The sequence below is a fragment of the Glycine soja genome, chromosome 13, assembly GCF_004193775.1.
Source record: "Glycine soja cultivar W05 chromosome 13, ASM419377v2, whole genome shotgun sequence".
Lineage (NCBI taxonomy): Eukaryota > Viridiplantae > Streptophyta > Magnoliopsida > Fabales > Fabaceae > Glycine > Glycine soja.
Genome location: NC_041014.1, coordinates 27,621,492 through 27,677,715, shown reverse-complemented (window position 1 = coordinate 27,677,715; position 56,224 = coordinate 27,621,492). Strand labels below are relative to the sequence as shown.

At 29.3% G+C, this 56,224-nt stretch overlaps 3 protein-coding genes across 8 annotated transcripts; 2 read left to right on the top strand and 1 right to left on the bottom strand.

The window, feature by feature from the left end:
* The first annotated feature begins 14,564 nt into the window (after positions 1 to 14,564).
* On the top strand, positions 14,565 to 18,887 carry LOC114381924 (glutamine synthetase cytosolic isozyme 1). Of its 2 annotated transcripts, XM_028341152.1 has the most exons (12): positions 14,565 to 14,788; positions 15,734 to 15,773; positions 15,874 to 15,977; positions 16,098 to 16,146; positions 16,372 to 16,478; positions 16,568 to 16,655; positions 16,990 to 17,118; positions 17,322 to 17,396; positions 17,485 to 17,538; positions 17,695 to 17,732; positions 17,829 to 17,988; positions 18,446 to 18,887. In XM_028341152.1, exons 1-12 carry the CDS (start codon positions 14,715 to 14,717, stop codon positions 18,596 to 18,598), a joined length of 1,071 nt encoding a protein of 356 aa, XP_028196953.1. In that variant the 5' UTR covers positions 14,565 to 14,714; the 3' UTR covers positions 18,599 to 18,887. The 2 variants fall into 2 exon arrangements, with proteins under 2 accessions (XP_028196953.1, XP_028196954.1); XM_028341153.1 differs by lacking the exon at positions 17,829 to 17,988 and having other exon boundaries at positions 18,506 to 18,566.
* Positions 18,888 to 20,697: 1,810 nt separating this feature from the next.
* LOC114381076 (kinesin light chain 3-like) lies at positions 20,698 to 32,026 on the top strand. 5 transcript variants are annotated; one of them, XR_003659936.1, is made up of 18 exons: positions 20,698 to 20,924; positions 21,548 to 21,646; positions 22,908 to 23,095; positions 23,201 to 23,305; positions 24,148 to 24,248; positions 25,113 to 25,191; positions 25,978 to 25,989; positions 26,138 to 26,203; positions 26,885 to 26,953; positions 27,073 to 27,129; positions 27,963 to 28,040; positions 28,874 to 28,971; positions 29,078 to 29,123; positions 29,228 to 29,355; positions 30,113 to 30,262; positions 30,346 to 30,408; positions 30,521 to 30,589; positions 31,651 to 31,723. XR_003659936.1 is itself a non-coding variant. In XM_028340254.1 (18 exons), the coding sequence occupies exons 1-18, from the start codon at positions 20,825 to 20,827 to the stop codon at positions 31,753 to 31,755; spliced, it is 1,572 nt and encodes a 523-aa protein (XP_028196055.1). In that variant the 5' UTR covers positions 20,700 to 20,824; the 3' UTR covers positions 31,756 to 32,026. The 5 variants fall into 5 exon arrangements, 3 of the variants coding, with proteins under 3 accessions (XP_028196055.1, XP_028196057.1, XP_028196056.1); XR_003659935.1 differs by having other exon boundaries at positions 20,699 to 20,924; positions 30,524 to 30,589; positions 31,651 to 31,725; XM_028340254.1 differs by having other exon boundaries at positions 20,700 to 20,924; positions 30,113 to 30,221; positions 31,651 to 32,026.
* Positions 32,027 to 52,680: 20,654 nt separating this feature from the next.
* On the bottom strand, positions 52,681 to 54,641 carry LOC114382270 (aspartic proteinase PCS1-like). The gene has a single exon (XM_028341567.1). It carries the CDS (start codon positions 54,448 to 54,450, stop codon positions 53,071 to 53,073), a length of 1,380 nt encoding a protein of 459 aa, XP_028197368.1. The 5' UTR covers positions 54,451 to 54,641; the 3' UTR covers positions 52,681 to 53,070.
* Positions 54,642 to 56,224: the final 1,583 nt, after the last annotated feature.

Here is a 56,224-nt window from a genome sequence, read left to right as displayed (position 1 = left end):
ATTTAAAGATATTTTCAATAAATATTTTTAAAGATATTTTCAATATAGTAGTTACTACTCTTTGACATTTTATGCCTATTGTAAAAAGTAGATGTATCAATTTTTTTTACTGTCTTTTTTAGTTTATTTTAATACTACTAACTAATCTTCTTATTTTTTTAATTAACGAACATAACAAAAAAAATATCAACAACACATAAATTTAATTACAAAAATATATACAAAGTAACTAAAAAATTGTACTCTAATTTTATCCAATTTTTTTATTTTTCTTTATCTGTATATTTTTTCTTTAAAAAAATTATAAAATTTAATTTAATAAATAAGTAATTTTAAAACCAATTAAAAAAATTATATAATATAATATTTATATTTTATAATATTTTAAATTAATAAAAAACAAAAAGAAGAGAGAAAGTTTTAAGTAATGTATATTAAGAATTAAATTGTAAAATAGTGTAAATTAAAAAAAAATAAGAAAAAGAAAGTGTATTTACAAAAAGAAAAACCTAACTAATAGTCAACCCACCCTTGTCCGTTGCACACTTGCACCTAACGTGTGACTATGTGGTGGTTGAATTTGAGAGTTGTGGTTGTGGTCTGAGAAAAAAATTTGTTAATTATAACGTATATTCAAGATTCGCTCCCGTGATAAGTTTTTTAAATTTGGGATTTTATAAAGTTTAATTATATGTTTTTTTTACAAAAAAATAATTATGTTTTTTATATGATTTTAAAAATGATAAATTTATTATAATATATTAATATGGTACCATAAAATGTCAACTGCTTTATAATATGTTTGGTATTATATGTCAGCTATTTTTTTAGTTTAGTAGTTAAAAAATTTGTTTGAGGAATATTTTTGATAACCTGTAAGGTTTCTTGAAATACGACCTGAAGTAATAAATGATAGTTTTTTTTCTTTTAATTTTTTATATTAATTTTTATTTTTGTCCTTAAATATTTTTTAGATTTAAAAAAATTATTTAAGATAAAATTTTATTACTTTTTTATATAATTATATATTTTTTAACTACTTAAATATATAATTTTATTAAATATTCATTATTCAATCAGATAACTTTTGAAGTTCTAATTAACTTTTCAATTAATTTTATAAAACATATTAGACTCAATAACATTTTTTAAATATCTTATACACTAACACACTATATTTCCTTGATGATGTAAGTATTGTACCATCTTTTTTTTGTGTTAAAATATATACTTGCATTCGTTGACAAAGGCGAATATATTATATTTTACTTTACTATAAAAAAATATTGTTAAAAATAGTTTGAAATTTTAAATATTACACTTTTCTCTTTTTATTTTAAAAATATACATTTTTCACAATAATTGAAAATATACCATAATTTTCACTACTTTTTTAGTTTTATAAAAAAATATAATAATTTTTATCAAAGGATAATTATATGAACAGAAAATCATTTGTTAACATATTTCTCCATTTTTCCGACTAAAATATGTTACTAAAATATTTTATTGTTACAATCTATTTTTTTGTCTTAAATTCTTTACTCTAGTAATGAAATTCAGATTACCTATTATATTATAGACATTAGTGCAGTATTTAACTAATTGTTCTAATATTTTCTTATAATTTTTTAATTATAAAAGATAATTGGAATAAACATTGCTTAATTTATTCGTACGTAGAAGGCAAGTTAGGTAACCAACAGACTGAATTTTTTTAAAGTGAACTCCCTAAAACTCCACTACTATTCTAACGGGTAAAATTGTATTTTTTATTTCTTAGTTATCTTTAATTTTAATTTTGATTTTTCTTTAAAATAAATTATTGACACATTTAATCATTTAATTATATTCAATATTGTAAATATGATTCTTAAGTTTAGATTTAGACTGTTACATAGGAATGTTGACCGTCACATGTTACAACTTGATTGGACGATGATTGTAACATGTTTTGGATGTTGACAACAACAATATATTTTCATCATTCATAAAGTCTACATTCAATCACAATATGACACACGTGACCATCAACATTTTTATATGTCTAAATCTAAATTTGAGAATTATATTTACAGCATTGAACATAATTAAACACTAAATACGACAATAATTTTAAAAAAACTAAAATTAAAATTAGAGAAAAATACAAAACCAAAAATATAATTTTATCATTTAAAGAAGTAGCACTGATGTGCTGTTCGTGCATGACCTACTTTGCCATGCGGATATTTTAGTATCTTTATCGGATTTGACCAAATTACATCCATCCACAAAGATAAGATTTCAGTGTACGGCAAATATCATCCAACAGGCCACCACCAACCACTATATATTCTCTACATTAGATTATTACACGAAGACGAAGTAATAAAATTAGAAGCTTCCTGGAAAAAAATAAAGAAAGAAATATATACACTTAATTTAGATGAAAAGTAAAGCAATGACGAACAAAATTAAAGAGATAAAAATAAAACAAAATTTTCATATTTGGATAGACAAAAAGAAAAGGAAAAAAGTGACAATTTAATACTTTTTTTCAATAAAGTAAAATAAAATAAATAATTTTTAAAAATTCTGTTTCCATATAAAGTAGAATAACTATCTTAAATATGAATAAAAAAAAGAACTGTCTTAAATGAAAGTATTTTATGGTATTATTAATCGAAGTTTTAGGGAATATATATTGTTCATCTATGTTTTTAGATTAAGTTTTAATATTTAAAAAAAAAATCAATACTTAAAATAAAATTGTATCACAATATAAATTACTTATCATAAATATAAATCATATTTTGTAAATTAAAAATATTTATTGTTACAAATTTTACTTATAATATAATATATTCAAAAAGTATTTATTTATTAGAAATACATTTTTTATGAAATAAGAGGAGTATTATGAACATACTCTCTAACACATTCTATAACTATCATTGATTTAAATTTAATTTATTAAAAAATACAAAATCAAAAGATAAACTTATTAAATAATAAGTGAAATTCACAAAAAATGTGATTTATAATTAATTCCAAATAAAAGGAGAAAGTGTGTCAACAATAGTGTGTTAGTATTGCTATATCTTCTCTATAAAATAAAAGTTATAATGTAATTTTTGGGTTTTATTTTTCTAAATTTATAATTTTAGTCTTTCTATTTTTTAATCGAAATATTTTGTTTCCTACTTTTTAAAAATCATAATTTTAGTCATCTTTTTTTAATTGAGATATTTTGTTTCATACCTTTTAAAAAAATATGTGATTTTAGTCTCCTTTTTTAAATTTAGACTTGATTATGTACTTTTTAAATTATTCTTAATAAATTAATTTTGTTAACAATCAAATAATTAAAAAAACATTTATCTTATGAATAATAAATAAATGTATGCCGGTCAATCTTTACAAAATACATAAATCAACATTTTACCATAACGACTAAAATTTCTGATTTTTTAAAGGTGGACTAAAATCACATATTTAAAAAATTAAGGAAACAAAAATTAGTGCGTATTTAACTAATTGTTCTAATACTTTCTTATAATTTTTTAATTATAAAAGATAATTGGAATCAACATTGTTTAATTTATTTGTAAGGCAATTTAGGTAACCAACTAACCATGTCATGTCAGACCGAATTCTTTTTAAGTGAACTCCCCAAAAGTAATCAGTATTTCGGTACTATTCTAATAGGTAAAAGTGTAATTTTTTATCTTACTATTTGTTTCTAATTTCGATTTTAGTTTTTCTTTAAAATTATTGACGCATTTAGTCCTCCAATTATGTTCTCCCGTAAATGTAGTCTCTAAGTATAAATTTAGACGTTGATTGTTATGTTGACCACTGCATGTTACTTTCTGATTGAATGGATAACTGTTAGTATCATATTTTGATTGGACGTGAATAATAACAATACATTTTCATCATTTATAGAGTTAACATTCAGTCAGAACTTGTCACGTGGTGATCATCATCATCCAACCAAAATGTGACATTGTGACCGTCAACATTTTTATTTGTCTAAATCTAGATTTCATAATCACATTTATGGGATTGAACATAATTAGAAACTAAATGTGTCAATAATTTTAAAAAGCAACTAAAATCAAAATTAGAGACAACTAAGAAATAAAAATATAATTTTATCATTTTAAAAAGTAGCACGGCTGTACTGTTCGTGTGCATGGCGTACTTTGCCATGCGGATACTTTAGCAACTTGAAGGATACGCCCACAAAGGTATGTTTGGTTTCTGGTGATTTTAGTCCACCTTTAAAAAAAATCAGTCGTTTTAGTCATTATGGTTAACTTAAAATGTTAATTTATGTATTTTCTAAAAATTAACCAACATATGTTTATTTATTATTCATAAGATAAATGTTTTTTTTTAATTATTTTATTGCTCACAAAATTTATTTATTAAGAATAATTAAAAAAGAATATAATCATTAATCAAGTCTAAAATTAAAAAAGACTAAAATCACATTTTTTAAAATGTATGGAACAAAATGATTCCATTAAAAAAAAAGAACTAAAATTGTGATTTTTTTAAAAGTAAGAAACAAAATATTTAAATTAAAAAATAAAAAAACTACAATTATAAATTTAAAAAAATAGAGGACAAAAATTACATTATAACTTTTATTTTATAGAAAAGATATAGCAATACTAACACACTATTGTTAACACACTTTCTACTTTTAGTTAGAATTTATTATAAATTATATTTTTTGTGAATGTCACTTATTATTTAATAAGTTTATCTTTTGATTTTGTATTTTTTAATAAATTAAATTTTAACCAATGATAGTTATAAAATGTGTTAGAGAGTATGTTTATAATACTCCACTTATTTCATAAAAATTGTATTTTTAATAAATAAATACTTTTGAATATATTATATTATAAGTAAAATTTGTAACACTAAATATTTTTAATTTACAAAATATGATTTATATTTATGATAAGTAATTTATATTGTGATACAATTTTATTTTTAAGTATTAATATTTTTTTGAAATATTAAAACTTAATCTAAAAACAAAGATGAACAATATATATTCCCTAAAACTTCGATTAAAAAATAATACCATAAAATACTTTCATTTAAGACAGTATTTGTTTTTTTTTTTTTTGGATTCATATTTAAGATAGTTATTCTACTTTATATAGAAACAGAATTTTTAAAAATTATTTATTTTATTATACTTTATTGAAAAAATGTATTAAATTGTCACTTTTTTCCTTTTCTTTTTGTCTACCCAAATATGAAATTTTTGTTTTGTTTTTATCTCTTTAATTTTGTTTGTCATTGCTTTAGTTTTCATCTAAATTAAGTGTATATATTTCTTTCTTTATTTTTTTTCCAGGAAGCTTCTAATTTTATTACTTGGTCTTCGTGTAATAGTCTAATGTAGAGAATAAATAGTGGTTGGTGTTGGCCTGTTGAATGATCTTTGCCGTACACTGAAATCTTTTTGCATGGATGTAATTTGGTCAAATCCGATAAAGATACTTTATATATTTTAACTAACACAACTTAGAAGAAAAGATAATTCAAGAATCATTTACCGAAGAAAAAAAAAATGTAACACTGACTATCGTTTAGCATACCTTTTGGAAAAGTAAGTAGCTCGCGAATTTGATATCGAAGCAATTAATTGAAGATACATGTTAAGTATATATACTAGAGTTTAAGTGCATGTTTAATTTTTAGTTTAAATTATTGTGACACAAATGTTAAGATAAATTTAATTGAATAAAAGTAAAATAAACACAAAAGAAAAGATTCTAATAATATCTTAACAACTAAAGTTTGGCGTCATCAATGTTTTTAATCAAACATATTCTAAGTGTGTTTGATTCGAATTTATCTTGATTTGATTTTTTTAAAATCAAGATATTTAATTATTTTATTTAAAAAATAGGCAATTTTAATTCTTTCATCAATTAATCATTAATTGATTTAAAATTAAATATTGATTATGATGTGATATATTAATGCTGACATGAAACTTATGTAGATAAGTGAGGTAATGATCATGTAAAAAAATTAAATAAAATGAAAAATAAAAAATATTTTAATATGAATCAAATTTAAAATCCTTTATTTATAGACAAAATAATAAATCACTAAGATACTTATTTTATTTAGTTAATTATATTAACATTGGTTTTTATATATTATTAGTCAAGAGTTATTAATATTTTTAATTATCCAAATTTATAAATTAAAAATATTTAATATATAAATATTTTTTAATTTTACCTTAACAATTAGAATAAACATAATTTGTATATTAAAATAATTTTTTTAAATGTAAATAATTTGCATATTAATTTATGAAATTAATTATAAATTGGTAAAATAAAAATAAAAATATGTAAGCTATTAAAAATAAAAACATATAGAATGATATAAAATAAAATTAAAAAGGTTTATATATTAAATATATTTTAATTATAAATTTTGATAATTTTTTTTTAAAAGTTAATAACTCTTAACTAATGACACATAGAAAATAAGATTAATATAATTAACTAAATAAAACAGGTTTGTTAGTGTTTTATTATTTTATTTATAAATAAAAAAATTCATGAGTTCAATTCTTATTAAGACTTTTTTTTATTTTTCAATTCATTTAATCTTTTTCTACAAAGCTAAGGGATTAAAATTACAATTTAATCCTAAAACTAATAAGTATGAATATGAATCTTTTGAATTCAGAAATGCACTACTAAAAAATACACAAAGGTTATCAATTGTCTCGAACACTTAAGGTGCATTTGATTTCCTAAAAAATAAGGGAATGAACGACACAAAAATATTTGTCTAATGTTTAATTTTAAAAATGAGTGAAGGACACTACGAAATAAAGAATGATCAACCGGATAAATACTCAAAAATTTGTAACTTATTAAACTTGTACAACTTTTTATCCAGTGTTTGACAAAAGTAAAAATATAATATTATCCCTATTTCCTAATTTTTCGTTATCTCACGCATTTTTTTTTCTTTTTTTCATATGCGTCTCCTTCTCTAAATCTCCCTCTCCAAATGGCATACTTTAATCGTCAACGAGAGCTATATAGATTGAAGTTGTTTCCTTTTTGCTTATTATTTCTTTATTTTTTTTCATTGTTAATTTATTCAAATGTTCTCATCATTATTTTCCTCCTTTTTGGTATGTTTTTTTTTTCTTTTGGCCAACTTTGGCGAGACCGCGACATGTCATCGCGCTACCACTACCATCGTCGTGACCCTGTGGCAGCCTCGCGCTTTTGTTATGCCGTGAAGGTGCTACTAATCTATCTAGGATTTTATAGTAAAATTTGTATTATTTTATTCAGTGTACAAACACATCAAACAAGATATAATACAAAATTACTTGTAATGTATACCGACCATGAAATAACGTACAATACCAAATTATCCTGTAATTCAATTATTTGTCAAGTTTTGTTTTGTTTATATATATTTTTTTTACAAATCAAACACATCCTTAATCAATTAGTGATGTTTTTTTTTTCCAAAAAAAAAACTAGGTAGAACAAATGAGAGCCATAGAAAACTAGTCTCTCTTTGTCATTGTGCTCGATTTGTTTGCCATTTTTCATCTTGTAGTGTGGAAATAATTTTAAGTAAGATCCACCAACTTTTTTTTTATTTCTTTTCATTACTATATCAAAAGACTTTTATTTAGAACATTTTCTCTATTTTCTGTCCATTTAATTTATACACTATTTTTCCTTCTAACAAACAGAGTGTATTGGAGTCTTCCACCCTTTCATTAACCCCGGTCACTATCAATACTATTTTCTCGATATTTTTTTAATAAAAAATTATAAAAATATATTAATATTATTAAGTACTAGTATTGTATTTTATAGTATTTTTTTTCTAAATCACGAACAGCTCAATGTTTATGGTTGAGATTATCTTTGACAATTTAACTGAAAGCTCAAAAGTCAGTTTATTATTAATCACAATTAGTTGATAAAATTAATTATTAAAGTAGTTAGAAAATATAAAATAGTATAAATAATATATTTAAAAATGATAATAAGAAAATTAAATAAATATTTTAAAAATAAAATTAAAAAAACTAAAAACTTAACATTTTAAAAAATAATTCTTCAAGTAGTCTTTTAAAAAATTCTAAAAACTTATAAAAAACATTAAGAACTATTTAAAAAAAAATATTTATTAAAACAATAAACTAATTTTTTAACCAGTAAAAAAAATTAAAAATTAAACTAAAATGATTTTGATAGGTTATTATCATTCTTCCGTTTTTTCAGTAAAAAAAATCATTCTCCTGATTTTTTCAACTTAGCATAATTTGGTCAAAGAAAAAAAAGTTACTTAAAATATTTTAGACTTTATTTATAGATTGTTTGAGTGGCGGTGGGGCCTGGCAAGGACTCCGCGTTGCGAATTTGGGAGTGGGTGAGAATCTCGAGACTCGGTGGGTCCCGCACATGTAAAACTGCGTAATATTTATTGAAGATGAGCCACTTGCAGCACAAGACACGTGTCGGTAAAAACCCTCAAACTCAAGTGGTGGCGTCCTTAGCCGTACACTCAACTGTGACAGAATCTCCTGCCTCAAAAATCAAAATCCCAATGCTCATCACTCCTTTAACTACACGCCACACTATTTAGGTATCAACCTACCCACCAACCCTTAACTCAAAAGGCAAATAATAATCGCTCTCCTAATTTAAATTAAAAATATTTTTAGTCAAAAATTAAAAATAATGTTACCCTATTAAATTTTTAAGGTTTTTTTTATCATTTTTCAATGAATATTTTTTTGTTTTACTTCTTTAAAGATCAATACAAAAAATTAAATGCTAACTAGTGTCTTTATCACATTAGTTAAAAAACTTAAAAAATAAATATTTTGATTAAAAGACGAATAAATGTGTTATTCATAATTATTATTGTATTCTCATATAATTCATGTAATAAATATTTTTATTTTAATTCCTTAATCAATATTCTTATATTATTGATTATCAAAACCTATAAAAAGTATAATGGTTTAAATATGTATTTAATTTTTATAATTTAGTATTTTTTTGCATTTTGTTTTTATAAAATTATTTTTTTAGTTTTTATAAATTATGTTTGTTTTATTTTTAGTTGTCGAAAAACTTTAAGAGCACTTTGCACAATTAAAATTTTTATATAAATTACTATAAAATAAAATAAAAACATAATTTATAAGAAATAAAAATATGTTTAAGCTAAATGTTATTAATAAAAAATATCTTATTAATTAGTATTTTAAAGACACTGATTACCAAAAAAAATATTTATTATAAAATCATAAGAAAGTATATAAAAAATTATAAATAGCATAATTTTATATATTTTAATAAAAAAATTATATTTAAACTTTTTAAGTTCTTTAACTGTGTTCTCTTTAAAAAGAACTTTTTTTTAACTATGTTAGCATTTGCCAAATAAAAAATAAAGAAGCTAACACCACCGCAATCATGGATTGGTCTAGTGTTCACTTTTATCTGGTCAAGACTTGAACTCATCCTATTGGCCACTTCCCTTTGTCCATCTCTCTTTTCTCACTTTTTTTCACCCTCGTGATTGTCACGTTGGTTTGCATTTAACAAAGAAATCAATCTAGTAGAGAAAACATTTTATATGTCCAATTCTTGTTTGTTATTTAAATTTGTGAATGATTAGTAGTGGCTAACATGTGCTGTGGTTAAAAATAATACTAGTATAATTAAGAAAAAATACTCCACTAAAAAATGATTACTAAACTTTCATGTGATTTGTGTGCGTGTGAAATAAAAGAAAAGAAACTCCTAAAAATCGTTAAAAAAAACACTATTGACATTACATCAACTTTTAAGGTAAACTAAAATTTGTTAATTTATCTGCTATCCGATTAGCTTCTTTTAAGGTATGCAAATTGATATTATGTATCAATAATATGATACCCACAAAAAGTATAAAGTGTATAATTTTTTATATAATATTTTAATTATAAATTCTCATATATAATAAATTATTGGCATTAATAATAGTTATTTTAAAATTTATACCAATAATAATTTTTAATTAGTTGATAGCATAAATATTTTATAATAACATCGTACAAAAATTAAACTTTATGAACTTTGTCTTCCATTTTTTTTCAAATTTAATTTAATTTTTATATATTATCTTTGTAAAAAGATTTACACTATCAACTAATAACAAATAATTGTTGTTATAATATTTAAAATAATTATTATAAAAATTAATACACTTATCATATATAATATTTTGTGATTATAATATTTTGTGATTAAATGATATTCTAATGTTTTTTATACTTTCAAAACATACATTAAATATCTATTATCTTAATATTTTATATTTCAATCTCTTCAATTAAAATGAAATAAAATGTATATACAAAAGCATGCTAACCAACTCCGAGTTTACAAAAGGACATTTTTAACTAGCTAGCAAAGAAAGACAAAAGCTTGAGCCTTTTAAAACGTGGGTATTTTATTATTTAAAGAATTAGTCTTGTATGGATATATTATACACCATTCGGGGGAAAAGGTGTATACCGCATGCATAATCATGTTAAGTATTTAATAGAAGTAGTAATGAAAAGATATACTACACATGTTGCATTTGGCTTTTTTACGTATATAATTAAACTGAGTGGGTTCTAAAGTTGAGGAACTAAATGATATATTAGTTAAATAAAACAATGAATACTTTAATTAATTTCACATTACATTAAAATGATGAGCGATTTAGCTCATGCGTGTGTCGATTTATAACTAATATTTTTCTATGTAAAGTTTTTTGACAAAAGGTCCCTTACTTAGTAATAAGTGGATGTTCTAACTTTTTTGATCGATATAATTAAATTATATTTTCAAGAAACTTATAATTTTGCTTTTAAAAAAAGAAACTTATAATTGAATCAAAATTAACATGACAGACAATTTAAGGTTAAAGTATATATATTTTAGATAAATTTTATCGTAAACACTTATAAAGAAAAAAACAAAATGAATCAAAATTTTCTTATATGTTTAAATTTAAATTATACATTTCATCTTCTTAGAGAAATTAGATAAAAGAGTTTCTAAAAAATATATCAATTAATTTTAACATATGAAATAAGTTTTATTGATTTTTTTATATTGTTTTTCTTCGTTTTTTACGGGTTCTTAGATGTTAGTTGAAAATTTTATTTCAACTAAACCTAATTAAGAAATGTTTAAACGGAATGTCGGGTAGGTGAAAGTCATCAGTGTTGGATGAGATGGTGATTGGGAGAAACATTCCCTTAAATGGTCACTTGAATTGCTTGTTCTTGTTCCGACGACATTCGTAAAATAGCATAAGAAACAAAAAAGAAAAGATTATGCAGAGAAATAATTTATTAGATCTAGACTCTACATGTTTTTTTTGGTGACTAATTTTTTGATAATACATTAAAGTATTATGCTTCGTTTTTTTTTTTTGGTGAATAAAGTATTATACCTCGTAATAGAATGTCACTAATTATAATTATTTGTCTCCATCATTATGCCAACTGTCAACTATATCTAAAATTATAATCATGCCATTTTATTATGTGGTATTAGTGGTTGAAAGCTCACAATATATAACATATCATATAAACACCATTTTTTTTTATAGAAAAACTAAGTTAAGTCAAATGAATTTGTTTTGATTTTCAAATTGAATTTTATATTAAAATGATTTAAAAGTTAAAATACATTAAGCATTAATTGAATCGATTTTTCTTTGAACATGTTTACATAGCATTTATTTTCTTTAGGTACAATGATATTTCAAGTTAGCATGGACAAGATGTCAAGATATTTCGAAGCGAGTGTTCCGGGGTGTATTTGATTTAATTCTTAAATTTTAAAATTATTTTATAAAATAATTTTAAAAATTAATATTTAAAGAATATGTGTAGAGGAAGATGTAAACGTGTAAAAAGACAAAAAAATCCAAATAATAGAAAATTGAAAATAAAAAACTAAAGATTGGTTTGGGTTGATTGTGAGTTTTTGATTTTCGGGTTCTAAATAGAATTTTTAAAACAAAATGGGTGTGACAAAAATGGAGTTGAAAATATTTTAAAATCATTTTTGAAACATTTTTATACTTATTTTTAAAATTAAGAAAAAAGATTTTGTGAATTTGATTTTTAGTTTTAAAAAAACTCATATTTAATAATAACATTTTTTGTTGTCACCACTATCATAACTAGGTGCCACCATTATGACAACTAGTGTAACATTCCTAATCTTTTACTTCTCGTATTCTCTCACACTATGTTATTTTATTTAACTTCCTTGTTGATCAGAACCCTCAACTAGTTAGAATCTTCTATAGGTAACCCTTAGAATGCATTTGCATAAAGAATTTTAATTAAGGAAAGTAATTTATTCGAGAATTTAAATTTCTTTAATTTAAAATTCATTGTTTGGATGTTTTTTTATGAATAATTTAAATTTTTGGAATTTTAAAACAGAATTTTAAACAACTAAAAATGTAGAATTTCAATTTTTTTTCTAAAATGTGAGAAATTAAAATTCTCTTCTTGATAGAAGAACCTTGCTCTCTTCATCCTTTATAACCTTCATCCTCTCTTCCACCTAAAAGTTCTCGAAATTTCGTTTTTGAACTCACGACTCTTCTCTCATACTGATGATCCTCTTCTTCAAGAAACACCCGTCTAAGCTCGCTGAGCATCAATTGGGTGTGAGCGTAGGAGGACACGTAGAACTGTACCCGCTAGTCAGGGGAACAATCCTCGCTACCCATCATGCGACGAAGGTGCTCACCGGCGTGGAGGGCCTAGGCCATGTCTTGTGCCGTTGACTAAATGGTTGGGTGTGATAGTGTACACTGTCATGTTCTGGTTCCCTCTTGAAATTTCATTTTCGAACTCACGACTCTTCTCTCATACTGATGATCCTCTTCTTCAAGAAACACTCGTCTAAGCTCGCTGAGCATCAATCGGGTGTGAGCGTAGGGGGACACATAGAACTGTACCCGCTAGTCAGGGGAACAATCCTTGCTACCCATCACGCGACGAAGGTGCTCACCGACGTGGAGGGCCTAGACCATGTCTTGTGCCGTTGACTGAATGGTTGGGTGTGGTGGTATACACTGTCATGTTCTGGTTTCCTTGTGTACACTGTTATAAAAAACCAAAAATTACATTTTAGTCAAATATAAAATTCTTTCCATGTTTAATGTTTTCATTTCAAGTAAGATGTAATAATATATTTCTTTAAGAAAACAAGAATACAATGTTTTTTAATTGATTTAAAAGTGAAAAAAATGTGATAAGATAAGAAATAAAATACACATAAAGATTATTCCATTTTAATATGATATGAACCGAGTTGAATAATATATGTGAGTTTTTTTTTTATTGAATAATGTAAGTGAGTTGCAAATTTTAATATTCAAAATTTGATTCATACGAATGAGAGGAGCTAAATATGAAAATTAATTATATATTTATTTTTCTTAATTTTCTGTCCATGCTTTAAAAATAATCTAATATGATAATTTAAATTATTTATTATTAATTTTATCCTATGTAATGAATGTATTAAAATAATGTAATTATAAAGCTAAAATTGAAATCTTTTAAATAAATGCTTAGTATTAAGTCTTGTAAATAAAAAATATAATTAAAAAATTATAATAAAAATAATCAGTTAAATTTTTGACAAAAATAAAATTAACAAATTCAATAAATATTCAACCATTTACACCTGTATTATTGCAAAAAGAAAAGAAGAAGAAAAAAAACACTGAATCCAACGTGTCAGTTACCCGGTGAATGAGTATTAATGGACCCACCATCGTAGATTCTTCTCCCAAACAATTCCAAACACATTTTTGAAACGCAGCTGCCAATTGAAAAATTTATTATATTATTTAACAATTCCACCTAATATCATGGTTATTATTGTGATTTAATTTTTATAACTTATTATGAAAAAACAAAGCATTAAATGTTATCCGTTGATTGTAACAGTAAGACTTCAATGATTATGTACGGAAAAATGATTTTATATTATAAGTTAATTAAAAATTATATTTATTTTAATTTTGACATAATTATTATAAAAATTAATAAATTATTTTATATGAAAGATTTGTAATAAATAACTATATAAAATTATTTTATATTATTAATATATAATTTATTTTGTTTATTATAATTAAAGTCAACATATTTATGATGAATTATTTAGAATGATTGGTAAGATATTTTATGATGTGAATGTATAATTTTTTTTATCTCATTGTTTTCTAAATTGTTCTTTATTTATTATATTTTTTATTGTTTTTCAAAATCCATTATTTTAATTCGCATTTGGATTTTGTCATTTAATTTTTTTTAACAAATAAAAAATATTTGACTTATTATTATTGAGTTACTAAAGGAAGAAAAAATTAAAATAAGTTAATATTCAGTATAGAAATGATTTAATTGGAAAAAAAAAAACTATTGGTATAGTCAATTACGTATTGAATCTGAGGAGTAGAATTTGGTAGGGAGAGAACAAACCCACTATAAAATGCCCACACCCCTGCCTCGCTGTTCTCACATCTTCTTTTACGTATTGAATCTCAGAATTCTCTAAAAGAGATCTTTTTCTGCTCTTTGAAGAAAGAAGGGTCTTTGCTTGATTTTGGAGATGTCTCTGCTCTCAGATCTCATCAACCTTAACCTCTCCGATACCACCGAGAAGGTGATCGCAGAGTACATATGGTTAGTCTCTTTTCTCTCTCTGTTTCTCCCTGTCTCACAAAGTTTTTTTTTGGTTCTGTACGAACACCAACATAACAACCTGGGAAAATGTTTATGTTTGTGTCTGTTAGTGTGTACATGGTTTTTTTACGTGTGCAGGAACTTTTTTTTTTCTGGGATGAAAAAAAATGCTTTTTTTTCTTCTCATGTTGGGTGTGGTTTATTTTTACTAATCTTTTATTTGATCACTGACACTAAGTTGGGTCTAACGGAAGACATTAGTCTGTTTCTCTCGTTACATGAACAGATCAAAGTTTCCAATTTTTCTGATGGAAAAATGCTGAAGTTTTAGTCTTTCCCCACTTGAGAGGAACCAAAGAAATAAAACTTTTATTTGATCCATCACTCCACTCTACTCTATTCTACTACTTGCTTTTGTTCCACCCCTTTTAAAATGACCCTAGAGAAGTTTGATCTCTGAGTTCTGAATTCATGATATATCTCATTAACTGGAGTATTGCAGGAATTGAAATTACTTTTTCTTCTATGATTTCCCCTGTTTTTTTCTTTTCTTTTTTGCGGGTGTTCCATTTTTTGTGTGTTTATGAGATGTATTTTATTCTCTCTCGATTTCTCAGCCTCCTTTTTGATTTTTTTTGGGGTCGTTCCGCTTTTGAAGTGTTAAATCTATAAGAATGTTTCCTCTGTTTTGACTTTGTCTTTTGGTGGTTATGCTATTTGATCACTTCAAAGATGAGTTTGCTTGGAATTAATTTGAGAAAGGAAGATTCTTTTTCCATGTTTCTTTCTTGTTGCTTGTTACTTAGTTTCTTGCTTTTATAAAATACAACCTAAATTATTCTTCATGCTCACTATCAAATGAAAGCAACTTGTTAGACCATATTTTTTCGGATAAAATTTTTCCCTTTTGATGCATTCTAACATTTTTATTATTCACCATGGTAGGATCGGTGGATCAGGAATGGACCTGAGGAGCAAAGCAAGGGTAATTCACTTTTTTTTTTGTAGCAAACTATAAAAATAAAATAAGTTCATTCGTTTTTCTGTTTAACTAATGCAAGTGTAAAAATTTTCTTGGCATATAGACTCTCCCAGGACCAGTTAGCGACCCTTCAGAGCTTCCCAAGTGGAACTATGATGGTTCCAGCACAGGTCAAGCTCCTGGTGAAGACAGTGAAGTGATTTTATAGTATGGTTTTTTTAATCCTATCTAATCACAATATCTCCCCCATAAATACAAATTTGTATTTTTTTCTTTCCATTTTATTTATATTCCATTATTTACTTATATGGGATTGATTCAATACAGCCCACAAGCCATTTTCAGGGATCCATTCAGAAGGGGTAACAATATCTTGGTGAGTTTGGTTTTTTGCTTTTACAACTTTGTTTTCCTAAAAAGTTTACAATACTCACATCACTGAGCTAGATCCCCTTGTTTTTTTTTTTTTTGTTTATACACTTACAATGTGTAAAGATTACACCAACATGATTTTTAAAGTAATTATTATAAAAATCAACAATTAAATTATTTATATTGGTTAAAAAAAATCTTTGATGCCTACAACTTTGATTTATTCTAGGTTATCTGTGATGCCTACACTCCTGCTGGAGAACCTATTCCCACTAACAAGAGGCACGCTGCTGCCAAGGTTTTCAGCCATCCTGATGTTGTTGCTGAAGTGCCATGGTATCTATTGTTGTTTCATTGCTGTTTGAAATAACATTTTCTCACTAGTTTTCATTTCTCTGACCAATTGGTGCATGGTTTTTTATTAGGTACGGTATTGAACAAGAATACACCTTGTTGCAGAAAGATATCCAATGGCCTCTTGGGTGGCCTGTTGGTGGTTTCCCTGGACCTCAGGTGAATACTAACTTTCATTAATGTTTTAATTTTTAGGGTTGTTACTTTACACATATGAAACTCATATATTGTCCATTTGACTCATTTAACTCAAATTATCAATTTTTACACTTATTGGGACTCTTATAGAGACAATGATTATAATCCCTTAGCAATATCAAAACTTTGTCTTTAACCCTACTTCTATAAAGTTTGTTGGAACCCAATTTAAGCTTGCCTTTGAGTGTCTTTTATTGAAAAAATCATATTGTTTACTTATTACTATTAGCTTATAGTACAGCTGTTCTACATTTTATATTTAGGAACAACATTGTTGTTTTGTTTGTTCCAACAGGGTCCATACTACTGTGGTGTTGGCGCTGACAAGGCTTTTGGCCGTGACATTGTTGACGCACACTACAAAGCCTGTATTTATGCTGGCATCAACATCAGTGGAATTAATGGAGAAGTGATGCCCGGTCAGGTAACTTGGAAAGAAAAATAATATTATGCACTTATTTTCGTTCTAATCGTTGATTACCCTTTTAGTATTTTCATTTATTGTTTGGTGCAAAATATATTTCAATTAAATCTCATCTATGATTTTGTATAATACACTATAACTTGCTTTTTTATAAAAAAAAAAAGAATGAAGATAGTATTAAATTTAATTCAATGTGTATGTAGTGGGAATTCCAAGTTGGACCTTCAGTTGGAATCTCAGCTGGTGATGAGATTTGGGCAGCTCGTTACATCTTGGAGGTAGGTAGCACATGATGACTTACTAGTGTTAATGTACCTATCTTAACATTGCAACTAACATTCTTTGTTTTTCTATGGTAACAAACAGAGGATCACTGAGATTGCTGGTGTGGTGGTTTCCTTTGACCCCAAGCCAATTAAGGTTATTTTTTTTCTCTCTCTCAAGTTTTCTCCCCTTTATGGTAAAGTTATTTTCCCATCACATTTGTTCGAACCCCATGAAAAAACATAGGTATTTTAGGCATTTTATTTGTTCAAATGATGTTGACTATTGTTGTTTGGGTCATTACAAAATTAGGGTGATTGGAATGGTGCTGGTGCTCACACAAACTACAGGTAACCTTTTTTCACTTGACCAAAAGGACTAAACTAAGATAAATTCTCTTTGCTTTTCATGCTTGACCAGTGCATACTATTAATATAATGTTGCAGCACCAAGTCCATGAGAGAAGATGGTGGCTATGAAGTGATCAAAGCAGCAATTGACAAGTTGGGGAAGAAGCACAAGGAGCACATTGCTGCTTATGGAGAAGGCAACGAACGTCGTTTGACAGGACGCCACGAAACCGCTGACATCAACACCTTCTTATGGGTAAGAAACAAAAATAAAAATGACCAAACCCATACCATGTTCCTTTGAACTAACTTTAACTTGACACATTTTTTCCATGTGAGACCAAACATTATGGACCCTTTGTACCTAACCAAAAACTTTAGGGAACCCTTTGAGAAGATATTTCTTTTTTTGTTTGTTTTCATTTTAACTTTCAAAATAGTTACTTTCTTTTAATTGCACCATGATTGGTAACATTGCGGCTTGAACTCAACCGTAATTTTCTGAAGTAATGCGTTGATCTCACTGTGATTTTCTCCTCAACGTGGATTTTTACTACCAATCCAGACACAGCCACCACTTAATTTTTTGTAATTAAGATTGAAAATAAAAAGAATATTTTCATGTACCAAATTGTCACAAGTTTTCTCATTGTTTAGACTTGAGACCAAGTTATAATAAGGTGTTTATATTATTTGATTTGATTATTGTTTAGGGAGTTGCAAACCGTGGAGCTTCTGTTAGGGTTGGGAGAGACACAGAGAAAGCAGGGAAGGGATATTTTGAGGACAGAAGGCCAGCTTCCAACATGGACCCATACGTGGTTACTTCCATGATTGCAGACACAACCATTCTGTGGAAGCCATGAGCAAAACCTGCATGTTTTCTCCCTTTGGATGGAAAGGAACAGTTATGCTTTTCTTAGTAGGATTTGGTCTCTCTCTTTTTACCTTTTGATTGGTACTATGGTTGGTGCCTTGTTGGTTGGTGCAACTAACTGGCAAGGGTTGTTCATTGTTTTCTTCTATTCCTTTCCCTCGTTTTCCGATTGTTACAATGACAATAATTTAATGGTTATTATCAGTCTTGAACAAAGAAATGCTGATTGTGAAGTATAATAATAATATATGAAATTGTCATGTTCATTGGAGTAGGAATTTGTTTCTGTTGCTGGATTTGTCTCGTGGTATAATTTGATTTGTGAACTGATTTACAGTTCAGAGATTATGAGATAAATAAGATTACGGCTGAGAGATTACGTTATAAAGAATAATAAATGAAAAATTAGGTAAAATGTATTTTTTAAAAAAGATAAATGATAATTAATTATGATAAAAAAATTAGCCAAAATTACATTTTTCATCTTCCGGGTTCGGATTTGGTGATAGAGAAGGATCAAATTTACAATTTTTTTAAAAATGTAACATGTTCGGATTTGGTGATAAATAATATTTTTTTAGTGCTTAAAGTATCATTTAAAACATTGGACAAAAAACGCTATTAAGAATAAAACAAAAACATTTATAAAGAAGATAAAATTATAAGGATTAAAAATATATTTAAAATATAATTATAGGCTTAAATATATTTTAATAATAAAATAGTGGGTGAAATTCTCTGGTTACTTGTTATAATAAATCTTGTTAGAAATACTAACTTGGGACTATCAAGTTAGACTGAGAAAACTTTCTTCCAACCTGGCTTATTGGGCTGAATTGACCTAAACTAAGTAAGGTCCGAAACATATTCTAAAATATTAAAAAAATAATTAGTTTAAGAAATACTTTACTCTTTGAAGTTATTTTGATGACACTAACACAAACAATGTATTACTGGGAGTCCAACAACAACTTACCAAGCCAAATAAAAGAATAATTGGTTAATATTTTTTGGTGAATGAGAATAATTAGTTAAATTATTCCTTAAAAGATACAAAGTCACTATATTAAATAAATTTAGTCGGTTTTTTTCCAAAAATAATTATCATAATTTTCAAAGTAAATAGTTGCTATAATATATATATATATATATATATATATATATATATATTTAAAATTTGAGGAACAAATTTGTCAATATAAAAATCTTAATTACATTTGGAAAAAAAATAAAATTAAAAACATTTTTTTTAACAGATGAGATGAGAAAGCATTAAAAAAGTATAAATACATTGAATAATATTTCACAACATTTAACGAAACTTTACCTTTGCGTAGAAGTCACATAATTTTTAAAATTGATTGCGATGTGATGTGTTATCTTACACAGAGCCAAGATATATAACTGTATTTTAGTTTCTTTAATTTTGATTATTTTTTTTCGATTAAATCAAATTTCTTTGTTTAAAAATTAAACAAATTAAACTCTGTGACATACTTTTTTGTTTACATAAAGATCTTAAGTTGATGCTAATAAAATAATTTTAAAAGTTTCAAACCTAACAGATTAGTAAAACTTAAATAGTTATTATATAAAACGCGTGATTAAAAATTGAAGATAAAAAAATTAGTTTTTTTAAAGTAAAATTCAATATTTTAATTATTAAATTTTCAGTAGAGTAAAATTTTCGACAACTTAAGCTTCGAGTAAAAAAAAAGATTAAATTTTCTTAATTTTAAAAACAATTTTTTAAATGATAAACTAAAAAAAGTTGACACATTAAAATTAATAAGGGAAAAGTTAATCCTGATACTTTTCTTGTATTAACAAAAAAAAAATTGACACTAAAATAAATGAGATTAGTAACTATGCACAGTAAAAAATTCAATCACAAATATTTTTTAAAATAATTATTCTAAACTATTAGCATCCGTTTAGTAGAGTAAACATAAATGAAAAATAAATAAATTAAGATGAAAATTTAGAATTAAAGTATACAATAAAAGTATGAATCCCCATATCATGTTTATTTTTTTAATTTTCATCTTCTTTTATTTTCAAACGAACATGATGATCTTATTGCATAACATTTTTTTTTCTGTAAATAAATAAGAAAAAAGAAAAAAACATTGAAGCTTAAACCCACACCAAAACTCTTTGAACTCTGCAGTATCTACCTGATTAGTTGTTAATCTTCTCCGGTGGAAAAGAAAAGATGTCTCTGCGTGTGGCGGCAGCAAGTTTGCTAAAAAAACTTCGCTTTCCGGCTTCACATTTCTTTGCTGCGTCTACAGCAACCACAAATGCATTTTCCGGTATGCAAAACCATTGAAATTTGATGACACCCTTTACATTCATTCTCTTATTACATGTCTCTTCTGGGTTTTGTTTGTTTTAAACTCTTATGGTGATTAGGGTCATACCTTTTTATTTTTGAATTTTAGATGATGGGTTGTGTATAAATGAGTGGCATAATCCATACAAGATTATGGTTGTGAAAGTTTCACTCTTATTAATATATCATGATGGTGTTAATTGGCAGGAAAAATCAAAATGGGAACTTTGGTGCATAACATTGCATCTTCCTAGTTTATACTACTTCCAAAAAGGAGTTCCCTTATTTAGTGTCCATTCTGAGTTTGGTGTTTATTGGAATTGAAAATGAAACAGAAAAACTGTTACTCCAGATTTCCCACAAAGCCCCTTACCCTTACACCCATTTCCTAATTTTAAGGAAATGAACTTTTTTTTTTCTTTCCCTTTGACATTGAAATTGAAATTTTACATATTTACAGGTTTTGCACACATCATTGTTGACTTTTGCTGCATAGGTAGATTCATGGTTGATTAATTTGTGAATGGACAATGATTTTGTTATCCTGCAAGGAAGATGATATTTGCCTATCCTTACTTTCTTGTTGTTTTTATGTTATTCCAGGTAAACTCAAACTTTTCCGTTGGTATCAAACTGGTGCACATGGTTGTAGGATAGATCTCAGGGATCCTTGTCTATGGATTGTTATGTCTGGACATGTAGGTATGTTTTTATTTTTACATCTCTTGAGCCATGTTTTCTAACAACTAACATATAAAAATGTTATATTCTCATTTAAACATTTTCAAATTGTAATGATGCTGTATCTGTAATTCTGTGATAATTATTCCATGTTTTATTCCTATCTTTTGCAGCAATAAAAAGAAATTATATATTTTTTATGAAGAGAGCTCTTCCATTTGATAGGTAGATAGTAAAGTTGAATCCTTTTCATTTTTAAATGAGGGTCAAGGGGAAAGTTTCTGATCTTTTTAAATGTTAATTCCTTAATCTTGTTTTTCTTTTTCTAGCTTCTATTTCACATGCTTATAGAACAAATGCAACAGAAGTCTTAATCAGCTTCCTTTCCTATATTGTTAAACAGTTGAAAGAAAACTGGTTCACCCAAAACCAAAAGGTTAGCTTTCTAGGTGCAGGCCCAAAGATTGGTTTCATCTCTAAGATGCTCCGCATTAAAGGCTTCAAGCTTGAAGCATGGATAAAGCATGCACTCACTCCTATGTTAACATTTGATTTAATTAAGATAGTAAGGACTGTGACGATTGAAATCCTCTGACAACTCTTTGATACTGTGTAAAGGAAACAATTCACCCAAAACTTTTAAGATGTTAAAGCATGAAGAGGATGGTTTTTGATGTTTGAGTAAACAACTTAAGTGCTTATTTAATAGAAGTTTATCAGGTGAGCTTATTTTGATAAGCTTCACCACGAAGCCTAATGAAAAGCTAATGATATAGTGATGGAATGAAGCTAATGTGAAATGTCTTGAACCAAGTACTTCAAGAGCTTAAACTATTAGGTGAGAACACAAATGAATTAACATTTCTAATGTGCACGCCACCTTACTTGAGCCCTTTGGGCTTACAATGCTTAGACCCACCTGCCTTGTATTGAAGTTCAACTTTTATTAGAAGAATTGGTGCAACAAGGATTGAACTCTAGATTACTTGGTCATAGATTTTCTGATACTTTGTCTTGAGCCAATTATCCCAAAAGCTTAAGTGGTTAAGTGAAGACACGTGAATGATTGTATTTTGACATCTCTAAGACTGTAACAATAAATTTTAAGGGCATGATCTACTTGATATGAAATTTAAATCATTTAACCTGATGAATATTTGTTGAGAATTTTATCCCATGGAAAACTATTTAATATTGTAGCACTCATTAATCATTATCAACATTGAAAGTTATAAACATTATTCTCGTATAATTTAAATTGACTAATCTGATTTTTGTGCAGCAATGACTTTAGGAATTAGTGCCAGCACTGTATTTGCAGAAGATGCAACAACTGAAGCATCTTCTGATAATGACCCAGGGGGTGACTTAATCGGATTGAGAAAAATTGAGGATGACTCTGTAGTATCAAACATACATACAGCAAAATGGAGAGTCTTTACAGATAAAGCGAGACAATTTTTTCTTCAGGCATGCTATTTCTTCCTGTTTCTTTGTTATTAAGTTCTATTATACACCTCACATTGTGGGAAAAGATTGTTGTTGTTGACTATTTATTTATGCATTTTCTGCCAGGGAAAACTAGATGAAGCTGAAAAACTCTTCCTTTCTGCTATAGAAGAAGCTAAAGAAGGTTTTGGCGAGAAAGACCCGCATGTTGCTTCTGCATGCAACAATCTGGTCATTTTACTTGCAGTTGATGATTGTTTCTTAATTTATTCTATTTTTGATAAGATTTTTTCTTTCTTAATTTATTATATTTTTGATAAAGGAGTTTTGTAGGAGAGAAAAAGGTAAGAATACAACTAGGGGAGGACAAGGTTACCTCCTACTTAAAAAAACTAAAAGAAAAGAGATCAATAGTCTTATTATTTATGTATGCAGTAAATCTTTCCAAGCTCACTGCATATCAGACGGGATACTCTCCATGAAAGCAATCATCAGTGCACCTCATAAAGGCTGAAATTGAAAACACAATCTTCTAATTATTGGAAACACTTCTTGAGTCTGTTCCTTTCTCTTCTTTTTCAAAATGTATTTTTAGTCTTCTAGTTCTTTGATGTTTGTTGGAGATCTCACATCGATTAAAATAGTATATATAAGTGAGAGGCAACCCTTATCTCATGAGGTAGCTTTTGGGGCTGAGTAAGTTTCAAATCCAAATTCTAAAACGGTATCAAAGCCTATTCTAGCAATTGTTGTTTGGCCTATTGGGTCACCCATTGTTGAACCCTCGACAAATGTCCAGTCACATAAACTTCACGCTTGGTTCCTGTCCTCAGTGTGGGGTGTGTGTTAAAGATCTCACATTGACTAGTGATATAGCCAAAATAGTGTATATAAATGGGGGAGCAATCCTCACTTTTTGAGCTATCTTATTGCAATGTTAATCGTCTTATTTTCTTTTTTGTAAAGCAGTCCAATTGGCTGATTATTCATGAATGATCCTTTGTTGTTTAGGCTAGTTGAGAAAGTAAATGACGCTGATAATGCACAACTCATTTTGATTATTATTATTTCAGGCAGAATTGTACAGGGTCAAAAAGGCATTTGACAAAGCAGAACCCTTGTATTTGGAAGCTATCAACATATTAGAGGAATCTTTTGGTCCTGATGATGTACGGTAGGGTGCAATTACTGTGCTACCATCATAAATAATGCTTCATCTACTTTCAATTGTATAAGTTGAAGATCATTACTAGGAACCAAAAATGTGTATACAGTAAATGAATAGAAATGAGATGATATAGAGCTTGCATCAATCAGGTATAGTGCCCATGAAGTAAAGGGACATAAATGATGATCTAGGGCTTGCATGGACTTGGGTCTTGGAAAGATAAAATTCTGAAAAGGAGGAACAAAAAGAGATAAGAAATGTACTTGAAAGTTTCATCTTAATCTCATTGTATCAAATAAATGAAAACACTGCATTAAGCTTTGTGGAATTAGGAAACTCATCAAGATTTTGTCTGTCTGCTGTAAAGATCAGCTTGCTAACAACAATAGCAACAACAAAGCCTTATCCCACTAGGTGAGGTTGGATACATGAATCACACGGCTAAAGATCAGCTTGCTGATGTTTTCACAAAATCTTTGTGGGAACCTAGCATAATGTATATATCTGATAAATTGAATGCATATGATATTATGATATGATATATATGCTCTAGCTTGAGAGAGTGTGTTGAGATATTTGGTATAATTAGGGAACATCAGGCAAGTACCTCTTTCCATTATTTCTCTAGATATATTGATTCTAATTTCTAAATTTATTGGATTGGTTCTCTCAACCTTTCATATAAATATGGTGTTGTTGTCATTTGATAAATGCAACATTCTTTATTCTGAATTAAAGTAGGGACTAAAACCAAAATTGAGGTAATTTAGGGTAGAAAATGTATTTAAACTATATATGTGTGTGTGTAGCCTTTAGTATGATGAATTTCATTGGGCCTGATGGCTTCAATTTGAATCTTTGATCTTGCAGGGTTGGGGTTGCTGTTCACAACCTTGGGCAGTTCTACCTTGGACAGCGGAAGTTGGAAGAAGCTCGTGTTAGCTATGAGGTAATTTGTTGAATTCAGCTATCTTTGTCTTGGTGATATGTTTTTTGCCCCATTATTGCATAGATAAGAAGATAATTTCATTCAACAGTTCTAATTAATCCCCGCCAACTTTACCCTACTCTCATATAACTGTCCTGTACTTTCAACTTTAGCAATTAAATCCCACAAATTACCCCATTTTCAGGGACACTTTTTAATCTGGTGCCGTGGGGCATTACTTTCTTGAGGAAAACACCGTTGCTATTACCAACCATGCAATGTTTTTCTACACCAAATTGACAAAATCTAAGCCTCACTGTTTCTTGGGCCCACAACAAACTCCACAACCGAACACATGGTCTCTTCTCTTATCTCCTACTTGTGGCTAAAGAGAATCTCTTAATGAAGACAAAAGTTAGATAAAAGCCCTTAATAAGTTGGATCAAAACTCTTAATAAGTATTAAGTTCTATAAGAAAAGGTCCTGAAAAAGGGTTAAATGATAACCTAAAGAAATGAAAGCACTCTTCCAATTTTCTAAGCAGTTGAGAATCTTTTGAATGTGGATATCTTAGACCATTTACTCATTCTATTTTTGCATTTTTATGTAATGGAACCAAATTTCATCATTTTTGGATCCTGAATGTTGGTATTTTTGTTTGTTCATTTTCGGTTATTCCTCTTTTCCTCTCTCACATGTAATCTGTTTGTGACACTGACATGGTTTATATTGTAGTTAGTCTTATTCCTTTATGTTCTTTCAGTTCTAGTGACCACTTTCCTCCTTTTATTTTTTGTTTTTTGACAGCGTGCTTTGAAGGTATGGACTTATTATTATCAGGGAGAGACAATTATTTTCCTCTATCACTTTGTATTTCATTGTTATTTCTTGACGTTATTTCTGTGGTTGATGATTGAGGCTGTATGTTGTCTTGATTTTTAGCATGTGATAATGACTATTTATTCAGATAAAAAGGCGTGTTCTGGGGTATGGCCATTCAGAATGTTCAGATACAATGTATCATCTAGGAGTGGTAATTATTTGTCCTTTTACACTACTATTTTTTATTCTTGTTTGTTCTGTTTGTTAAAGTAGTCTAATATGTCAGAATTAAAAACGAAGGAGCATGATGCATGAGAGTCACTCACTAGTCACTACTATTTTCACATAACTTAAGAGTCTTAGACATGCTACCACATCTGTTTCCCCCAAAAAATGAGTGAAAATGTGGATGGGAGATCATTTATTTGTTTTAGAATGTAGGGTAGAAGAGAGATACAACTTTGTTTTAGATATTCTTAGTACCTCCTCTTTCATAAAGTTATGGGGGTACTTTTGTGTCTTAAGCTTGACAAACATATATTTTTAGGTTTGCTTTTCCTTATTTTGACATAACAGAGTATTTCTATTCTTTTCTCTGATTTCTACTTTGTGTTTTTTGAATGAATAGTTTCTTTTACATATATTTTCAGTCTGTGCTGTGAAGCAATGCTCCATAATAACTTGGTAGTCATTAAAGAATCAGAGATTTAAAAGGATAACTTATGCAATTTCTCTAGGATAGAATAATTTTCTTGCTTCTTTTAGGTTTTATGCTTACTGGGTTCAGTCAGAATGTCATTGTTCATTGGTGACTTATTTTTCTCTTTGCTGCTTTTCCGAAGTTGGAATTTTTGCTCAAATGAGGATTTTATTCTACAATAATTGTGTTCAGGTACTGTATCTTCAAGGAAAAGAAAGGGATGCTGAGGCCCTTATTAAGGACTCTATAAGGATGCTAGAGGTATGTGAACCTTCTTTTTGTAACTTAAATTTCCCCCCACAGTGGGGTTGGTAATTATTATTATTGTTATTGTTGTTGTTGTTATTATTGTGCTTAAGCTAATTTGTTTACGCATCTAGGAAGGTGGTGAAGGAGAGTCTTTTGTATGCATTAGAAGACTACGATACCTTTCACAGGTGGCCTTTTAATCCTTTTTCCTCCCAATTCTTTGTTGATAAATAATCTATGATTGGATAACAACATAAAAAACCTTTATACTTAATCTTAATAGAAACTTATGCTATCTCATGGGAATCGAGAGTTTGGGTCAGTTATAATAGTTATTGGTAGAAAGTTGGAGCAATCATTTATTATCAGAATATGTGTAATAATAACTGTCATTAACAGTTATGTATTATTATAATATGTTCAATAGTAACTATTGTGTTGACAGTTTAGGGCAGAAAGTTAGGAGCAGTTGCATATTATTAAAATGTGTGTTATTGTGTAAATAGAATAATACATGTGTTTCTCTTGTAAGTTGGACAGAGAACTAATCTTTGTAAGTGGACATCAAATACTGCTGTATTCTAAGGAATTTTTTATGATGACAGCTATGGTGTAAATAGAATAATACTGTTCATTTAGTGTTTTATAAATATCTATAGGTGGAGAAAGGGAACCTAAAACCTATGTCACACAATCCAAGTATACTTGAGTGGTAAAATAGTGTTACATATAAGTGTTCAGACACAAAACTAGATATTAGATAAATAAAAATTATTCTCTCTCCACCTGAAAATTTTAACTTTGGGAAGAGTTGGTTCTTGATATTGTATTGGATTTTTTTTACCAATTGGTAAGGAGTTTGATATTCCTTGCATTCTTCATAATTTAATTATGAATTCCAGCTTAAGCTAAAATGAGTTTGTGCGTTGTCCACCCTCAAAGTGGGTCTGTTCCAAAGTTTCTGTTTACTTTTTCATCCTAACTTTCTTACTTATATCAAGTTATTGCTATATTCTTTTAGATATATATGAAGTCACATCGAATTGCTGAAGCTGAAATGGTCCAGAGAAAGATCCTGCATGTTATGGAATTGTCAAAGGTTCTTTTTGTTAACTTCTTTGTCTTTTGCTTTGAATTGGCTTTCTTGTTAACCATGATGCATGCATGTTTTATAAATTTATAAATACTGGGTAAGTGGATTTTATTTTATTTTATTTTTTAAAAAGTGGTTAAGTGAAAGAAACTTCTGCTTAATGAAATTATCCTCGTCAAATACAATTTGTCTAAGTTGATTTAGTTTCTTCATTTGGGTGAATTAGTGGTTGCATCTTATTTGCTACTTTTTCTGTCACTTTTAGTGTCGTGCCATTGTCATGGTTTAGGGGTATAGGGATGGGCAAGACAAGTTGGTTTCTTTTCCTGATGCATTGAGCAGGCCCATAGATAGGGTGGTTGAGCACTATTATTTTCTGTTCTTAAGTTTAGTTGTGATAGAATGCTGTTTCTACTCTTGCTGAATAACTATTAAAGTCTTTTAAGTTATTCTTATGTAGATTGACATTTTTGTTATTAGCATATTTAATTTGTTTGATCAAATAACAGTATGGTGATAATAGATAATTGGGCTGTAATTTTTGAACAAGTTAGGAGTTGGATTTCTCACAAAACAATCATGATTTCATAATTCATAAAACTATTATTATTACTTGACAATCGTGGAAAGTAGTATGACTGGCTCTAGTGACAGATTGATATTTTATGATGTTCCTTGGCTGGCATTTTTTAATCTTCCTTTTCCATTTGCTACTTTCTGTTTTCATTTAGAATTAGTTGTGTTGATCTTACTCAATGAAATTAGAAAATGTTGCAAGAACAGTTTTGTCACAAATCTGTTGTCATCGTCAAAAACATGATGCATTTGGTGTAATACAGGGATGGTATTTCTTGGACACTGTTATTGCAGCTGAATCTTTGGCTCTGACCCTGCAAGCATCTGGCAATACAAAAGATTCTAAAGAGCTTCTTGAAAGGTTATTACAATACTTGAAACCTGGGAAATTAATTTTTATATTCTTTTCGCTTCATTTAATTTTTATTTTATACAAATGAAATCCTCACTTTTTTTTTTCCTTGCAGATGTCTTAATGTCCGGAAGGACTTACTTCCCAGTGACCATATTCAGGTATGTTCTTTGACAGGGATTTTGGTAGTTCCAAATTCCAATTCTATTTAAATTTCAAATCCCATATTGAATGCAAAGCTGATATTTTCTTTATTCATGGTCAGATAGGTGCAAACTTACTTCATCTAGCAAGAGTGGCAATGCTTGATTGCAGTCAACATAAAAAGTTGGATGTTTCTAGAGCTAAAGCTGAGCTTGATATGGCAAAGAATCATTTGTATAATTCCATAAGGTTTGGATTAGTTTGATATGGCTGTCTCTTTCTCAACTACTTCTGAATATCAGAACTCAATCAATTTGACATGTTTGTTTCTTTTTTCAGTGTAAATTATTCTTTCTTTTTACAATGCAGTTTTTATCAGTTATTTCTCTGTCCATGACTTGTGGACAGGTGGAATTTGATGTCATACATACAATTGCTCAATCTTTTCATGTACAGCATTTAGATTGGGTTGGTTCACTTAAGGAAAGGATAAAAAACATATTTACTTAGTTCTGAAATAGATTTATTTTATTATTCCTTTTTTAACATGATTCATATTAATGAATGTGAAGGAACATTCAACTAATAGACCATGCAGATAAATAAAATACCTCATTTGAAAGGGAGAAACCTGGTAGAACAATCAACTACCTCACCGCAGTGAGGCATTATGCTTTCAACCTCCTTGGACCTGCTTCGGTTAATTTTTGGCTGAAACTTATTGTGCTGTAACCTGATGATCCTTATTAAATTATATTTGCTGAAGAAAACTTTTGTGCTTTAGTTTCCTCCCAACATTAAAGGATTACACAAGTAACTTCCCCATTAAGAATTGGATTGTTCTTATATTTAATTTTTAATTTTGAAGGGTAATATTTGGTTTAAGGTCTAGGCCTTTGCTTGGCTTGGCCAGCAATTACTAGCCATCTCCTGAAAGTTCATGAACATCTTATAAGTTTGTAGAATAAAGCACATTTATGATAGGCCATTTCTTGTTCCATCTCAGGATTTCACGTCAATGTTTGGAGAAGGTATTGAAACAAAAGGACAAGTTAAAGAAATTCAGTAAGCCTGGAGATTCTAGAAAGGAAGGCCAAGTAGCACTGGCCATATTGGTCAGTCCCCCTCCCCGGATTGTTACACTCCTCTTATGCATGTATATTAAAACAAGATTGTGATTCGTACTCTTCTGCGAATAAAAATGATTTGTTTATTAAAGTAGAAATGTAATTTTTACAGTTGCAATCACTCTATACGTTGTCATCAGTGGAGTTAGATAAGCAAGAATTGCAGGAGATTCAGGTTAGATTACCAGCCTTGATGGCAGTGCAATTAGGTTCAAGTCCCAGAGAAATGAGAAAAACTGCAAATATCATATTTCTACTTGATTAAGTGTTGGTGTTCTTTTGTAAAGCAGGAAAGAGATAATATTAACATCGAGGCTCAGGAGGCACTTCTTCAATGCATTTCTACTTACAAGGAGGTAAACATATTTGTGTGATGATTTTTCTTGGGAGCTTTGCATGACGCTAATTTTTCTAGTGAATTATTCCTCATAAGTAATTAATTTAGTGTTATGGAATACTACTTAGTAATAGAACGCTATTTCAAATCAAAAGTTTATATTTTTTCTTTCGGAGGAAAGCATTTATATATACTTGCATCAAGATTATACATTTTATTTTTAAGCCAGAACAGAAGTTACGGTGAGTGCCACAATTTATTCATGATCTCATGTAGCAATCCCTGCAACTGCAAGATGGTTTTATTAAAAAAAAAAAACCGTATTATAGAAAACAAGTTTTACCATATGCAATGGGAAATGTTCTGTTGATTAATTGATGGTTCTATTTCTGTTAAAAAAAGTTAGTCTATGCATTGATAATGTAAAGAATTTTTACACTGTTATCTAATAACAATTTGTTGTTATGTATGGTAAATTTTCTGATTTTTACAATAATTACCTTTAAAGTCATGCTAACCATGTTTCTGATTAGTTAACAATGTAAATTTTTTTCACATTGATCCTACGTAGAAATTAAACTCAAATACTTTGGATGTGTGCTTAGTAGTAGCTTTTACAATGGTCCAAAATATTAGGGATTGTGAATGGTCCATAAATGAGGATTGTCCATTTTACATTACAAAATATTTGTTTCATTAATTAATATAAAATGAACGACTCTGATCAATATACCATCCGTGGTCCCTAATATTTTGAGAGCAATGAAGTCATTACCAAAACGTATACAAGTTTGTTGCTTTATGAATTACCTGTAGCATGTAAACATCACCTAATATTTCTGGCTTGTATTTCATTTACTTACCTGCATTTCAGACTATTCATTTCACTAATTTAAAAGACTTGAATTATGCATATGTTAGTACTAGTGATTATACTTGGATTGTAGAGATCATACAGATAACAGATTACTAGTATTAGCAAATAGTTACATTCAGAATTAGAAAGTAAGGGAGTGAACATCTTCCATTATTTCACATGTGATTATGGAAATTTATTACTACTTCACTCTTCCTTTGCAGTTTGTACATAAGAGGTCAATTGCTGATACCCCTGAAATAAAGAACGAGTATCTTTCATGTTTAAAGCGCGCTCAAAATTTGTTTGGTCATAAAGTTGATGAATAGCCAAGCAATCAAGAGGATTTCCGATCGCTGAATCAAACACCTTGATTGATTTTTTTTCTTTCTTTCTATGGAGGGATATTTTTGTTGATAAAGAAAATAATTTTAAAGAAAATTTTTTACTCAGAAGAAATAAATAGACCAAGCTTGATAACTAAGTCAAATGCCACTAGCCATGGCGTCATAATTATTGTCAAACCACACTTGGTGTGGATGTTAAATACATTACCTTGATATTGGATTGTTCTATGCTCAGTATTATTCTTTGATGTCACTTCAATTGTTACTAATTCTTCTTTTTTGGTAATTAATTGTTACTAATTCCCGCTAATCTTATTCAAGAAATCAAGTTTTTCCATGCTGGGAAAATTGTAGTGCTAAATTTTTTGGTGATTGAGCCATAATGTCTTCATTATAGGTGGGAGGAGAAGAAGTTTACGGAAATCCAAATATAAAGATGCCTTTATTGTCAGCAAAGTTGCATGGAGACCATGAAAGAATATGACACTAAGTATCCATTTGATTTATAAGCAACATTAATTTCCCTGATTGTAACACATTCTAATGAAGTTAATGTGAAAATATATTCTAATATCATCTAATGATTTAAAAATAATTTTTATCAAATTTATTTGGATAAATACTCAATTTAGTCCTTGAATTTGTAAGGCGTTGACATTTGGGTTCCACCATTTATTTCTTCGGTTAACACAAATGATGTAGTCTATGTGGCATTAATGGATCATTTTGACAATGAGAAGTTGTGTTGAGTGGGATGTTGACTTTGGATTGATGAAATTGTCACTTGAAATTTTGATGGACAAATTTGTTAGTTTGAAAAATTTTCCATGTTTTACCGCATGTGTAATACAAAACGAAATAAATCTTTGTTATTTATTCTCACCAATGCCTACTGGTTGTGTCTTCTGGTGTTTTTGCCTTCTCTAAGTGAGAGTGAGAGTCAAAGGGAGAGAGAAACCCTTCGACGAGTGGAAGCTGCCATCAATGATTGTGCTTTGATAAACTTTTGAAGACCAAACCAATCGTTCTCCATTGATTTGGTCAGAAGGTAAGCATTTGATAATGGACTATTCACATTTTTTTGTTCCTTTTTTGTGGAAGTTGTTTGGTTGTGTGTAGCTATGTCTTGAGTTTTTTTCGTTGTTGTTTGTTCCTTCTCTTAAGTTTTTCTGATGTTAAAAAAACTATCGTTTTTCGTTTCCAGAACAAAGTTAGGGTTTAGGGTTTGTATTGATATGTTTCTGTTAGAGTGTGGGTGCACTCTATTTTTGGTATAAAAAATTTGACAATGGGTACTGATACTAGTTTAGATATTGAAATCATGATGTTTTTGGTTATAAAAATTGTGTCTTTGTGTTGGTGCTTAAGTAGATGGTCTTGTGTGTGAAGAAATTAATCATGTTGTTCTTTTCATGGGTCGTAGAATTCTAATCACATCGATCTTGTTGTGCACCACAAGGGTAGATTCAACAAGGATGATATGACACATTGGAATATGTGGACGGTGAGTTCTATGTTTGGGAGAATTATGAAAGATGACAGTGTGGACTATTTTTGACTTGTGCAACTGTGCTTTTTTTTTTTTATCCTAGCATTAATGAGGATTATGCATTGCTTTAGTTGGAGAATGATAAAGATATCTTGCACATGTGCCACATGGGTATTGCTCACCCTAACAAATATGTGCATACACTTTGAACATATAGTGGATGATTTCCCAATTCTGGTAGGTGGTGTGCCTGATAAGGTTGTGGTGAATCAAACTGAGGATGAAGTTCAAGATATTGATGTTGATCTTGACAAGGAAATTGAAAGGATTGTTAACCAAATTCAGAATCAAGTTAATGACTCTATGAGAAAAGATTCACAAATTAATATCATTCTCATACCACGAAAAGAAGACTTGAGCATCTAAAGAAATCTAGAAGGGATTAGAATAAAGGTCAAGTCAACAGTAGTAGACTCGAAAGAACTTACAAGAAAACCACTGACAAAAGATGTAATCTTTCTGGTCACAACTGTAGGGGATGTACAAATGGTGGTATTCCACCAAGACCCAAAAATTGGCAACCACCACCACTTGAAGAGTCTGATAACACCCAATCTTAACAAGTTGTAAAAATAAATTTTGTTTTTTGTTTTTGTTATTGTTATATTATGCATGTTGGAGCTTTACTTATATTTGTCTTTAACTCTTATAGGATGAGATTGATTGTTCTCAATTTGCATCCACTGCAGAACAACCTCCAACAGTGTCAATGGTTGACTCTGGAGGTCAACCTAAGCCTATAACAGTGCAAACAAGTCTTCTACCACAAGTTGAGTTAAATCCCTTATTCTTTGCATATTGTAGCATGCATGACCTACACTAATTATTGTCATTAAATTCATTAGTTGCAGGAACCAAATTTCGTGTTTGTTCAGCCAACACCTACATTTAGGCCTCTTCTAACTAGGCCTACTGCACCTATCAGGATACCATTCCTAGCTGGACCTTCACCAAGGATGATAAAACCTAACTTCATGAGCTTCATTCTCAGACCAGGGATGCCACAAAGGGAAAACATGAAGAAGTGATAATATTTATTGTTCTTATATTTTTTTTATGTGTATGCTAATTGGAACTTCAACAAGTGTTATGATGGTTTGTTTTTTTGGAGAATTTCCATTATGACATCTTTGTTGTTGTCATTTGGCCGTTAGTTGTTTATTTTGGGCGGTGCTATAGTTATTAGTTTTTGCTTATTTTTTGGTATTGTCGTAGCGGATTTTTTTTTTATCTTTAATAGTTTAAGAATGAAATTAATTGTGTTATGTTTGAGGCCAAGATTATGGTGGACCAGGTCCTTAAGTGGTCCATAATGAACCAATTTTATTTATGGTTGGATTTATCTTATTCATAGTGTTGCACTCTACACTCACCCCATTGGATCTTTTCCTCCCGACTCTTTCTCCACCCTTCACTGTTAACACCGTTCACTCTTCCGATCCATTTCCTCTATTCGTCATTCTCATCATTACCGTAGTTAACAACCATGGTTTCGCCACCACCGCCATCACCTATGACATCTCTTATAGCAAGCACATCTTCCACTGTTGACTTCCTTGCCAAGATCAAAACTTTTTGGGACACAAAATGTGACACCCTCTATCCCGACATACATACAAATAAGAAAAACATATAAAATGCAGAATTTAATTAAATCAATTTTATCAAAATCACGTACACAAATTCATGTGGTAAAGGGTCACATTCACTTCACTATTACTAAATAAAACTTATTAAAAACATATTTGACTAAGAACAAGGCCGTCAAAGTTTATAAAAGAAATCTTGTTAAACAATGGAATAAAATAAAGTAAAATAACATCATGCAATTGAAATAAAAACTCATGCTCCAATATCACATCCTATCAGAGCATTGTGTCCCAGCGTCCTCTAGCACGAGGTTCTTTAAAGTCATCCTCCTAGTCATTTGCTTCCATAAACATAAGGTTCGATATCATCACAGGATCCAAATACAAACAATACACAAAGAATGAATTATCACATTTCTAAAAAAAAATACAGATAAACAAAGACAAAATCAAAATAAATTATAGAAATATTTATAACATAGCTCAACTTAATACAATCCACGTTACTTCACTACTTTATCATTTAAAATTCATTTTTTAATCACCAATCACATTACACATAAATCACACACTCAAGTCAAGACGTAACAACACTCATCAATTTCATGATAAACAATTCACAGACGTTATGCAACAATTATACTAAGACTCAAACCTATATGTAATGTGGTACCATGTTAGTGAAAAACCACACTGGGGCGCTTAGGAGTACATAACAAGACACACCACACCATGGGTATGCCAAGTCACTCTCACTAAGTAAAATCATAAAGTGACCAATCAGGGTTACTCTGTTTTGCGAGAATGCTCCAACCATATGGGATCAACATAGGCTTAAAGGAGCACTCAAACTGAATGTCTTTACCCCTAAGGCCTAGACTCTGAAGAATCCGTTAGGGCTTCACCTTCCCGATTCAGGTCTAACCCCTATAACAACTTTTGCACGCAGACACTGCTAATGAATTATACAATACCCACGATCTCATACTCGTGTTTTAAATACGTTTAACACATTGCGCTACAATTTAACACTTTAGGTTCCTAATTTGGAACCCTACACTTTCCCTTTTAACACTTTGCGCATAAACATTTTTCTCAAGGTAAACACCAATCGAGTTATTGTATAATTCACAGCTCATAACACAAGTATTGTCACATCAAGTATTAACCACACTTATTCACAACCATATCTATGTCCACAATTTAAAATCTCATAATGTCATAATTCATCATCACATGTTTACGTTATCTCATAAATTAATACATGTTCAACTTTTCACTTATACACAATTTCAATCACAATTTCATGATCCCAATATAAAAATCTCATAATTATAATCATACATGAAGAATTACAATACAATAAACATCCCTAAATAAATCTCAATTTAATCTTCTAAGAATCCCTAGACATGTTCATTCTAATCTCAATTGTGATAAACTCATCCATTACCTCTAAGCGGGCTCACCTGTGTAGTCCAATAGTGATAGTGACATCTCTAGAGGTTTTCTAAGGTTCCTCAAGTTTTTCCTCTGTCTGCTCTGTTAGGATTTCCAAACGTTAGAGAGAAGGAGAAGGGATTGGAGCCTCCAGTTCACTGTCTTCGTGAGATGATAATTTCTCCCTCCAAAGACATTATGTTACAAATCCCAACGGTGAAGATGTGCATAAATGCATTTTCAATATGGTGTCCAAATTTCAAGACGATCCAACGGTTAATGAGTCCGGGATCATAGTTTTACTGAGATAGGTTTGGGTATATGCGGGAAAAACAAAGAGATATATGCAAGGGACATTCCCCTTACTACAAATATTATTTTAAAAATCCCAATGGTGTTTATGTGAAAAAATAAGTTCCAAACATGGTGTTCAAATTTTACGACGACCCAACGGTTAAAAGTTCGGGGTCATCGTTTTACTGAGATAGATTTGGGTGTATGCGAGAAAAATAGAGGGTTTTGGGAGAGAAAGAAGGGAAAACGAAATTGAGAGAAAGAGGAAGTATAGAGATGTATCGTCAATGTGAAAACTGACCTAATATGTATCTATTTATAACTAGGGTACTTAGGACCTCTTATTTACTCTATTTTTCTTCATTTTATCATTTTATAAAAAGAAACTTGATTTTACTCCCTATCAAATGAATAAATAAAACATTTTTAAGGATATATAGTTATTTTATTGACCTTAAAACTATTATTTTAATTAATAAAATTCTTTCTCCTTATTTATTTAATTATAAAAACTTCATTATTTTTCTAAAACTCTATTTATTTTTAAATAAAATCTTTTTTAATTTATTTTACGAAAAATGGGATGCTGCACATAACAAGAAAACTAGTGCACCTCATCAATGTTGATGACGGTCATGTCCCTCACCAACGATTATTAGATCTAGTCAGTGTTGCATGCTTACACAACAACATTGGTGTTGCCCCGTCAGAGGCGTTTGAATTACGACCACCACTATCGCCAGGGATTTGGATGAGGACCTCTTTGATGGCTTCCAATAGCGCAAGGAGGAGCCGACAATGGAAAAAATAGTGTCGTGGTGGAAGAGGTTTCCAACCACAGTGGACAATGACAGCGAAACAAAACATGTGATCTTGCGGTGGTTGCTTTGTTGACCTGTTAAGCTCTTCCTCAAATGTTATTGTAAAGTTATGTAAAGTTTATTCCTTTTTGTAAATTTGTTTACAGGTTTGGTTTTTGAGGCATGAGTTTTACTATTAAGGATTCAAAGTTCAGTAATAGAAAAATAAGAATGCGATGAAAATGCTCTCTTTTTAATCAATCAAGTTATGAATTTTCTAATTTTTTGAGATTTTTTTTACATTTCCATTTGGTTCTTGTTGTGATGATTTTAAGTGGAATTTACTTTGGATTATATTATTAGTTTTAATGTCGTGTGTTGCATTTCACTTCTTGACCCTGGAATAACCCTAATTTGGTGTTTTTAGGGTACTAGTAATCTGTGAAAGAGACAATGGTTGTCAACGAAAATGGATTGTTAGGGAGAAGAAAAGACGATGGTGGGGAGGAAAGAATTAAAAAAAAAAACATTGCCACCGGAAACTGCCTTTGGAGGCAACAAATGGTGGTTGGGACTCGGAAGGTTGTCGAAGGGGTAACAAAAGGAATAAATCTAGTGTAGATTGGATAGATTGCTATCATATGGATAAGATAAATCCATCCATTAATAAAATTAGTTCACACTGGACCACTTAAGAACCTAGTCCATTGTGGTTTTAGCCTATATATGATTAGTATTAATGTTAAAGTCCTTAAGTTCAATATTATATTACACTAAATCTTTCAATTTCCATTATACAACAAAGCTGCCAATATACACCATGCAAAAGGGATATAATCTGACCATCTCATTTTTATAAATAAGTGACAAATCAGTCTCTTAATAATATTACTTGATGTTAATTAAATACATGAATCTAACAAGTTGTTGACAAATTAGTCCAACGTGTACACCTACAAACATTTCCATTTCATGCTATCTAACAACCCATTCACCATTCCTAAACTAGCCATAAACAAACCACCATAAGAAGAAGATTTGCGCAACAAAAAAAGATAACAATGGGAGAAGAAAACAAGGGGATGGACATTGGAGGAGGAGAAGATATAAACCTTGGTTGGGGAGAAGAAGAGGATGAGCGTAGGAGAAGATGAAGTTGTTGGGGGAGAAGAATATTAGCGGTTACTTTGTTGTTGTAAAAAAATGAAAATTCATCCAAACTGATAAATTGCTACATCGTAATTTCAAGTGACAATTTAGTCCATTCGAGTCAACATCCCACTCAGTACAATTTCTCACTATGAAAATGGTCCCTTAATGTCACGTAGATTGTGTCCTTTGTGTTAACGAAAAAAATACATGGTGGGATGAATTTGTTGGTCTTTTTACAAATTGAGGGACAAAATTTTGTTTTTTCAAAATTCAGAGATCCAAGTGTTAACATCTTACAAATTCAAGGACTAAATTGAATATTAACCCAATTTACTTTCGTAAAAAACATTTAAGTAAATGGATCCTACTCTAAAGCTCTGCAATCACCAAAAGAAGATACTACTCACAAGCTTTGCAATCACCAAAAGAGAGATTATGATGAAAGCATAAAGGGAGCATTGATTGTGAACTTTCAATAAACCACCACACTATAGTGGGACATATGAAAATAACACAGTTTTGAAGTGGTTTTTTTCTTTTTAGTTTAACTAGAGGTATTTGAAGTTTCTTATTTGACATTCAACTAATCTAATCCTTTCTCATCGAGTCAGTCCATTTTGCGAGTAAATTAAGTAGTATTGCTATTTGTGATTTCATGCTCAAGTCGATGATTGAACCCTAGACCTTGATTAAAAAATCCAAGTCCCAAACCACTTTTGACAACAACTTTTGTTCCTTTGAACCTGGAAGCCTCAAAAAAATGTTGGAGAATAATCCTTTCTTGGTGTACACAAGTCAAAAAAATACATTGCAGAAGGCCAAACCAATTTCTCACAAGAACCAAACTACCACACATCTTTAAACTTCTAGTAGCTCCGAATACCCATATCTTCAATAAATGATGTTATTAAATTCTGACACCACCATTGTGAAACACCTCAAAAAATTTAGACATGTGAAATTCTCAACCACAACACATTGCATTGCATGGTGGAACATAAAATTTCCAAAAACACATTGACATTTTCTCAAAAAAAGAAAGTGGTCTCAATTCTCATGTCATCCAAGTTCTTTTCTCCAAACTCTCTAGTTGAGATCAGAAAGAAGCCTCATGAAAAAACCACAGATGAATTGGCCATTTTGAAAGCAACTGCGTCGGCATGGTTCCAACATGGTTCAGGCTATGAAGGAAATGCTAAGAATGAGTTTGATGTCACAAGAACTCAACGTGTGGCAAGGCCTTCACGTTACAAGTTAGAAGCTATGAGAATGGCAAAGGAAGCACCCTCAAATTCAATTTACACCAATAATTATAAACCTCTTCTTGACACATGTGAAGTTCAATGCATTTCAAGGCAATTGGATAGGCTTATTATAGAGTCTGGCCATAGCAACAAATGTGGCAATGACAACAACAATGCAAATAATAATGATGGTAAGGATAATGGTAATAGAAGGACAAAGAGGTAATGTAGTGGGTTGCACTACTTTGTCAACCAAGTGTGTACCTGTGGTTCATCTGACCAAGTGTCCAATAGGGGTCAATCATGCTTTGTGATCATTTTTTTTTATCAACAAATATTAGTTTGTTAAAATGGTAATTTTCTCAGTAAAGGAGATCAAACCCGTTATCTTTGCCTCTTAACTTCTCTCTTTACCATCCAATCAACATTATATCTCCATGCTTTGTGATAATGATTTGTTTTCCATCACTAGGTTTTAGTTTGGTGATCGATTGGCATGTCTAGTATCTCAACTGCTTGTACCCATCAATGTTATTATAGATATATATTTTTTAGTAAATACATAAGAAATTTTAGCTATAAGCTTATCTATGTTGAAACATTTGGGATGAACATGTTCATACAAGAAAAAATAAATAACAAAAGTTTTGATTTCTTGGACGATGGATAAGATCTCAAAGGAGTCGGTGTAATTAAATGAGTTTTGGTGAATGGTAGCTTGTCAAAAGGCCTTTTAATTTGGACCCAGTCATGTGATTTCTGGGTCTGCTAGCCTAACCTTCCATGTAGGGCATATTATAACTGAAAGATATTTGATAATCTTTACCTCGGCGTACTGAAAGTACGTGAATTCAATGCTGTCAGATGTTTCCTTCTCTCAAAATAAAAATTAGTACATTAGCAATTGTTCAAGATGAAAAATAGTCCTAATTGAGTTAATCACTATTAGATTCATCACTCTGCAGTCTGCACAAATGTGATGGCTACGTGTACAGTTCAACTTTTGATTTCTATCACTATTTGCCACTCATATTGTTAACTCTATCTATCAGTAGGTTAAATTAATCAAGTTTGGTTTTACAGTAATCACTTCTCTTTTAGAACATCACTTAAATTAATCTTTTATCAATGAAACTACTAAGATTAGGGCGAACATTCACACACTGAGCTAGCTTATGTTCACACATATATCTTCACGCACGCCCGCGCATACAAAAAAAAGTTAAAAATGGTATTCACATAATTTTTTACTCTTTGAATTGGTCACGCATGTTCGAGTCTGATATATAGTTGTGCAAAAGTTCAAAGCCGTATTTTGACGGAGGATATTGAATTTTAACCATATTATTATGGTCAGTTGTAAGTATGTGACATATTGGTACCACATGAGAGCATAGAGATGGAAAGAGATTCGACAATATTAATATATAGGGAAACTGTATATATGGGGAAACAATTTGGTGGTTGCTTTGTAGAAATCTGATGGGGTCTGTGGTAGACTAGAAATTAAGTACTGGCTTGAAGGAAATTAATGGTTTCTTGTTATGTAGTAATTAAGCTTGTTAATTAGCACTATTAGATGCAAATTCAATTTGGGGTGGGTGTCATGACAGGTTAATTTCCTTTGCCAATATAGATAATTACATACTAATTACTATTAGTTAAGCTGAGAGAGTACGTAGCTTCGTGTGGCTTATTAAGATCTAGGTTTTACTCTAGCTATGTTATTCTAGAATCTGTCTATTGCCAAGGCAAGAGCAAAACCTTTCCGTTATCAAAACTACTAATTGGACTTGTCATGCACAATTTTTCTTTCAATAATTTTCATTTGCACTTATACATTACAATTGAGAGAAGTTCGTGCTCTTTTAAAATGACATAAAAAAAAAAGATATAATGGTGAAGAATTCTTGTGAGGTAAAATATGGATTTAACATAAGTCACAACAATTGAGCCCTTGGTGAGGGAATTAGGTAGGTTTTATAAGATCCTTTTAGTGTATATTTGAATGAATATTGATTTTAAAATAATGTAATTTATATTTGGATATTTTAATATTATTTTTTTACAAAATGAATATTTTTATTATAAAAATAAGTTAATATTAAACTTAGTGTAAACTTTTTATCTAATATAAAAGTGACTTATAATTGTTTTAACTCAGAATGAATTCTATTTCCTTAATTAATTCTTTAACGTAAAATTAAATATAAAGAAAAATTACCTAATTAAAATCACGTTAATTAACTGATATTCCAATTTGATTACAAAGAATCTGACGTGAAATCAAATACATTATACACTAAGTTTAAATTTTATTATGACATCGGACAATAAAAAGATAGATTCAGCATTTACGATGAGTTGTTAATGATTATACTAAAGGATGACTTAGCATGGTTGTTACGAAGTCACGATAACTCTCTGATGGTTGTTACAAAGTCACGATAAGTCCCCTATATATATGTGATTCGAATGGAGTGCTTCTTAATAAATAAAACAAATTGTTTCAATTGCAAATGCTAGAAGACGAAGTTAGGGTCACTTGTTAACTTTAGATACTGAAATATATTTGATTAAGTGGGGAACAAGATGGTTCATTAACTACCTGATATGGATGCCCAAGTTGATTTTTAAAGAAAGTGCTGAGCTGTGTGTGATGCCAAAGTGGTGGTGATAGATATGCAGAAGCAAGCAACATGTTTCAACAATCTGCTTGCTACTTCGTATGAAGGAATTCTCATTTTCATTTCTCACATATCACAGCCTATGGTATATTTTCAGATATTCACCATTAATAAGTTCTTTAAAGTGCACTTTGTGAAAACTAAAAAATAATTAATTCTTAGTGACACCAGCCCTCACCATAAAAAATATGAATCAACTGACGTCAATTTAACTAGATATTTCTCATTGGAATCCGATGTTAAATAATTGAAGGAAAAATATTATCGTCCCTAGTTATATTAAAATTAAGTTTTTGTTGTTTATATAAGTAACAATTGCTCATGAGTAAAAAAATATTTTCTTGTTATTAAAGGATCATTTAAGGGAGTAATTTAAAAATTACATAAAATTATATTATTAGAGTAAAATATATGAGTTGCTTAATTATGATGTGATATTGTAAGAATCAATTAACATAAAATAAAAAAACTCAAAATGAATTATTTAGATTATACTCATTTGAGATGCTCTTGTACAAGGAAAAAAAAATTCTAAACAAATAAAGTTGTTTATTGATCATTACCGATTGAAAGCAGGTTCTAATCACATTTCAAATTTGTGGCAAAAAAATAATTAAGAATGATTAATGGACTTTATTCAGTCTCTAAATCAATTTTGATAATGATTAAATATTTTCAATTTTTAATTAGTTTCTAAATTGACCTCTTTATATATAGTGACTAAACATTTTAATCCTTTAAATTAGTCTTTAATTAATAATTTTAATTTTCAGTAATTAGCATCATTCTTTTTTGTTTGCTAGTAATTATTAAGGAGCAAAAGAAGCAACTAGCAAGTACTGGTAATTATCATTATCCTTTTTATTTGCAAGTAAATTGTAATTATCAAGGAGCAAAAGTAGCAACTAGCAAGTACTGGTAATTATCATTATCCTTTTTATTTGCAAGTAAATTGTAATTATCAAGGAGCAAAAGTAGCAACTAGCAAGTACTGGTAAATGATAATAACATTAATTTTTGAAAGGTGATAATGAACATTATTCTTTTACATTTGCTAGTAAATAGTGCTTATTAGGGAGCAAAAGTAGCTACTAGCAAGTGCTGGGTTGTAACCAGCGTCTAGCATCTTATTAGAGAAACGCTTATTTGTATTTTATACTTAAACTGAACTCAATTAAGCATCAACATGGCTTTATTTTTTTAAGATGAAAATGACTTTATTTAATTTTAATAATAATAAATAAAGCAAATCAAAGAAGAAGAAAAAAATAGAAAAGTGTAAACTGTTGTGGGCCCAAACTAATACTATTTACGGCCCTATTGTGAGGCTGATGGTGATTTGGGCTGGGACCATGTTTTTCATTCTCGTTTAAGAAGCGACCAATTCAAGACCCAGATGAAGAACAATAACAACGAATTCAAGTTTTTTGTGTTTGTAATTGCATTACAACTTGAAATGGCAAGCACCTATCAAGGGAGGGAGCCAAATGTTAAAGCAAATAAGGGTATAATTATTAGTATCAAATTATTTAATGAATTACTATCATAATATATTTATTATATTAAAAGTAAATACTTGATATATCCTTGATTATTCATTTTAAAAACAAGGATGGAGGAAAAAAAGTAAAAAGAGGGATAAAAAGGCAGAATAATTCTGTGTCATTTAATTTACATGTTTTGTGATAAGAGCAAAAGTCCTCATCCAAGATTCCAAATAATATTTCTTCAAATAAATATCTCTAAATTTTCTCTAAACCTGAGTGATAAATTTTTTTCTCAATAGTATATTGAGATCTCAAATTCAAAATAACTAACTGCTTAAACCAAAATAATTTATTTTCATTTGATTTACGCGTTTAATAATAAGGCCAGAACTCCTAATCAAAGGTCCCAAATTCTATTTCTTGAAAATTAGAAAATATCTAATGCTTGTCCAATATTCCAATAGTTAAATCAACCTGTTAAAATTTGATCATAACTACCTTTATTTGACTCTTATTATTTGGCGTTATCAATTGACATTAGGACACATTCAATGATAAAAACTTAAGATACGTATGAGTATTTTAGAGCATATTAAATTATTTTTTATTTTTAAAAAACTTTAAAGATGAGTTATTTATATAAAATATTCATGCCAAAACTTAAATAAATAAAAAAAAAAAAACCCACAATGCTAACTAGACTTCTCGAACAACAAAAATCATCGTAAGAAATTAATCAAGCATCTTTCATTGGAAATCATATCTTTGTTACATAATTTCTTTAATATTGATCCATTAGAAAATAAGCTATGCTGTGAATTCAAGTTAAAATATCGTCGGTGTTCGTGTATCCCATGACCTGTAATGTAATGCCAATAAAGCAAAGTTTTTCCTTATCTCTTTTCCTTGTCTGGCTCTCTCCCAACCAAGTCCCAACTAAAGGCTAAAGCAATGAAGCAGCACATAATACAAAACACAAAGACATCATGAAAAACTGAAAAATCTGAGACCAAAGCTGGCTTGCAGTAAGTACTGAATGAAATATATAATAAAAGGATCTGGCTAACAAATACTCTTAGAATATTATGGTTAAAGAACTAAATAAAAAAATATTAAATGATAACCAGGATTCCTCCAAACATTACTTAAGGAATTAAAAAAAAAAATATATATATATATATATATATATATATATATATATATATTTTTTTTTAATTCCTTAAGTAATGTTTGGAGGAATCCTGGTTATCATTTATCATAATAATAAAATAATTGTAGTGATAAATTAGAAGGCCGAGGGAAAGGGTTGGGACCATTCCCACATATGTGCAACCCCAAACACACCTACTCCCCTGCACATAACGTAATTGGCCCTTCCTTTTCCCTTTTGGTTTCCACCTTATCAATTCACTTCAGCCTTTGAAATTTAAATTTGCACCTTTTTCAAGGAATTGGGCAGTGTCTCTTGTACCCATGTGGAATATTATATGCTAACTTTGGTCATCTCTCTTGTTTCTTTTGAGCTGAAAATGAGAGATTCTTCTAATTTCCAACTTAGCCATAGCTGTAAAATAAATAAATAGCACTCCAATTGTTTGTGTAATTATTTACTGGGTCGGATAACGTTGCCTTGGGATTGCACTTTTATTTTTCTCGAGACTCCAGTGGGGTGAAGTCTGCTCCACGATTTTCATGGCCAGCTGGCTCCTATAAATAATGTTCCTCTAAATACTATTGTGATTCTGACGTAACCTACTTTCCATCTATTCTCCCCTGGAAGAAACCCTTTACCTTTTTCAGTTTCAGCTATTCCTTGTCTACACGTGGTTAGATAAATATTTGCTAATAATTACTACTGCCATTTTATTAATATTCACAAAAAATAAATCCCAATTACAGTATTTTATTTTTGCTTTTGAATTATTTTTATATATGTAAGAGACTCTCCTATTTTATTTAATAATTTTTAAAAAAATATACAGTATAAAACATTTTTATATTATTATTTAATTATAAGTCATGATTGATATGATTTTTAGAATAATTATTATAAAAATTTAATAAATTTATCATGCATAATTAATTATAATATAATTAGATAATGAGTGTGTAGTCTATTTTTTCTAATAAAAATATTAAAAAAATTGAATATAACTGATAGTTTCTTAATTTGAAAATAAATTTAAGCAAATCAAAACTTTAAAGTCTGGATAATTATAAAATCTAAAACTAGGGACTATTGTATTTAATCCCTCTCTAACTCATTTATGGCTATGGGCCATTCCCTGTTTGCTTCTTTGACCAATTGACCCACTATGTAATTATAATCCTTACGACTAAGATGTCCCAGTGGCTTCCTTCTGGCATTTATTCACAAAAAGAGGTCTCCTTGTGTTAATTTCCAATTTCATGAAAAAAGAGAGTTAACATTTGCTAAAAAGAAATCGTTTAAATTCCTCTAGCTTATTTGTTTCTACGCAACCCTTGAAATAATTGCTCCTAACTAATTAGCCGTTTTAGTTTTAAAAAAATCCACTGCATGCTAGTACCTTTTAAGTTGAGACAAGATTCTGAAATAAAAAAAAAAAGGGTAAGACAAATTAATTTATGAACAGAAGTCTCAAAATGAAATAGTAAGGGGGTCCATAGAAATAAAAAAAAATGGCACAAAGGCATTTCAAAACCACATAAATGTTGTAATAACTCTTATAGTTTATTTTCAACTTTTCAGCAATGTATTAGTGTATTATACTTTAGTGTATTACGTATAAATGCAGATTTGTATACAAAAACAATTGAAGTGGTGAAATGATTAAACTGGTTATAAAAGGAGCTCTAACTATATATTTTTTTTTGAATGAGAGGGGGAACTATAATTTATATTTAAAGGTATGTCAATTAAGTAATAACCAAATGCAATTAATTCCAAATTAATAATAACTTTATACTACACTATATTTCTGACATACTTGAACAATTTGTGCATCGGCAATTTATATATATATACACTTTCCTATATTTCCATTAATTTTTCTTTATAATATACACTCCTTTTTCTCAAATTGTTTATCTTTTAAATGCAACATAGTTTTTTGAAATTTTATTAATTAGACAATTTATTATTATAAAATATTTTTATTTAATAAGTTTATCATTATTAAATAAGTTAAAACATAGTTGTAAACTCACATACTCCATTTCATATTATTTATCTTTCAAGGTAATATGTACATGTTTTAAGAAAAATATTTTTTATACAAATTATTACAGCGAAATAGTTTTTTTCTGACAAAAATACTTTATTGAAAATGATAAGATGCAACTGTAAATTCATTTAACTATTAAAGTGAAATACTAATAAAAAACGAATATCATTACAAAAAATATTTTTATTGGATTAAATATAATTTTAGTTCTTATAAATTCATAAATTCATGTTGCTTTTTCAATTTTGATTTTTGTAAATATTTTTATTTATTTTTATTCACTATAAATTTATGTTTTTTTTAATTTAATCCCTGTAAATTTTTCATTTTCAATTTCTATAAGTTTACGTTAATTCTTTTGAGATTCTAATTTTTATTTCATTTTTAGTTACGGTAAGTCCGTGCTTTAAGGACTAAAATTAAAAAAAAATATAAAATTATAAGAATTTAAATGAACTAAAAAAATATATTAAAATTAAAATTAGAAAAAATACAAACTTAAAATGACTAATAATAAACAATTTTTTTTTATAAAAACTCTAAATTCATATTTAATTATTTTTTTATTTTTCTATAATGACATGTATGTTTTACAATAATATAAAAGACTTGTTCAAATCAAACTCAATGTTGGTGAGGGATTGAAGTTGGCTTTGAGCTTTACGAGTGGTGGCTGTAAATAAGTTTCTAGTTGTATAATATGTAGAAGATGATGCACATATATCTTTGGACATTAACATGTGGCGTTGCTCATTGTGTGAGTAGGTGATTGTCATGCATGCAGTGTCTTGGTCAATGCATTTAGAGATGGAGTATCACAGCGAGCTACATTATGTCGAGTTAATAGGAGGATTATTGTACTAGGGGTTATAATAAGGATATATCGGTGACACCACGGTCAAGAGAGAAGGAAAAAAAGAAAAAGTGGTGAATTTGATTGAATTGAGATAAAATTATATTTTTTTCTCATAATTTATCTCTAATTTTGATTTTGGTCTTTCTTTAAAATTATTAATTAATTTTGTCCTCTTAATTTATTCAATCATACAATTTTGGTCTCTAATCCAGACTTGAACGTTGAGTATTACAAAAGAATATTAACGGATATGTGTCACGTTTTTATTGGATGATGACTGTCACGTGTCATGTTCTGATTGAATGTCGAATCCATATGACAGTTAACATTCATTTATAACCGTCATCATCTAATTCTGGTCTGAGAGATCAAGATTGCGTGATTGTATAAAATAAGAGAACAAAATTTGTCAATAATTTTAAAGGAGAACCAAAATTAAAATTAGAGACAAATTAAAGGACCAAAAATGTAATTTTATCTTGAATTTAAGGTTAATAAAAATTAATAAATCAATAATTATTATTAATTAATAATTATTGATAAAGTTAAATTATATTTTTAGTCTCTTTATAATTCTTAATCCACAACTTTGATTTCTCAAAAAAAAAATTCTCTCAAGACTTTAGTTTCTATATCTTAGAAAATCAGAAATTTTGGTTAAATAATTAATTTTACATATATATATATATATATATATATATATATATATATATATAGATAGATAGATAGATATAGATATATTTCTTTTATTTAATTAAACATTAAATCTAAAATATTGACTTGAGAATTAAGATATCATAAAAAATTAGTTAATTAAAATGAATAAAAATCCAAAATTTAATATTGAACAAAAATTTTAAAAAATTGAAGAAGAAAAACCAAAATTACAAAAAAAATGAGAATTAAAATTACAATTTAGACTGAAAAAATAGAAAGATTGTATTAAGCAAAAGGTAAGCCTAGACACAACCTAGATCAAAACTCAAAATAACACATGTACTCATAAGTCATAACAAAGGCAGAGTAAATATTTTATAAGAGATTTTAATAAATTGAAATATAATGAAAAACTAATTAATACTTTACTTTTGAAAAATAGCAAATTAATATCATACAATAAATTAAAATACTCAAAAGACTGTAAAAAATATAAGCCGGACCAATACATCTCTTCACACTCACCATAACTATTAATTTGGGTGATCCTTGGAGATTTTTTTTTCTTGAGAAATCATTTTAATCAAAGCATTAAATACTAGGGACACTAGGCAGTTGGAAAGTATCTTTCGTTTATTAGTGGTAGTACCATGCAAATTTAGTCTATATAATACATACATAGTACAGAAAAGTTATAGGTCCTGCAAAGAATTAAATACATTTTGATAAATAAATTTACATTTTAAATACAATGAAATGTAAAAATAGTTTTCTTAGAAATAATGATTAATATTTGCAAAAATTATTTACATGATGCCATCAGGAAAAAACAAAGAGCTACACAAGTTCACGAGTTGTGGTGCCACTTCTAATTAGTTGCTATTAATTGTAAATTAATATTGTTTCCATCCTTACCACTGTTACCAGACCTCCTTGTTTCTACTTTACTACAGTGTAGATTAAAATTTATTAACCAAAAATGCAGTTAATCTATGCTAATAAGCACCACGTGAACGAAATTTATTAAGAGTTCGATTAATTTTGTATAAATATAGAATTTAAAACTCGAGATATACTAAAATAATAATATAATTTATCTTAATGTTTTTAATAATTTAATGCTATCTTAACTTTTGTTTGATTGTATTTCTAGGCATGTGCTTCTTGATATATAATAACGAGAAAAATAAAACAATAATTGCAATAGAAAATATATAGATTGGTTTATTGAACTAAAAAAAAAAGAGTTGAAGCATTTTGCTTAATTAGAGGATTATTTGTTTCACAAAAGCAAAACCACATTGAACGTACACAAATAAAAATGATTTGATGACAAAAATCAAGTTAGGTGTGTAGGGTAATACTAATTAATAAATAAACAAAAAATAAAACCAACCATTCATTCTATTTTTGTGTGGGACATGTGTGAGGAGATTTTTGTGCGTGTAGGTAACATTACTGTATTTCCCTTATAATTCATATTTAATTTTATTTTTTCTATCAATAATTACAGGCTGTGCATAAGTATTACTCAAAGGACAGTTTAAGTATATTGGATGACTAATGAAAATTAAAATACGAATGGTAGATTTTTTTACTGAAAAAATACCAATGAGAGTTAATGTGTTTGTTTGGGTAAAAAATAAAAAGGAAAGTCAAAGTTCATATAAAAGTATTTTTTTAATAAGAATATATCAAAAGTTATATTAGAATACATGGATGTATGAAAAGAATAATTAATCTGTGACTAATTAAACTAACTCTAATAACAAAGTGATGAATCTAAATTAATCATGATTAAATTATATTTATATTAAAAAGTTAAAGATTAATTTTTTAAGATATTAAATTTAATTTCTTTCAACAAATATTTTTTTAAATACATAAATAGAACTATAAAGATTAACCACATATTTAAAAATAAAAATTATTTATCAATTATATTATATGATATTAATTTTTAATTTTTAATTTTTTAATCCTATATCAAATTGAAGGTTAGTAAATAGTAAAAAATGCAAGTGACGACGACCACTTTATGTATTCCTATATATAAGTAACAATTTTGTTAACGATTTTAATCATACGAAAGATATTGTCGGGAATTAGAAGGAGCAGTTAGTGTCTTGGGCGGCGAACAAAGCAGCTGTTCTTGTCCCATTCCAGCTCAGTTCTTCGTAATAGTAAAATCTTGTTTCTTCACTTTGCTCCTTCTTCTAGTACTAATGCTTTTGTCTTATCTTATCAAACCAATAATATTCTTTTACCTTTTTGGGTACATCTTAATTTTATACTATTCTCGTATTGTTAAAATCACTTTTTGTGGCGGCACGGCATGGCATGGTCTTTCTTCTGTGAGAAAACTTGGTTAATAAAATTGAAATTGAGATTAAAAAAACATTATTTTACTCACAAAAGGAATCATTATACTAACTTTTTCTTACATTGGTATATTGTATTTTCACTCTTCTTAATTGAAAAGCTACACTGCCTTTCATTTCTATGTGTCAGCATGATGATAATTATCAAAAAATATGATAGTTGCCTGTAATATTTTTAACATTAATATATCTCAACGTACATATAAGAATAATATACAAAGTAAAAGAGATAATAGGTATAAGTCTTTCATCTTTTAAAAAAAAAATGTACAAGTTTTCTTCATACAGTAGTTTTTTTTCTTTTTCGCTCCAGTTGTACCTCTTTCCCTCCTTGTGAAGATACATTAAAAAAAAACAATTGCAAAACAAAACGTATATATGACAACTTTGGCTTTACTCACAATTAGCAAGTGTTGGCAACGTGAAATTGAAGGCTTAAAGATTGAGATGATAGAGACATGCACGTGCCATGAGAGAGACAGAGAGAATCAATAAAATAAATTAATTAGATTTAAAAAAATGAAAAGATACATAACCCACAAATTAAATTACAGTTGTTTTACTAAAGGAAAAAGTGGCCTTTTTTTTTAAAGTTTTTCTTGTCTAAAATAAAATATAAAAAAATAAATTCCACACAAACATATAGAAGTTTTTATTTTTTTATTTTTAAATATAATCATACCGAAGTTAATATATATATATATATATATATATATATGTATGAATGAATGTTGAACCCTAATATGTATAAATGCCTATTACTGGTGGTGTCTCCCTAAGACTTTTCTAAATAGTAAATAAATAAATAAGATGAGTCATATTCAATCCGCAAGACCGCCACTTTATAACTCGCTAATGTTATATATATAGTGTGTTTGTGTTCTCTTAAACGCAATGCAAAAACAACTCTTTCCTTGTAATTTTTATATCGGAAAGTGTATTTTTTTCATTCAACATGATTCTAACGCAGTTCCAAACATGTTATTAATTTCAAGAAAGCCAACGCCATTGAAGAGAAAGAAAAAAAAAACTGCATAGGACAAAAAATAAATGTAATGGAAGGGATTGTATCAACTACTATTAGAGATTGAGGGGGTGCTTCAGTTACTCAATCTTATATATCATTACTCCTTTTATTAAAACTCGCTTTCTTTCAACATAAAGGCCATAAAACATTAATTTGTTTTTAATGAGCATTATAATTACACTTGCATTACAATGTTAACGTGATACCAGATCGAGGGTTGGCAAACCAAACAAAGTAGTACTAGTATTAGGTTACCCGTTTGTACAATTGCACCTCATTCAAATCACGCGTTTGAGGGTCGCGAAAAGTGAATCCTTTAGCATGACATTCAGAACACGCTTAGCATGCTAATCATGCTTTAGCCTAAAGAGCCACCCAATATTGATTGATAGTATTCCATTCTGTAAACGAATGTGAGCATTGAGTATCAAATTAGTAGTTAACTACTACTATAAGAATAGCTAAAAGCTAAAAATTAAAAATATTACCCTAACTACATAATATTTGCACAGCCTATGCAAATAAAATGTTTTAAGGAGGACATTCACATTCTCGTATACATTATTATATTATATCTCAAAAAACAAAGCAATGGTTCATATATATTAAATATTAATTAATATATGTAAATAATACACATCCTCTAATTAATCCTCATTATATACAATAGTCTCTCAGTGTACAAGATATAACTTGTGTGCCTTCACACATCTTCCAAAAGCAGTTGGCGTCATCATGGCAACAGTTGTAGAACTTTCTTTTTCTTCCTCGCTCTTGGACCGTTGGATTTCAACCATATCATCATGATCATATGCCTGATCACACACGTGACACGTTGATATTCCCTTGGTACAAAAAAATCTCTAGTTACCAACAGCTGACACACGCAAGTTACATGCACCAACACATATCTAACGTTTCCCCCATTCTACTTAGCCAATCTACTACAATCAGCCGTACCAAAACCCATTCTGCGATTGACCAGATCAAACTCCACCCACAGATTCTGCTGATGGAAATTCCCAATAATGTTACTGGCCGCACCCAATTTATCAGAGTTCGCAATCCCGATGCAGTGAACCCCACCCTCCACGGTAGCCAGAACCCTCTCCTTGGGAACCACTATTTGCACCCCCTTCTCGAACTCAAACACCATGTCCCCTATTAGCCGTCCGATCTCAATCGCATTCCCATCGAAACACATGTCCGCAACACCACCGTACACGTAACCCTTCTTCATCCTGGGGCCCACAGCCCTAACTACTTCAGCCCGCACTTTATCATAAGCCTCGTTAACAAGGTAAGTAAACTCGGATCCGGAGTCAAGCATGGTTTGACCCGACCCACCAGCATCGGCACGAAAAACCGCCGGCGAGATGTTGAGTTTTCTTCCTCCGATTCTTATCCCCTGTAAGGCTACAGTGTAGGCCAAAGGATCGAGATTCGGCATGCGTTGACTCCGAGCAAAAGTCAACATTTCGATGTACCGAAACGTGTTGGAATTCGGGTTGTGGCCAAGGTAGAACGACCCGGTTGGAGTGTACCCAGGTCGGGTCACGCGGGTGGGGACACAGTAGGAGAATTTTGTAATTTTGGACTGGGAAGCGAAGGAGAGGCGTCCGCGGTTCATTCCCAAAATGCCCCTGGGGTCGGTGGACTCGGTGGCGCAGCCGAGGATGAGAGGGGGGGTAAAAAGGGAACGCGAAAAAGTGAATTTTTCTCTGACGAGATTGCCCTCGGCGTAAGTGCCGTCGGCGTAGAAGTAGGAGTAGTGGCAGAGGCGGTTCTGGTCGCAGGAGGTGGGGAGGGTAAAATCGGGAATTCGGGGCTTGCAGACAGGGTGAGTACACGGAAGGGTAGAAAAGGTAGAGGAGAGAGAAGGGTCAAACGACGCCGTTGGGGGAGGCTTCGCGGGTGCTTTTTTGTGACACTGAATCCACGAGAGCTGGCTTCCGGTGTCCAACACCATGGGCTGGACCTGCGGTGGGGTACCAATGGGAAGGTCCACGATTAAAGCCATGGAGTATTTGAAAGACAACTTGTAGTTGTAAGGAGAAGAAGGTGGTGATTTAAGTTGTGTGTTGTTGTTGTTTGTGTTTGCAATGAGTGAGTTGCGTAGCATCATCTTGAGAGCGGTGTTGGTGGAGAGGGAGAGTGATGTGAGAGGGAAAGAGAGTGAGAATAATGAGGTTGAGTTGTTAGTGGTGGTGGTGGTGGTGGTGTGGTTGAGTTGTACAGAGAGGTGTATGGAGGAGAGAAGAAAAAAGAACAAGAAATGCATGTTTGAAAACAGTGATGATGGAGGCATAATGATGTTTGTGTTTGTGTTTGTGTGAATGTGAGTATCGCAGGTTGTGTTTGTATATATAGCGGGGGAAAGGAAGAAGAAAAAGAGAGGCTGGGGGAACAAAGAAACGCCAAAAGAAGACGCGTTTTCTTCGGTTGAGTGGGGTGGATCTTATTATTCTTTCATTTGGCAGAGAAAGAAAGACACACACTCAGATCTACTATCTTGTGATCCCACCCAATTAAATTAGGGTTCAGATATTTAAAATTGGAAGGTGTGTCTTGGTTAGATGATTTTATAATTCTCATTTATTTATGTGAACGGGTATCTGTCCTATGATCTCTTTCTGCTTCCCTACGCCCCTTCTTTATTACACTTGTGGATATTTCTGGACACGTAAAGCAAATTTTTATTTTATTCAAAACACATCTCTACTTAATTATAATTATACTACTAGATTACTAGTACTTCAATTGTATTCACTTTTGATTTTTAATGGTTAAGTACTTAAGTTAAATGCCATTGTTTCTAATTTGTTGAAATTCTACACTTTAGTTTTATTTTAGAAAGAAATGAAAAAAATGTGGAGGGGGTTTATTTATAATTTAAGCTTAAGTAAGATTTTGTTGTATTAAGAAGAAGATTGGCATTTGATTTAGGGCAAGTGGGAATGGGACGTTGATGTTAGTCAACTACACTACAGCTGGTGCCAAGCTAGTTAGAAGAAATAAGAAGAGGAAGAAGCCCTAACCCACCATTATACTGTAGTGTAGGACAGTAGGTTATATGTAGGTGGTCAACACGAGATGAAAAAGAAAGTGTTAACACGCACTCCAAGATTATTTATTTTGATTGGATCCCGTTCGAGTGCAGCTTATATTAAAATAAATACACTTTCCGCAGTTATTATTATGTTAATGGTTGAATTTTCAGTCATATTTGTACGACTAATACTCCTACTATTGACTATGCTTAATTATTTAAAAGAATGAGTGTTAAACGGATTTAATATTTCTACAATATGTATAATTTTAATAAGAATATTTTATTTTCCTAGTTCATATTTTTTAGCAGTGACCACTGTTCAATATTTATTTAGATTTAACATATTATTACCTATAGATATTTTGACTTAAATATATTTTTTATACTAGTAATATGTATTTTTTTTAATTTATTACCTAAATTCAAACTTTTAATTTTGATGCATGTGGTTAGTTTAAATTCGTTAAGTGAAGATTTAATATTTTGTTTATATGTCATTAATTTTAATTCATTAAATAATGATGTAACAAATTAATTTAGATGGTAACTAGAAAAAGATATATTACAGCTTAATTTTAAATAAATAAATAAATTGATACTTTGTTTTGTCTTTAACTATAAAAACGTATTCATAAAAAAAAACTAGACAAATTGTATATCAAATTTTAGATGCATTAATTATTAATTTTCTTTTACTCTGTGATTTTTTAGTTTATAATTTCTTATTTTTGACAAAAACAAATACAATTAATTCATTAAATTATTATTCATATAGTTAATATTGTAAATTGGTAACTGAAAAGAAATTCTAAAAAAGAAAGCTCACCTCACTTAAAAATAATTGGTATACTTATTAACTCACTATCATCAACTAAAATTATAAGAAAAAATGTGAATTAACATAAGTTAAAAGTGGACGCTAAGTAATAAAAATTGACTCTTTTAATTGACGTTATGTTTAAAAGCTGTGTCAAATTAAAAATTGTTAGCACTAATATTAGTGTCTACCTATTCGACGATAACATTAGCG

What these genes read in the sequence shown, in the direction of transcription:
- LOC114381924 (XM_028341152.1), top strand. Translation starts at nt 14,715, where the DNA reads ATGTCTCTGCTCTCAGATCTCATCAACCTTAACCTCTCCGATACCACC. An exon ending in GAGAAGTGATGCCCGGTCAG is followed by an intron (nt 17,119 to 17,321) that starts GTAACTTGGAAA and finishes ATGTGTATGTAG; the next exon opens with TGGGAATTCCAAGTTGGACC. An exon ending in CAGCTCGTTACATCTTGGAG is followed by an intron (nt 17,397 to 17,484) that starts GTAGGTAGCACA and finishes GGTAACAAACAG; the next exon opens with AGGATCACTGAGATTGCTGG.
- LOC114381076 (XM_028340254.1), top strand. Translation starts at nt 20,825, where the DNA reads ATGTCTCTGCGTGTGGCGGCAGCAAGTTTGCTAAAAAAACTTCGCTTT. An exon ending in AACCACAAATGCATTTTCCG is followed by an intron (nt 20,925 to 21,547) that starts GTATGCAAAACC and finishes ATGTTATTCCAG; the next exon opens with GTAAACTCAAACTTTTCCGT. An exon ending in AAGAATTGCAGGAGATTCAG is followed by an intron (nt 30,409 to 30,520) that starts GTTAGATTACCA and finishes TCTTTTGTAAAG; the next exon opens with CAGGAAAGAGATAATATTAA.
- LOC114382270 (XM_028341567.1), bottom strand. Translation starts at nt 54,450, where the DNA reads ATGCCTCCATCATCACTGTTTTCAAACATGCATTTCTTGTTCTTTTTT.